Raw genomic sequence first — 61,740 nt, 5'->3', positions numbered from 1 at the left:
GATTAAATGAACAACTAGGCACCTGACAGTTAACGTTTTTACTTCGATTTAACTTTATATGACAAAAGTCATTCGAAATAAAAGAAAAGAATTACAAAAGACGAGGTGACATCTTGTGTAGGGATGCCGAGATCTTAGTCATAAGGGTAAACCGGTGTTTCTACTGTCGCTTCTGGTTTGGCAAGAACTGCCGGCTCAACTGCTGGACCTTCGACGGCCACCTCGGAATCGATATGGCTGGTCGCCTCGACCAGAAGGTGTATATCACCCTGACTTAGATTGGCCATATAGGATACAACAACCTTACCTTTATTCAGAGGCAAGGGAACTACACTTGGTTGTCCACTCGGCCAAGGGCGTCTTACCAGAAGACTCGGCTCATTGTTACTGTCTTGATAACAAAGTTAGAAAATTCAGTAAAGTCAACTGAAATATATGTGATGGGTGCTAGGGCATTCTCATACCTCTTTATCCAAAATGAACGGCGGTGTAATGGTCTTTGGATTAGACAAGGGAGCTACCACAGTCGAGTCAGCAACTGCCTCGACCAGAATGGCACCAAGCTCTAAGCCAATAACGGCTGCGTCAAGTTGAGGATCTACCGAAGGTTAAATTACAGGTTCCTCGACCGTTGGGTTTTGTACCGATTGATCAACCACGTCGACAGGTTGTGTCATTGGTTGTATAGTGGCCATTTGATCAGCAGTTGGGGGCGGGAAATCTGGTAGTGTCCCCACAGATACCTCGGCAATAGAAGGATAAGAGACATCATGAATGGTTGCTCTTGTGTCTTGGCTTGAAACTACAAGAATCTCACGATCCCCTTTCTTAGTCATTTTCTTCACTTGTTTTAAGGGTTGTGCGACAGCGCCAGTTGCCTTGGTCGAGGGACAAGGCCGTTTGATTGTCGTTGTTAGTGCAGCAGCAGTGCCCACTTGCCTTGGTAGTCGCCTTTATGACAGTAGCATTTGTTGGGGTTGGAGTGGTCTAAGTTATCTAGGGAGAGATGGTCGCAGTAGCAACGACTTTCTTTGGGGGAGAGGCGAGTTTTTTCTTAGCACAACCATCGCAACCACTTTAGCCCATTTTATTAAGCGACCAGCTGAAAAAATTGATCGAGTTCATTCATTGTATTCTTCTAGAGTTGAAGATTGTATTTATAAAAAATCATCAAAATCAGAGGTAGAACGACCGTTAAATCATGTTTTTTCGCTTTTAACCGTTGAATGATTTTGTCCAATTACCTAATCTTCGAACTTTTGTTTTTAGTGATTTTTGGCATATGTGATCACGGAGTATGTACAAACATGTTTGATGGTTGGATTGTGAAAACTAGTTTCTTAGAATCCGTGTCTCAAACAATGGATTCCAAAACACTTAGAGTTTATGTTATACTTCCATTACATAGAATTGAGGATTAATTTGTAAAAATATCATCATTATCAGAGCAAAAAAGACTGTTAAATCGTGATTTTTCATTTCTAACCATCGAATGAATCCGTCTAGCCTGTTACCTAATCTCTGAACAATTTTTTTTTTTTTTGTGGTTTATCACGTATGAGATCTTGGAGTATATACAAACATGTTTGACGGTTGTATCGTGGAAACTAGTTTCGTAGAATGCGTGACTCGTCAAAACAAAGATTTCAAAATATTTAGAGTTTATTCTCTACTTCCATTAAGTAGAATGTAAGGTTTTGTTGTATCCATTAGAGTAAATATTTTGAATTGATGATCATTTGTTCATTGTATTCTTCTAGGGTTGAGGATTGTTTTGTAAAAAATCAAAATCCAAGCTAAAACGACTATTAAATTGTGATTTTTTGTTTCTAACCCTCAAATGATTTCGTTCTGTTATCTATCTTTGAACGTTTGGTTTTGGTGATTTGGCGTTTGAGATTTCAAAGTATATACAAATATGTGTGATAGTTGGATTGTTGAAATTAATTTTGCAGACTGCGAAAATCTTCTCCCTCTCTCAAAAGTTTCTAAAGTCCATCCTTCTCCATCTTCCATGGCAGTGGCTGAAATTGCAGAAGGGAGTATTGGTGAAAAAATCAAAGAATAAATATGAGAAGAGGAACCTTATAGTTAAACTGTCGAGTTAAAAAGTGTCCGCATTTTCTTTGACACCTCATTGTTACACTTTGCCAGTGGATTTTTTTAAACACCATTGTGGGTCTTTGCCCAATGAAATAAAAACTCGACGGTCGACCGATGAACTGGGCTATTGGACGACGTTAATCTAGCCAACAAACCTCAGTTACGTCAGGCAATCAGACATTACACGGCATTGTTTCCTCCTTGGCACCAAAACATTGCCCGATGGATTCCACCTTGCCGTACGACTTTCTTCCGTTACGTAAAGATTTTGGGAAACCCTAAATGTTGACCAGTTTTGACTACCAACTAAATTTCGTCGAGTAAAGTTTTTTTATCTGCCGAAATTTCGTTTGCTGGGTAAAATATTGTAAGGCAACCCCTAATTTTTAGCAGTGACGCTAATGGAGTGTTTTAGAGCTTGGGGTCCCCTAGTCAGTATAAAATCTTATGACTGTCATTAATTTCAAAGAATCGCCCCTACCTCAATTGGGCATATCCATACATGAGAGTGCTCGTGATATGCTTCCAAAACAAAAAGAAACCTCAGCTAGCTAGTTGTTAATCACTCGTGATTAACTTATAGATACCATAATGCCCACCTAATTATCAAAAAGACCAATAGAACTCGTAATTTTTAGATTAAAACCCACCTACCTTTAAACATCCAATATAAACCCAAAATTCCAATATGTTGCCACATTAGAAAATAAATGACCTATTACTTCATATAATTTACAACATATGCCACAACCCTTCTATCGTTTTCTCACACACAACCCTCCAATTTTGGATTCAATCATGCCCACATAATATGGGCATTAAATTCTAATTACTCCTCTTGACGCTTTTTTAGCCACTTATAATCATACGTATTTGAAATAAAGTAATATTTTTATATTTTGTAGGTAAACCATTACATATATATATATATATATATATATATATATATATATATATTCATCACATTTTTATTAGGGTGTGTAACATAATTTACCTATATTTATATGTAATATATAGGTAAATTAATGTTGTAGGTAAATTAATTTGCATGTATTAGTACATATGTTAGGCACGTTTTATTGTTACCATATGTATGTCTATGTAAAGTAATTTACCTATATATATATGTAAAATATAGGTAATTAACTTTGAATAAAATAACATTTCTATATGTTGCAGATAAATTATTTTACATGTATTAATATATAAGGCACATTTTATTATTATTATATATGTGCGTGTAAAATAATTTGCCTATATTTATATGTAAAATATTATTATTATATATGTGTGTAAAATAATTTACCTATATTTATATGTAAAATAACTTTGAGGCAAATAACATTTCTTTATGCTGTAGGTAAATTATTCTCCATATATTAGCACAACTATTAGGCACATTTATTGATTCCCCACATATTTGTTAAATTACATCATATATATTGTGATCGAATCACAATATGAATATTAATTCTTATTTCTCTTTTCAAGAATCATTAATTCACGTTTTAATCCGTATACAAATAATTGTATAGGTCAAAAATGTAATTAAGGGTATATTAGGCATTCAAAAAATGTACAATGGTGAAGTCAAACATAGTTAATGAATTTGCTTGTGTGGAGCCTAGTCAATGGGCTTTAATCAAGTAAAAAAATTATGTCGGGTTTTATGTAACGAAAATTGAATTTCAAGGGCTAAAGTCATATTTTTCAGTTATCAAAATAACCTAATTATGCACTAAATTCTATGCAAATAAATCCCACATATTATCATAAAATAAACAATTGCACACACATGAAACACCAAATGCATTTTTACAAAATTTGACAGGAACATGAGAGACAGAGAGCTACTACACTTTTGCAACGTCTTTTTTACTCAACGTTAAGAAAGATGATCGGTCCCAAAGCAAAGCAAAGACAAGACAAACAAACATATCTATATATATCAGTGATGATTACATATCACCCATTGAAATACCCACAGATTACTTCGACTTATTGCAGACACAAGAACGACTTCAATTGAAACCAAAAGTAAACCAAATAAGGGACACTTTTAAAAGCTATAGCTAGCTATAGGATCATGCTTAACAAAGGAAAATAAAAGCTATAGCCACCACAACATTTTTTTTTTCCACCTATTTGTACTCATGCAACGTTCAGCTTAACAACGTTGCTCTGGGGTCCACTGCGGTGCATTTGGGCTAAAGTGCACCGAAACAACCCTAGAGTCAAGAAGTTCCATGATGGGGGAGAAATTCACACACCTTGGTGCCTTGTACTGATTGATAGACGCACCTCTAGAGATTGCATAGTCCATAAGCTCCTCAAATGTGCCATTTTTCACCACCCTTATCTCGAGTGGTCCAATTGAGTTGTCAGCCACCCTGCCTTGTCTGTACACCGAGTTCAACGACTCTTCCATGGCTAAACAACACTTGTCCAGAACCTCGTGATTCGGGGAATTATTCGCCGGGTCCTTCACCAACAATTCCCAGTAAATCACATAATGCCCCGGAATTGTCTTTGTGTCCGCATAGCTTGTGTACTCAACTACGGTGGTGTTGAACTCTCGCAACAACACCGAGGCATTGTCAATGGCCTTCTGCAGCTCAGCCTCATCCGTCTTGTCAGAGTCGATGCTCAACAAAACGTTCTTTCTCCTCACAAACCTAAACTGCGGCGCGGCGTTGTGGTAACCGGTGACCTCGAGAACATCTCCCACCCGGTAACGACACAGTCCGGCGTAGGTTGTTATGACGAGCTCGTACTCCTTCCCAACTTCGAGATCAGCAAGGTCGACAAGGCGGGGAGGGGAGTGTCTGGACAGCGGAGGAGCGGAAGGGTCGTGCGGGATGAACTCGAAGTACGCCATGTTCGGCATAATTGTGTAAGATACCTCGGACGGCTTGCACATTGGCTTGAGGTTGAGTCCGAAGTAACATTCGGACGATGCGTACATGGTACACGCCATCGGCAAGCCATTACTGTAGTATTCAAGCAGAGGAATGTACTGTGCCATTGCACCGGTGACAATCACGTCGAGGTACTTTGTGTTAGGCCAAACCCTTGTGATTATGCCTTCCCAGTTCTCCCCACAACACTCCTTTGTGATGAAATCTGCTAGCTCGAGGTCCGGTTTCAATATACCGGACATTGTTTCGCGGAGAGAAGGGTCTGTGATTTTAGGGTTTAGGGTTCCGTTGCAAATGTCAATTGCTAGTTGTTGCCAGTTGAGCTGGAGGAACCGAATCGCTCTTAGTAGGCCGGAGGCAAACACGGCGCCTACTCGGAGGACTTGTTGGCGCATGACGAGGCCGCAGACCATTTGGGTGTACATACTTTGGAATGAGTCGGGGCAGAGAATGGCCTCGTTCGGGCTGGTTAAGACATTGTAAGGGTCAATTGGCCTGGTCTTGAAGTGCTCACTCTTGTAGTAGCTTGTCAGCACCGGACGTGCTACGAGTCCTCCAGGCGTCTTGGTCTCAGCCTTGATGAACAAGAAGTAAAGCCCCTTTCCCTTGTCAAGGTCCGGCACGTAACTGTCACATAAAATTCGATTTCATCATAAATTAGTACATCACTCTAATTTAATGAACAAAAAATAAATACAATTTGCTTTAGTGAAAAATAAAAGCAGTCCCATTTATGATTCTTAATTAGAGTGACACAAAGCAGAGATCTAAGGTTAGATTTTCTTTTATAATCAACATAAATAAATAAAAATAGTGAAGGGAGAAGGGAAAATTACAGGTTCATCACTGGCTGAAGCAAGCTGTATAGTAGTGTACGACGGTCCAACTCTTCATGGATTGTAGGCATCAATTTTCGTTCACCAGCTGAAGTCCCAGAACTGCATGCAAATTTACAAATATTAATTAATTTTTCGTACTTTAAATATCCCAATAAATTTTAAGCAAATTTTTTAATACATACCTAGTGAGAAACTCAGAGATGGGGTGAGAGCTCAAGATGGGAGAGCGGTCACCATTAGCAATACGTTGGATCTCCGGCTGAAGATCCTCGTACGTAACAACCGGGACTTTGGACTTGAACGAGTTCCGGTCGGTCGCACCATCGAGGCCGAATCGTTTGAGGTACTCGGTCTCAGCGTTACGACTCAGAATCTCGCTCAGAACCCTCTCCTGCACCAAGTCCGTGTTCTTGGTCGTCTCCTCTATGAACTGAAGCGCCTTGGCGTCCTTCTCGGTGGCCGGTGGGCCCAGGGGGGAGGATATCACTGAATCGACGGCCATGATTGACTTGATCTGGGACTGTTACTGAAAAGCTTGATTAATGAAATGAGAGAGGTTGCTGTGGTGTTGGGAGCTGATGGAGGAGGTGGGTTTATATAGGGAGCTCGTGTTTGGTTCATTTCTTTGTGCCACGTAAGATTCCACGTCATCGTATCCACGTGGACAACCAGACCAATTGTTTGTTGGACGGACGCTGACGGATCCTAGTTGGTCAGACCGGACATAGGAAATACTTTCGTCTCAGAGGGTGTTGAGTCTAGAGGGGACATGTGGGCCCAGTACACGTCGAATAGCTACATGGATCCCGACAGGTAGGGCCCATGAACTTACCAGATCAGCAAAGAGTTTTGTCCGAGCCTACCAGTCAGCCGAATCACGCGGCCTTTTTTTTCGAGTGAGGTTGTTTGCTTCTATGAAGACTATAGCTGCCGGCAACGATGGACTCTGTGAGAGAGGAAGCAGACGGCCCGAGCTATGCAAATTGTTGTTGGAGAATAGGGGGAGAGAGAGAAACCTAAAGCTAAAGGCTTTGAGTAATCAGACAAATAGATTTATCATTGATTTTTTTAATTATATTATAATAAAGAATTGTTGTTGGCATCTTGAGATCATCATACATATTAAATTTGTAAAAACACAAGAGTGAGTTTATATAAGATATGTAAGATGATTTTTTAGTGTAAATATAATTTGTTTGAAAGTATTTTTAAAATAATTAAAAGTGAATTCAGATCACCAAATAGGAAATAGAAAGTTAAAAGATTTTCTTGGGAAAAAAAGTACTTGAATACTTTCTAAAAGAAATAGATGCTATATGTCGTTTTTAAGAAAAAATTTAAGTGCTTTTTGAAATTGTTTTTTTTAAATGTCATGTGTTTCTAATAAAAACGACTTTGAGCTGAGTTAACTTTTGAAGAAGCATTTTCAAACCACTCTTAATATTTTAAATGTTTGGTTAAGATAATGATGGGTGGGGAAGAAAAATGTACTCTAGGGGGCAGCAAGCAATCACGTGAACAAGACCTTAATGATTTTTAATTTTTTTATTTGGTTAGGAGTGTTTTGATTTCTACTTGTTGTATAACTTGTATGAATGTCTAGCTAGCTAATCAAGCGTTGTGGTAAGATTTTAATATGGTTAATTAGGGATAGGTGACAACTCTTGTTCATTTTTGTACGTCATGAAAGTTGCAATACAAAAACATTGTTTTCTTCGCTATTTTTTCGGAATGATTAGGTTAAATCTTTTCAATAATTAATCACATATTAGCATATGTTGACATTTAGATTAGATTAATCATTATTTTTTAATTGTAAATAAAAATGACATCTATGGAATCCTATGGAATATCTTTTATTTTTAAGGGTTAAAATGGTTGCCACCATGACATGAAGTACATGCATGCTTGTATGCTAAATCATCTCTAATTCAACTCTCCTTTTAATAGGGTTAATGCTTGAGATGCTTTAAAATTTACGTTCGAATGTTAATCGGTCTACTTTTTTCTCACTACTTTTAATAGTTGAAACCAGATTGTCAATATGAGCTATTGCCAAAGTGGATTATATTTGAATATTTTTTATTTCAAATTTCACAATATATATAACACGCTAGATTGTCGAACTTACGTAAGAGAACTTGGCTGGATTAATATAATGTATTGTAACTCGATTTATATATTAGCTATGTAATAAGTCATCAATTTATATATTCATAATTCAATCATCAACTTTCATGTTATTTAGTTTGCAATATTTTGTCTACAAATTTAGTCTCCCTAGCATTACCCATTTATATAGGGTAGTTGAAGAAAGTTGATGTTCCACTATAAAACCAATTGGTAATATGGAGATTAGCCCAACTACTTATAAGCACATGTAAGATCTCTCCTCTCATCAATGTATTCAATCATCAACTTTCATGTTATTTAGTTTGCAATATTTTGTCTACAAATTTAGTCTCCCTAGCATTACCCATTTATATAGGGTAGTTGAAGAAAGTTGATGTTCCACTATAAAACCAATTGGTAATATGGAGATTAGCCCAACTACTTATAAGCACATGTAAGATCTCTCCTCTCATCAATGTATTCATTCTCAACAACCCCTCTTATGTGTGGCAAATTTTCAAGTCTAACACGTGAACAACACAATTCAGGTGACATGGAGCACGTGTGGCTGTGGGGCTTCACACACTACTCCAAAAAACACTTTGCGCGACGAAATAAGTTTGTTGCGCAAAGTACCATTTGGTCGCACAAAACCTTGGCGATGAAATTTTGGTCGCGCATGGTTTATCACGCAAAGCTTGTGAAGATAGGGTTTGTGTGACGAAAATTATTCTTCGTTGCGCAAAGCTACTTTGCGCGACGAAATATTTCGTCACGCAAAGTTTTTATTTTTTAATTTTTTTAATTAATTTAATAGCTTTGCAAGACGAAATATTTCGTCGTGCAAAGATTTTTATTTTTTAATTTTTTAAATAAATTAAACTAATTTAATATTTTGTGTGATGAAATATTTTGTCGCGCAAAGTTTTTGACTTTTTGTTTTATTATTTCTGTTATATTAATTGTTTGTGTGACGAACTATTTGGTAGCTCAAGATTTTTCAAATTTTTACCTTTTTAATATAATTTACTTGTATGATTTTACTTTTTAATTACTTTAATTTAAATTGACATATGAAAAATAAAATTACATATGAAAAATAGTGATCAAATTATCCAATATGCATAATATATTCAAATTGTACACATAAATTAACAAAGCACAATAATAAAATCCTAATACAAGTCTATTGTGGTGGTAGTGGCGGGGGATATGGTTCGATAGCGTCCTAATCCTCAACTTTAGCCGTCAAAGTCTCGACGATTCCCTACAAAAAAAAAAACAAACATGGTCAAATAACATAAAATAATACCAAAAAATTGGCATAATCTCCCCTAAAATTGGTATACCCCAAATCCGACCCCAAACTCCACCCCTCACCCTATGCTCGACCCCAAACTCCCCACCAAACTCAAAATTAACTCCAAAAACACATTAATGAAAGAAAAAAATTAAAATTTGGGGAGAATATACCTTTTGGCAAGATTGAGAGTGAGTGAGAATGAGAGGGATGAGTGAGTGTGAGAGAATTAGAAGAGATAGTGAGAGAGAGATGAGAGAGTGAGTGAGAGTGAGAGATAGTGAAGAAAGAGAGAAGAGAGATTAAGTGAGAGGAGTGAGTGTGAGAGAGAGGGTCGGATTTGGGGAGAGGGAAAGAAAGATGAGAGGTAAGAGAATAGAGAAAGACATTGAGAAAATTGTGGATGAGTTATTTTGGTTTTAAAAACCGTATCACTTTGCGCAACGAAATATTGGTTGCGCAAAATCTTAAAAAAAATTCCCGCGTCCCATTTTTGGTGCCCGCCCAAATTCTTAGAGTTTTGCACGATGAAGTGTTGGTCGTGCAAAGTTTTAAGCAACGAACAATTGGTCGTGCAAAGTTTTGCGAGACGAATGATTGGTCGCGCAAAGTCATAAAAAAAAATTAATTTCCCGCATCCCATTTTTGGCTCCCGCCCAAATTTAAGGATTTTGTGCGACGAAGGTTTGTCAAGCAAAATATATAAAAATAATTTCATTTTACAATTTAAAATATAAATAAATTAAAATAAATAAGGTTTATGTGACCAAATGTGTATTTGTCGCGCAAAGAAAATAATAAAGAAATAATTTAGTTTAACAATATACAATATAAAAAAATAGGTAAATAAGGTTTAGGCGACGAAATATTGATATTTGTCACACAAAGTTTTAAAAAAATAATTAAAAACTTATGAGAATAATTATACTTTAAATTTTATAATATAAAATTAAATAAAAAACAAAAATAAATTGGTACAGGCGACGAAATATTTGGATTACATCGCGCAAAGATTTAAAAAATTATTTTTTTTATTTTTTTTATTTTTGTGAAGACTTTGCGAGACAATAAAGTTTCGTCGCGCAGAGTGACTTTGCGTGACGTGTGTTTCGTCGCGTAAAATTTCATCGCACAAGACTTTGCACGACGAAGTTTAAAATTTCGTCACGCAAAGCAAAGTGATTTTGCGCTACGATGTGTGTTTCGTCGTGCAAAACAAGGGGTTTTTTTTTTTTACTAGTGACACATGAGACAAATTGGCTCTTATACCATTAAGAAAGTTGAGGTTCCACCATAAAACCACTTAGCAATATAGGGAGTAGTCAAACTTTTTATAAGCACATGTAAGGTCATTCCTTTCATCAATATGAGATTCATTCTCAATAATGATGTTATCCACACACCTCTTTTTACCTTCTATGCATCCTACCAATTTTTGGCTCTCATATCGAATAAATTGAAAAAAATCAAATGGCAGAAGTTAACAAAAAATCTGTAGAAGGTAAAAATATGTTTGTGAATAGCACCACCCTTCAAATATAAAAGAGGAAACCACATCCGCTAACGAAGAGGCCTTTTGGTAACAAAATGATTCCCAATTGACGACGGCTGACTAAACTAGTTTAATCTATTGGCATGCATCATGCAGGAGTGTTGTACGTGTAGGCATGTGTGAGATACATCGTCGGACATTTCAGCAGGCTACACACTTTAAAGAGTTACGTGTAGGCTATCCCACAGCAACGTTGCAATGAGAGAATTAAGCAAATATTTGTTAAATAAATACTGGAAAAATCTTTTGTACATGATAGTCTATATGGAATTGGCTTGGAAGGTCATGTCGCTGTCCGTGGAAACCATATATATATGCTTACACTGAAACAGCCAATAAGAACAGAAGAAGATAAAAGTGACACACAATTATGTCGAAGATGGTCCTATCTGAGGCAAGAGGAAAAGACAACTTCAATTTGTTTATTTGTAGGTTAAAAGAAATATTTATGCTCTGAGACGTATATTAGGTATTCAGTGATTGCGAAGGTATTAATATCCATGTCAACAACAAGAAAAAAGGTACTGATATTCATTGTAGAGTGGTTTGATAGTCCGATTGAAAGACGTAAGTTTGGCAGTAAAATTCAAGCAAATTTGAATAAGGCCTCAATGTTAGATTTGGGTCATGATCAACCATTTGAAGAGAATGCTATCGACATACAGACATTTTTTGCCAAATCCTAATGTTTCTATGTTTAGAGGATATTTTTAATACTTTTGTTGTTATCGTATTTAGTATTATGAAACTAATTATTTGTTTTTTTAACAAACGATATTATTTATGCCAAGGGAGAGGGGGAGGGGTGGGCTTAGCCACACAATGGGTTAGCAAATAATGTGGTTCAAATTCGCCTTTAGTAAAAATCGAACCTAAGATTTTTCACTTTTACTACTAGACCGTACATACTAAGTGGCAGTATTATGAAACTAATTAAACCCTAGCAAGCTTAGGGCTCTGGTAGCCTATATCACACACTCGTTTTGTTCTCCTACAACATACATGAGTAAATAAATAGGGATGTGTAAGAGGAGAAAAATTATGTGCGGTTATCATTTTCCTATGAATACATCCTTTCATGGTGTCGTATATAAGTGACTTTGAAGTTTTCTCTCTAGTTGATTTCAAATTTTTATGCTTTTAAGGTCACTCTTTGATTTTCTTCTCCTTACCACGTTGTGGTGGCTGGTAAATAATAGTTCTGCATGCAATGCAATAATCCACATAGAGGAACATGGAAATTGAGCATTGGATATATATCAAAAGATTTTGAATGCTCCGGATGTTTTAATCATTAGATCTTAATTTTTGTATGTTTAAACAAAAATCTAGCAGTTAAAATATCTGAAATGCTAAATAACTTTGGAACACTCAAAATTAAAAAATTAAAAATTAAAAAAAAACGAGAAAGGGAAAATTAAAAAAAGAGCCCAGATTCCAAATCACCCTAAATATATAGATTGCGTGTAGAGCACCATCCTCCAGCTCAACACCATTGAGATTATGACTATAGCTCTTGTGAACTTTAGAGCATCATCATGGTCTACTGAAAAAGATAATATAGCATATGATGATGCACATTAACTCCTTTAAATGGTAACTCACGATGACTAATTACTAGTGGCCCTGAACAGCCATAACAAATATATTCAACTGCTGTACGTAAACCAATATATATTTGTTAATTTAATTATTTTTTATCTCAATTTTTATTTATGGTGTTTCTTCTCGACTGAGTTAAGGTATTAATATATGATAACTCTTACCGTTAAAAGGATTAAAAACTCAGTCCATTTTAAACCAAGTTATGAAAGTTCAGGGAAAAATATATAAACTGGCTTTTCAAGTAGTAAAGTGTGACTTCTTAAGCCATGGAAAAGTAGTTGACATGGTCGTAGGGATTAGGGAAGCTAATCTCCCTTATCAATTTGTAAACAAATTAAATTTGCATATTTTATATAAATACAGATTAACGGTTTTATTGTTTATTTTTTCAATTAACAAGATCTGAGAAAGAGAAAATAGAAAGAAAGAAAAATTACATGTGAGAATGAGTTTAAAATTGTTAATATGGTGGGTGACCGCCTTTCTAATCTGGCATTTGAACTGGGGTTTATATATTGTCCTCGTAAGTATTTCCAACCCCGTGCCATTTTGTAGTTTCATTTTTAGCATTAGCCCCGTACTTAATAAATCACGTTTTACATCTTATTGTTTGATTGTCCTTCCACTTAATGCAGATAATATCATGTATTCAGAAAGAAAGAAAAAAAAAAAAAAACTGTCCTTCCATTCAATTTTTTTTTTCTCTCCCCACATCATCTGTCATATCTTTCTCCCTCTTCTTCCCCACCATAAATTAAAGCAGGTGAAACATTACCATATAGAGAAAATCAACAAATGGAGAGATGCTAGTCAGGGGCGGAGCCATCAAGGGACTAGGGTAGTCCCTGGCCCATCCTAACTTCATCTGAGGTGTGAACCTCATGGAAGAAGATGAAGCAAACGACGTCGTTAAGCTGTTTTGATTTTAAATCTTTTCGGCTGTCTAATGAAACGATAAGTTTGGCAGGGGAGTTTTAAAAGAGATGTGCAATTTTAAAGGGAAAAAGCAACTTCATTTCTGGTTCGATTCTCTCACCTAACAGTAATATACACCCTATAATTTTCTAAAACAACTCACCTTCTTTATTTACAGACTTCTCCCCCTTTTCCTTCTTTTCTACTTCTTTGTATTTTCTTTAGCCTTCCACAACCTACCTCTTACTTGGTTGTTTGGGTTTTTACATTTTTTTTCTTCTTAGTATTGAATTTAAGAGAATTTTTTTTCAGTTTTGTGAGGATTACACAAATTGCATATGTCAACATGTTATGAATTCAACTTTTTACACACACTCATATATATATATACATATATATATACACATATATATATATATACACATATATATATATATATATACATATTTGTGAAAGGCCCCTCCTCATTCAGAATTCTGGCTCCGCCACTGATGCTAGTTGTGTTCTTAGAAAAATTAAGAACATTCTAATAGAACAATTTGTTGAGCACAAAAGTATTGGAAGAACCTGCAAATGATGTCTCGTCAATAATTGTACTTGTAGCTAATTAATCCTCGTTTGCTCCACATACCTTCCCCACAAAAAGATAAAACTTTAATTAAAGATGTTGAGTTTATTGTGGTAATGTAGTGCTTTACTCATTGGATATCCTTTAGAAAATTTTCTTTTGGTAACTTTCTATGTCTCACATGTTGAAATTTGATGTAGCATATTATCTACATGTTTGTTCATTTTTGGAGTAGATATGTAGCTGTGGTTTCTGCAAGTTGCATAAATCCAGCTCAGAAAGGAGATGAAGTACACACTTGTTGCAAGTGACATTGCTCCAATTACTCATTGTAAAAGTATACGCTGAAATCATCTTTCAACAAAACGTTGACCGCTGTGATCGACTTCTCTTTTTGGTTGTTGCACAATATGCCGCGATTCAAATATTTTGCACAAATTTTAGATTAGAACGAGTTCTTAGCGAGGGATAAATATTTTTGTACAAGTTGATTTTGTGTGTTTAAATAGCATTATATTTTTAATATAAAACGATTTTATAAGTCATTAATTTGTATTGTTATATGCCAGGCTAGAATATTACATTATTTCTTGCCTCTTGGACGCTATTCCTTGCAGGCCGGTTTATGTTGATAAAAAAAGTCACATTTTTGTTATGTTTGTCTCAGTAGCAAAATCAGTAGTTAAAAATATATATATAACTCAAAAAGTATATCAATATGTATCTAGAGAGAGTGGATCCTATCTATATAACACATGATGTCTCCGTTTGTTGTTGTATTCTATGAAATTATTTTTTATGAGTAATTCTTCTGATATTATTTTATTCATTCTAATATTTTTTTATTTTTTTATTTTTGTGTTTGAAAATGAACGATTGCTTTATTCGATTGAAATCAATTACATAGTAGAATTTATTATTCATTACAATATTTGAGAAAACAATTTTTTAGATTATTAAAGAAAGCAAGATACTGTAACAGCTAACCAGGGCAAGGAGTCAAGGACTTGGAGTCTTGGACATGCAAAGAGGCAAGCATGTTTGACTAAGGACTCGGTCACATTCTCATCCCAAACCAATCTTTTGCTCTCATAAGAAAACTACATACGTTGTAAATATTCAATGAATTAGATCTTCTATATGCATAAAAATCGATTAAAGTCCATTTGGCCTAACTCTTTTCCCGAAATTTTACAACATAAAAACTGATCAACCCTTAATTTCCAAATGATTGACTTTTACCATTTCATTACCTGCAAGTAACATTAAAACATGGTCAAGATGGTTGGCTGAAATAAGGATCAGTGTTTTATATTCATGCATTATGTTATATGTATTATATACAATGATTTATTTATTACTTATTTTTTGTGGCTGGGACGGGATTGCATAGGAGAATATGAAATGATAAGGGGAAAGCATAAATTTGGTGAAGACAAATACAGTGCACTATACATGGATTGATTAATATAGCTAATAGCCAAGCGAAAGCGCAGAAGAAAATCGTGCGAAATGCACGTTTGGCTTGGTGCTCTGCATTTTCTTTTTTGGGTCAATATTTAGGGATAGTCATGCTTACCTTTTGATGCTGTCCATGCAATACTCGTCAAACAATGGCATTTTTCAGTGAAAACTCAACAAAAAAGAAAGCATGCTAATTACCTTGTGGGCTACCAAATGGCATAACTCCATTTTGAGGTGGAGGTCTTGATCATTTTGAACCTTACAAAAGGAAGGAATCTATTTTGTTTTAAAACATATTAGGCTAGACATTGTAAGACTTGACTCACTCTCCTACCCCTTAGTATAGATATATGGTTTATTCAAAAAAGAAAAAAAAAACATACATTTTAGTTTTTTTTTTTTTTTTAAGGTGAAACGGCATTGAATTTTTTTGTATAGGCAAATTGGCTAAAATGATCATTTTTTAGTATGTGATCGATATAATTGCTATGTCATCAATATTTAATCATTATCTTGACAATATTAATCGATATGTCGTTACTATTTGATTTGATTTTTTGAACAAACAATAATATCTACACTAAAGGAGGAGTAGGGCTAAGTTTTACAATAGGCTTGCCATAATAATATGTTTCAACTTCACCTTTGGCGAGAATCAAACCTAAGATCTCACCTACAAGTAAAGAGGAATACCACTAAACCGTAGTATTAAGTGGCCGTTAATATTTGATTTTGATTAGCAATTGTCACGTTATTTAGCCAATTTTGCTACGGAGATGAGATAACAAAAGAGAACCTAACAACTAGGGGGAAAAAAAATGCCCGAATTTCATTTTCTTCTATGAGAATTTCGGGAAATTTACATTTCAGTAACCTTTCTTTCTTTTAGAATTGTAGATGATAATTTTCAGTATGGATATTTACTTTCTCAATCCTCACTCACCCCTTTAAGTTATCACTTTCAATTCGTAGCTTTTCCTGCAAATATTGACTACATTGTAGAGAGCTTGTTCTTCTGCACAAAGAATACAAACAGCAAACATCTCAGCTCTTGCTTTCAAGAGACATCATTCCCATGCATTGTTTATGTCTGACATGTGCACGATAATATTCCCACTCCCATTTTATCAGTTTGGTACTTACTCTTTCCCATGACCTATTTTATATCTCTTCTCTATCATATCATAGTAGAAATTCATAATCTTATCTGCCAAATTTCGTCAGACTAGAATGGGCTCGTAACATTATCTCTCACAACACATCATTTTCGTATGTTTCCTTGTTCAGTAAAAAATAAACTTATCATATATGTGTTATCTGTGTTTGTATTAGTTTTTATATTATTTGAACTTTATAAAATTATAAGTCTCTGTATTGTTACAGTGTGATATGATGTGTGTTTTTTTGTCTTTCCAGTGATATGATATGTTTCTTGATTTTATTCACTACTCTTTACCACATATACTTTTTGAAAAGTGAAAGGCAGGTTCCATTGACATATCTATGGTCACAGTACTGCATTGGTCATTCAATCTAATTTCATCTTTCACAAACTTCCATTAATTTCCTGGTAGAAAAGTCACGCCAACTATATATCATCGACATCCTGAAGTCCTCAAACCTCTGTGCGTTGCACATATCAAGATTCAGAATGAACTTGTATTGCAGTAATGGTGTTTGAGTAAAAAGCAGGAAGAAAGAACACAGATAGAAAGAGAGATCGATTCAAGATTGTAGAGAGGGAAAGTTTTCTTATTGATCAAAACAAATCTTACAAACATATGATGTAGTCTATATTCTCAAAGGATAAGATACTTATCTCTAAGATTCTAAGATGATTCTATCCTTAACAAACTTTCTTATCTATTGACAAGTGTCATTTGTTGGACCTTCAATTTCATCACTCTTACATCCCCTCTCAAGCTCATGTTTGGTGGAACTAAGCATGAGATTATCACAATGTTGGTGAAAAAGAGGTTCAAGAAGTTCTTTACTCAAAATGTCAGCTTGATCCACAGAAAATACATGTTGAACATGAAGATCGCCTCTTATAACTCTCTCACGAACAAAGGGGCAATCTATTTCAATGTGCTTAGACTGGAAATGGAACATAGGATTGGTAGACAAGGCTATAGCTGAGATATTGTCACAATATATAATAGGAGTTAATGAAATTAGAACATGTAAATCACAAAATAATCATCTGGTCCAAGCAAGTTCTACTGCTGTGATTTCAAGAGCTCTATACTCAACTTTTGTCGAAGACCTGGAAACAATATTTTACTTTTTCTAAGCCCAAGAAATTGAACTAGAGCCAAGAAAAACAACAAAACATGAAGTGGATCTTCTCTCATTAGGATCCCCTATATTTTATAGTTTTAAATTTCATAATGTCTATTATGAAGTGTTTTTACATCATGCCATGCTTTTACTTACAAAAATAATTAGTGATGATGTTTAGATTCATGAAATTACGATAGAATGATCATGCATATTTTATCTGCTCATCATGCATGCTTACACTGGTGTCTACAGTATTCTTCTAGGTCAGGATTAGCTTCACATGTATGTTCACATCGTACTGTTATACGCTTGCTTTGCATCCATTATAGACGTGAGCCTATACTAGCTATTTTTGCATCTAGAACTCATATGTGACATGCCTAGAGCTAGCTTCACGCTTATGCAGTACTCAACCGTAGATTATTACACAGTCTGTTCACATAGCTACTTTCTGCATAGAAACGTGTGTCTCCATAATTTTGATGAGCATATTATGCTATTGAGATACTTGTGTTTTACCCATATCCTTAGCACATATGCTTTTATACCATTCGCGTTGACTTTTCATACTTTTATGTAGTATGATTGTGAAAACTATATAAGTTTTACAGAGAGAGGTTACTATGTTACAAAAAGCAAATGTTTTGATAATTTTTTATTTTTGCTCACTCACACTTACTGTTATGCGCCCCTCTAGGACTTAGTAACTAGATTTTGTGGCGAGCGAGGGATCACTGTTGGTTCTGATATCCGCTTTAGTTAATGTAGGAAATTTATTTCCTATTAGTTGTGTAATATCCAACCTACCAAGGATGAGAATGCTCTATGTTATGCTTCACTATATTTATGCTCTGGCATTGCATGCATTGTAATAAACGTTTATATCATATTGCACGCTTCTACTCTTATCTTAATTTAGTTCCAGACTTGGTTTTAATTTCTTCGTACTATATATATTATTTGTGTGTTATGGTTTCGTCACCCTCTAAACGTTGGCCAACTTCATTATGAGGAGTCTTGTCTAACTTCTCATGGCTGCTGAGCAGGGCCAGCCCTAAGGGTAGCCCAAGTAGGCGCCCGCCTAGGGCCCCCACTTCGGAAGGGCCCCCAAAAAAATTTATATCTTCTAATTAACATATAAATACAAAAAAAAAGTAAGAAATATCATAATTCATTTGTTAGTGCAGTTGAAATGTTGGCTTCATTTTTCTTTGGGGTGTTGAGTTTGAAACACAAAGCTGCATTTCAATCACTAGATTTTTCTTAATTTTTCTTGTTTTTCAAATTTACTGCCAATCCATCTATCCAACTCCCAATCCATCTGTCCAAATGCATATAAAGTTATAAAACTCAAGTCTCTTAGCAATCTTTTTTCTTTCAACTTCTCATTCTCTCAATTTCTATCGAATGTTTAAACCAACTTCCTATTCTCTCCATTTCTATTAAATGTTTAAACCAACTATCATATGGTCTTAAAGATTGTACTTTAAGGTAATCAAAACTTTGAATTTTATATATTTCTTTTCAATAACTTTTTATTCAATGGATTATTTTAATATTCAATTCGTTAGTGTGATGTTGATTTTAGAAGAAAAAAAACACAAGAAAAACAATTGGCGTTCAATTTATTATACTCGTCAATCAAGTTTTATTGTTAATTACTCTCGTGATCATCAAGTTTTATTGTTCTTCACTCTCAATCTTAAACTCTTAACTGCAAACATTTAGTACATCTGTGTCTAAAAACGTGAATCGTGTAATGTTTAAATAATGTTTGTATATTTATCTTCTTTTGATATTAATTTTTAATGATATTTGATGTGAAAATAGAACTTTTTATGTATTTAGCAAATTCTTTTTTATACAAATCAATATACAAAGGACCGTAGATCAAGGAATTTTAGGGCTCCACTTCGAAGGCTCGCCTAGGGCCCCCAAATTCTCAGGGCCGGCCCTGCTGCTATGGGTAGAGTGTTGGAAGATCATTGATTGGCCGATACATTCCAATTAGCTTGTGCTTTTGTGAATGCCATCTAATTATTTTCTACCCCTTAATCAGTGATAAGAACATGTATCCTACTTAACCCTATTTGCTGGAAATCCTTGACATATTCTTTAATGGAATTTCACTTGAAGGAATAAAGTTAGTCAAGTAGTAATATAGTTTCTAGCTTCTGATTTACAGTCTTATTTAGTTTCTTAAACCATCTTTCATGAGGAGTTGCTAAATACTAAAATTTGGCACATGAAAGACAAATTTTAGGTTTTCAAATTGTTTTTATCTCCGAACCCTCCAATGCTAAAATTTAGCAACGCATCAGTATTTAAATGTTGGACGAGTATTTTAGCCTTAATTTTTTTCTTCTAATTAACAGTTTTTCAAATATTTTTTGTTAGGTATCTTAATTTATTTTTATGAATATTTTAATAAAAAAATGGTTCTTTAGATATAGGTCCTTGAAACTCCTATTTTTCAAATAAAAACCCATCTAAATTTAAACATTCAAATAAAACCCAAATTTCAAATAGACTATCATGTAGACAAATATATGACCAACTATTACAATACATTTACAACTTATGCCACAAAATCCTAATTTGGTCAATAAATGTTTTTACTCATCCTAATTATGATGAGCAATTAAATCCATATGGATATTTTACGTTTCTTGTATCATATATATTAGCAACATATATAAATTAATTTACCAAATTAAAAAAAATTAAAAAAAGACGTATCTTGTACGGAAAAAATAATACTGTTTGAATCATGTAATTACCTACATACAAATTAATTTACCTACTTATAAAATATTCTACTAATATACCTGCATTTTGAATCATGTAACTACTTACATACAAATATTATACTAATTTACCTACATTTAATTTAATTTACCTACTTATAAAATATTATATTAATTTACCTACATTTAAATTAATTTACCTACTTATTAATATTATACTAATTTACCTACATTTAAATTAATTTACCTATTCCAAAAAAACAAATTAGTGATATTAGATAATGTTCGAATGTTGTGTGACACACCCCGATCCTAGAATCAAGGCGTGCTGGCCGTCACGTGAGCGTGACGTAGCCAAAAGTGCGACACGGAAGCAAGATATAACAGAAATATGAAGGAATTTAAACCAACCACTAGCAGAATAACCTACTAGCATACAAGAGAGAGTTATAAAGTAAAACACACGAATTCAGAGCGTAGGTATAAGTGCAGTCAAGTAGGACCATAATTAAAGTACAACACGGGCAGGTGAGTCCTACATGCAGAACGTCTGTCAGAATGCCGAAAAAGACCTCGTGAGCCACCAACTGCTAACTAGAACCTGGAGGGGCGCAAAACAAAGATGAGTGGGTCAGTAAAACCAAAGATTTTCCAAAAACATTTCATTTAAAACGTTTCTAACCCCTCACCGTAAAACCTGTATACTTTCCCAGAAAAATAGTATATAAACGTATATATACATATATCATCAAAACTCCGCTCACCAACTATCAACATAACATCTCAGAAAGAATATGCCATGCCATGCGAAAATATAATATGAATGCATCAATATAAATCAGGTGAAATAATAAATCAACCGGAGACCCTACAATGGTCCTGTACGGTTGATTATATAGCTCACTATCCCATCCAGCCGGAGTCACCAACTGTGACCTGTACAGCCCTGCCGGAGTCACCAATTGTGACCTATACGGCACTACACTGCACATAAGTTGGAACTACCTATAGTAGTCTGTACGACTAAGATGGTGAAATAATACGCTCTAGTGCTTCTCTCATCAATCATCTGTGCACATAATCTAAGGTCACCCACCAGTCGGAACCTCTCTAATGGTCTGTACGACTGGCATGTCGGAACCACCTCTAGAGGGATGTACGACATCCACCTACTTGGATCCAAGGCGAGCGTGCGGTGTGGTGAATAATATAAGCACTAACACCAGAGGTGCAGGTTATGAGCTCTCAACATAATTCACATAAAATAAATCGTATGAATAATGTAAAAACTCACATGTGCGTCAACAGCGTCAATTCACATATATATGCATCAATTATCTATTCAAATATCTCATCAATTGCATGCATGGCATTTTAAAACATATTTTCATATAAATGCATTTTCTGGGAAAAACAGTAGTATATAGGTAATACGAAAACAAAACTGCCCACTCACTGATAAGTCGATGGGTCGTAACCCCTGTGACGTCCTTGGATGCGCTCGTCCTCGGGATAGGTGTCACCTATATGTGAAACAACTATAAAAACGTTAATTTAAACACATAACCAACAATTCAAAATAACTTCTCACACGATGCTCAATTTGGGTATATGAATATACCACATTGACCTACTCGACGTCATGGACGTCGAGGAATTTTTAGAAAAATTTTTAGGCTTGCCACGCACCCCAACGCGACGTGGGTGGCACGGACCTACGCGCCCCCACGCGCATTATCTTCCTCAGCCAGTCGCCGGACTGGTTTTTCCGATGGCCGGATTCCGGCGAATTTTGTAATTGCTTGTTCTCCTTCGTTTCTCAACCGTTTTCTTCGAATTTTATATCAATTTGAAGCCCTCAACATGTAGTTTCACGCTATACTACTTTAAGGCTCTAAAAATCACGAAATCTCACCGGAGAAATCCCACGAAAACCGGCCAACTTTGAACGTGGTGATCCCGACGTCCAAAACTTCCAAACGAATGTCCCCGAGCTTCCTTAGAACCTCCCTAAGCTCACTATAAGCTTGGATTGTCCTAAAAATCAACCAACACCAAGTTCATGAACAGTGCCAAAATTGGTGCTTATGGTTTCAACGTGAAATCGAAAGATTTCTTACCTGAAATGGGTGTGGTTGAGTTCGTAGAGTCCTCACGAGCACAATGGTGTCTTCAAAATCCTCGATCTATGAAGTTTCAGGGGGTTTTGGCATTGGTCCGTACAGTTCGAGAATGAGAGAGAGATTGAATGGAGAAGAGAGAGAGAGACACGGGGAAGGAAATGGAAAAATGTCCCGAGGGTGTGTGTGGTCACCAAACAAATCCCACGTCAAACCCTAACCATACAAATTTACAAAACCATTTTTTTTTATCCAAACTTAAATTATTTTCCAAGAACTTAGGGGTGTATATATTTAACCAATAATGTGACACACGTACCTTAGTCCCCGCTAAGGGGTAATTCCGTCATTTCACGCTCCCGATATAGAATTTTCGGGACGGGCTGTGACATTGTGGGTTTGTGCTTGTAGGCAATTAAATAAACTTTTAATATAATGCACATAAATAATGTAGGTAAATTAGACCATTTTGAAAGTAAATTAGACCCTTTAAATTTTGGTTTGATGGAATAGGAAAATTACTATTTTGTAGGTAAAAATTGCACGAACATATAGCTTTTGTTTTGTGTATTAGGGATTGGAGTATTCGTAGAAGCTGTTTTAGGTTTATTGTTGTGTTGGTAGGTAAATTGACTTATATATTTAATGCACAAAATTTTGAAATTAGTATTATTATTTTTCAATCGGCACGTTATAACAATTTGAAAGTTCATACATTGAATATACAATGAATGGCATGAATTATTTTGTAAAATATATAAAATTGTTTATGTGACGACCCGTCCCTAATTTTTCTATGTAATTTCTTCCCGAGTATGTGTATTGACGATTATGCCCTTATTGGCAAGTGACGTGGACTTATTCTTATCGCTTTCCTTTTTATTTCTCGCTATCGCATTTAAATTGTACACGCTAGTACGAGTAGACGTAAATTTTAAAGTGTAAAAACATCTACTTCAGATAGATTTCGATTTCCTTTTACTGTAGGAAATCTAAAAACCTATCCTTGGATTCCTTTTAAAACCCATCCCATGCACTTCTCTGCATTATTCCACTTTCAGCTATCCCATCCCTTCTTTATTTTCTGTTCCCTCAATCAAAAAAGCATCTCTCTCTCTCTCTCTTCTCCCTCTCCCACGCCACATTTCTTCTTCTTCTTCTTCTTCATCTCTGCAACCTTCACAAAACATACCAAAACTCACAAACATGAAAAACAAATTACACCATTGTGATCGTTTCAGTCCCACGATCACAACCATGTCCTTGAAATCTGGTGTGGACGAGTTTTGACTCACCAACTCGGAAGGTCGACTCGGTGAGTTCGACATATCGATTTTCAGGCCATGCATGGCTTAGGTAAGCCTTGAGAAACCTTTAGAACCTTCATTTCACTTCTATGGGTTGTTATTGATCCTTTGTTTGTGTTTTGAACGTGTGGTTTTACCCAAAAACTCGAGAAGAAGGAGAACCTACCATTTTTCACTCAAGAACCGTGACCATTTAGTCACTTTCAAACCATTTGTCTGGTCAACCTCGACCACAACTGGACTTCTTCTAAGTACAAACTTGTTCTCTACATTCCTAACTTCAAAATGGCTTTTGAATAACTGAGTTTGGTTAAGTAACGAGTTAGAAATCAACTCTGGAAGTTAGGAAGAAAATTTCAGTTTCTGGAAAATTTGTAACCGTGGTCGTTTGGCTACTTTCAGGCCAAATTTCTAATTAACTCAAACCATATTCGAACTTTCTGTAAATTGGGATCGGTAGATGACATTCCTAGCTTTAATTTGGCTTTTGTAGAAGTGAATTTGGTTGAGAATCGAGCTCATTATGGGCTCTGGAAGTTGGGCAAAAAATCCGCAAAATTGCAGATTTTCGCGAAGAAGGCGAGTACAGTGTACTCGCGGGGGCGTGTGGGCGCGCGTGGACAGCCACTTTGGGCGGCGCGTGGTTGACACGTGTGTGTTCGTGTCGTCGAGTAGATCGATTTCATATATTTACACCCTAGGTTTGAGCAAACTATGGGGGTTTTATTTAGGTTTTCGTTATGTGCTTTAATTAATGTTATTTAGTTATTTCACATATAGGGGAAACTTATTCCGAGGATTTTCGAGGCCAAGCTAGGCTCGGGGGCTACGACCCAATGACATACTTGTGAGTGGGCAGTTGTTTTATACCTATATATATTTATAGTTTCCATAAATGCGTATTTACTTCACTTTTACGCCTATATTGCCTAACATCATTATTGTGATATAAATTATGATAAATGCTACTATATGGTTCTGATATTACTGTCATGGCATTCATACATACTTGTATACATGCTCATCTTGCTACACCTGGTGTTAGTACTCGCCCCAGGGTCAGGGCCAGTCCTTCACGTGTATGTTCACATCCACACCGTTTGCTCACCTTGGATCCAAGTTTAGGTGCCAGTCTTGTCCGGTAGATTGCATTAGGCGATCCGACTTGTATGTGATGTGCTTTTGCACCAGTCTTCACATGATCGTAGTACTAGAGCATATTGATTACACTCAGTCTTGTTCGTGTCAGAAACCATTTGTTCGAACTTGTGTGTTAACTTAGATGGATGAGCACTTAGTTATATTGATTATCACATGATTATTATTGTGGCATATGATACATCATTTACTTGGCATATTTCTGGTTATATGGTTGATATATTGGATTTCATACTTACGTAGTATGTTTTGAGAAAACTATACTTGTTTTACGGCGAGGGGTTAGTATATTCAAAGATAAAGGTTTTCTTATAAGCATTGTTCTGCTGACCCACTCAACTTTTTTTTTCGCCCTTCCAGGACCTAGATAGCTGTACTCTCTGTGGCACTCGAGGAATCACGGCAGTTCTAACATTTCCTTCTGTTTAGACGTACAAACTTATCACTATTATGTAATAAGTGTACTTTGGCTGCTTTGACTACTCTTTCGTAGTCTCACTGTCTATTACGCTCTGAATAATTGTAGTGGGTTCAACCCACGAATTGCGCACTCTTTCACTGTTTAGTTCTAATTAGTTTTAATTTTATTCACTTTTTGCATCACTTACCCTTATGGTTACGTCACCTCACGGTGACGGCCAGCATGCTTCGACCTTTCCAGGTCGGGGTGTGTCAGTTTAAATGGATATAACAAGTAACTGATCAAAAAACTCTATCCAAGTATTAATAGGGGTAGTTTAGGCATTTTGAAAATATACAATTTGAACAGTCAAACTTAATTAAAGAATTTGTTTATTTGGAGGCTAGTCAATGGACTTTATTCAAGAAAACAAAAGGTGATGGGTTTTAGTAAAGGAGAATATAGTTTCAAGGGGTAATATCAAATTTTCAGATAAAAAAAATCTAAATTCTTTGAGGTAAGATTGAGCTAAATATTTAAATATTATTTTAACCATTTCATTTAAATTTGGGCTGTTGATCATATCTTTCACCATTAAATATGATATCATCTATTGTTGTTCTATGAGATTTATGAATAGAAAATATTATAAAAACTGACGACAGAATAACTAAACGAAGTGAATATCAGCCTTTGGATAAAAAAACTCACTCACTCTTGGAGTCAGGTTGACAATACCTCTAACTAGTATCCCATGTCATCTTAAATGAGATTTACCTTTTTGATGACATTGTTTTCGGGCTAAATAAAACTATTTAGACCATGGCTAGATATTAGCTAAAGTTGCCATGAGTTTGGACCTCAGCTCCTCCCTCTTCTATCTCTACGTTAAGCATAGTTCTTATGTAGTCCTTTTAGGTTTGTGTTTGTTACATACGATCAATATTTATAAAATAACTGTCTAACAAAGAAAGAAATGGATGACAACTTTTATTTTGTCTAAATTGTGCAGTTCTTCCAATCCTACCATGAATATCCATCATGAAATTCCCTCATGACTACTCGATCTTTCTTCAAATATCTCAATCGTGTGGAACAAAGGCAGGGAGCCTTATTGAATGGGTCTGCCTTAGAAATCCAAAGGGCCCATTAAAAAATAATATATGGGCCGTGCTTGACAACCCAATGAGGATCCAATTTAGATGCTCAAACCAGCCTTCGAAGGATGAGCATTTCATTAAGCCATTGATCCGACCATGATTTGAGAAGTAATCAGATCGAAGCCAATTATCAATTCTGGTCCAGAGAGATTCTATTGGCCGAAAAAGACAATTCAAATTTTTGTTGCCACTTGCCACTCCAAATAGAATTTGGTTGCACTAAAACCTCAAGCACAAACTGTTATTCTTTCTCTTTCACAAAAAGCAGAAGGAAACTGAATTATTTTCTAAGAGGAGTAGTTGAAAGTTCGGCGTTATAGCACTATACAATCAACAAACCGGTAATTTTATGGAGACTTTAATTTAAACCATATGACATCTTCATAGATGACTGAATTATTACATAAGTATTGATTAACGTGTTTATTTTCTATTAATGATACATCATATTAATATCGTATAAAAAGTTGATATGCCTAGTATTATTCTAAACAACGAACAGGGAACAATAGCAAAGGTTCCATCAACTACAGTACACGCACCAAAGCATTATTTATCAAATTATACATCCTGTCCAGATAAAAAATGCACACAAATGCATTTATATGATCCTAAAACATGTATTATTTATTTAGACGAATTTAGATTGAAATACAAGCAATACTAGGATCAGAATTTAGGATCACAGCCGAAGATTTAAGTCCAGCTGCTTATTATGTACATCTGATTCTTGTCTGGGTAATTGATGATCCATCCGGAAACTTCCTGGCCATTTATGATCCATGGTTTCTTCAAGCATGAAGGGTGTCCATGCCATCCCAAAACCTGCGGCGGCTTCCCTAAATCTCGCCACCATCGACCCATCTGACCTGCTGCTAGGTTTCTGCACGAGTGAGTGAGGCTGGACTCCGAGTGACCTAGCTGCTGCAGCGACAGGGGTAAACGGAAACCCCAACGCTGACATCATCATTCTGTGAGACTGATACCTTTTGGCAGCTCCCCTCTCTCTCTTGTGTGCGTTTTGATGGCCTCCCAAGGCTTGTGAGCTGTAAAACTTCCTCAGGCAAAAGTTGCATGAGAAAACTTTGTTGCTATTGGATGGTTTTGGTGACGGAAAATCGGCATCGACTTCCGCCTCGGATGGCTCGTTGGAGTTGAGGCTTAAACTCAACCAGTCTCCGAAATTATCACCTCCACGATCATCACCTAATCTTTCATCATTACTTTCTATAATCTCATCATTTGCTTCTTGTGCTTCTGCTTCTGCTTCTTGTTCTTGCTCCCTTTTGGAAATCATTGCAAATCCTAGACAAACTCAATTTAAAAGGTATAAGAAATTGAGATTTTGAGATAGAGGGTTGAAGAAGTGGGGGAGCTTGGACTTAAATAAGGGGTGCGATGGAAAAGAAGGGAGTTAAGTTAGTGTTCAAAATGCAAACGTGGACATAACTACATTTGTTGGGTTTGAGTTATTTTCCTCGCTGTTTATACTTGTTTAAAGTATAATATCGCTTGTATTAAAAAATATATAAGAAATTAATGTTCTAAACAGTCCAAGAAGGAAAGGGAATATGATAATGGTGGGGAGGCAGTGTCATTGGATATCACCAAAATATTTTATCTCTAAATCTATATGGTGCTCCCACTTTTTGATGCTTGAGACTTCTAAGGGGACCAGTTGCTTGTGTCATGCATAATAGTATTGGCCATTCAAGGCTTAGGATTCCTTAGTTCCTTGCTCATCTTTTCTTTCACTCCTCTTAGTAGCATCAATATAATTTGATTCCATATGGATGAACTAATCACAAACACTTTGAATTAACTACTGAAAATGTGCAGATGCTGAAAATTCCATAAAAACTTTCCAATTTCCAAAGTGCTTCTAGTGATGGAAAATTGAAATAAAAAAGCACTTCTAGGTAAATGTTGCTTAGAGAACATAGGCAAGTTGGGGTTGCTTAGAAGAGCCCAAAAGGTGCTTGTAGTAAATGAAGCTACGTACGTAGCTAGATTGATACAGATATGGTCCCAACTCCTAACCCTAACCAGAACCCTACATAATTTGGACCCGTTAGTGAAGATTTAAAGCCTCCAGCATATGTTTATGTTTATGGAGTTTTGTGTTCAGGTGATCAAGGATTCATCGGCAGTCACAGTTGAATTTAATATCAAATATTAAGTTTAAAAAATTAAAAACACATATATTTGTTCTCCACCATTGATTTTAAATAAAATGATAAGTAATCATCAAGTCTTTGATTATCGGATAATCGAGAGAACATTTTTGAATATTTATGTGATGGACTCTCTGCAGATTATTGACACTTATTCGATTTGTCATGCAAAATTAAGTTGGTCTTGCCAGAGGTTAGATGTGAAGTAAGGTGGTCTTGCCAGAGGTTAGATATGTACATTATTAAAACTTACAGAGAGAAGGAGATTGATCTGTCTGCTGCAAGAAATTAAAAATCTTACAGGCCCAATATTCATTAGGAGGCAGATTCTCTGCCCTCTCACTTCTCGTGCCCTCCTGTTTTATGTAATAACGGTTAAGTTACGTTAACATTTTATGTTATTTTTTTTATAGAGATAATAAGACAAAAAAAGAATAGTAATATAAAATGTTGACGTTGCTTAACCGTGACCACATAAACAAGAGAGCACGGGAAGTGGGAGGGCAGAGAATCTGCCTCCTATTCATTAACATGTGGTTTTTGTCCAGATAGGAGGGGGAGAAAAAGATCACAGTGTTGGCTACTAATTATACTAAGGGGAAGGAAGAGTTCGGCTAAGCCACACAATGAGCAACCTAATTTGGTATCGAATTCGTCATCCACAATATTCAAACCTAAAACCTCTCACTTACAGATGAAAATGAATACCACCATACCTTTATTCTGAGTAGCCGAACCTTCAACCCTAAACCAATTAACAATTCAATGGGTGCTACCACTATTCACAAAGACAGACACCCCACAATCAATGAGTTGATACATGATGTCCACCAATGAGGAGAGTGGAGTTGTTAAAAGATGCTACCAATAATTGCTTATACATATGGGGCCGAAATGCAATGCAATGGTAGCTTTATCAAGAGTTTGGGAGGACCCAGCAAACTGACATTTAAATAAGAGTAATGTTAGGTATATCAAATTTTTAGATTAAATTTGTAAATTATAATGTGTCACTAATAAAAAAAATAAACACGTTAATTAATACTTGAATAATAATTCAAACATTAAAATCATGTCATATGGTTTACAAAATGGTGAATAATAAATGGTGGATAATGCTATTCATACACCCTTTATACCTCTCACACACCCTTGTTAATTTTTGTCCATAGATCTTCTTCAATTCATTCAATTTAACAATCAGAAATTAAAAATATATGTGACAAATAAAAATAAATGTGTGAATAACTCTACTTTACAAAATTTGGTCAACAAACTTGATAACGTATGTGAGGACATATACAGATATACAGGTGGGATGTCTGTTTTTCCCAATTGGGGTTTCCGTGGATAATTGTTTGATCGTGTAGCAGTAGTGGGCTACGTGTGCATATATACATATGTACAATAGGAGCTGAGAAACCACCACCACACAATTCTTATAAAACAAATCAGAATCTTGGTGCTCATCTGATTAAATAGTAATAATAAAATAATAATTAATAATCATTAATTGAATATAGAAGCCCTAGTTTTCTCTATATCTTGATTGGGATTAAATTAAAAAATGTTTGTGTAGTGGAGTTGGATTGATGAGTCAGATTATATGTGTGCTTGGAGATTGGATTTGTTTTGTCCACACTGCTTCTTCGGCTTGTGCCGTTTAATCATCAAGCAAAACAAGTGTTTTCTAATTCAATTTAACGCATAAAAGGGAAAACCAAATGTTTAATACTAAATTATCAAATAAGAATCGGTCATCGTTCATGAGATATATGAACTCAAGACTTACATTGTCACTATGACGAAACAAGTGAAGACTAGGTGCTATGTACTACCGACACTATTGCCTTCCCTCCTTCCACCTCTCAACCAAGAATCAGAGAAGTAATATGCAGAGCATACAGAAATAGTTTGAAGTGGTAGAGATTTGGTTCTCTAAGAAGGGCAAATAATCGTATCGTTTCGAGGGATTATACGCAAATTATGTAGAGAGTCGTAATCTTATCCCGGCATCAAGTAAGGCAGTTGTCGATAAAGATCGAAACAAGGATATAAGTTTGGATGCCGAGCAAGTGGTGATTCGAGAGGAACATCAAAATATATGCCCTCAGCTTGTTTCTGTACTGCAGGGATGCAAACATACCAGATTCTGAAGCTAACTCAAACCCTTGCAGAAAGACAGGCTCTAAAGTAATAATTCTCGACGTATGACTTGTGAAATTAGACCCAACACTCTCCACTAAAATGGTATCTAATAATCTCGATATTTAAGTGCATTTCAATCTCAAATTCGAAATTTTCAGACATCAATTTCGATTCATTAAAATTCGGAATTTTTTTTATCAGAATTGGAAAATTTCGAATCAAGAAATTAATTGGATCGGAATCGGAATTTCCTACCGAGCTTGGATGGAATTCAAGCTGGCCCTCAAATTCGTGCAAATTGCAAACTCATGTTGGATGCAACATGTGAAATGCGAGACAAATCACGTATCGATTTCAGTGGTGCGGGTCAGGGTGTGCCTGGTGCGGTTCAAACACCAGCATGTGAAGAAACAAGAAGCACATATCACTCACTATCTTGTTCATTAGAGTATAACTTATACACCGATAAACCCATACGGTCCCTAAACAAGAAACATTGATCGCATGTTTACTTACTATGTATGAGTATGAGAAGAGAATCATTCACGTTTCTTACTTCCTAACGTGTGACGAATAAAAAATGTGACTCCCAACTTAAAATTAGTAATCCAATACCCTCAGAACCGAGAATTGGTTCAACTGGTGAAGCGGAGGTAGTAAGTAAACATGCGATGAGAGACAAGAATAGGGAAGAGAGCAATTTCTCAACAAAGTTCACATGCAGTGTATGGACCCGACGAACAAGGTTGACATGCAAGTGTATGGACCCGATCAACATGAATTTGACCTGATTCATAAATAAGGTTTGACATTTGGCTACGAACACAACTTGAACAATCATGACACCCTTTTACCATCCAGTGTAAAATCTATAAGATTAAGGCAAAACAAATGCAGCTTACGGGAACAACGATTGAACCCCTTTATGTCACGTATTAAATTTCAATTTGGATCCATAGATTCAAATAGCAATAAACAGTAGTAAAATAACATGATCAGACAGATTAAGTAGTTGTATGGTCTTGTAATTCTGAACAAAAAAGCCTACACAAGTCAAATGGCTTATAAGAAAATGAACACATAGTTGTGAAACTAGAAATTATCCACTAAAATGTGAAATTACTTACTATACCCACCTCATCAAAGATAAGGAGTACAGAATGCTTTCACTATCAGAGCACCACGAAATGTAGCAACAACTGCTGCTGTGTTGATCCAACAGAAGCTTGTTCAAGTACCTATACAATACCCAGAAGACCGATAAGCTGAAAAGCAGATCAAAACAGACACTACTTCCACACAGATAGACAATAACGTAGCCTTGTCAAGTTGGAATCGGATAACCCAACAAGCATTCACTTGGGATGGCACAATATAATAGATGGATAGTTGAATGTCTAGCAGCCACAATTCCGTTCAGTTAATTGGAATTTGAAGGAAAAATAACACCTATACAAAAGCTTTCATTATCTACCACCAAAATTTTGGCAATAAAACAAACCGATGCAGTGCCAAATGCAACAGAAAATCAAAAGTATCACATACACATTCCGCACTCAAGCAATTTCTATTTGGTTCAGAAACAACTATAAGCTTTATTTTCAATTGAACAAACACTGCATTGCATATACAATAAATTCAAAGTTCCCATCTTTGCTCTATTTTCGATTGAAATTCTGATCATTCACTACCATTTCTCAAAATCGAACATGCAGATGACAAAACAAATAAAAATCAATAAGACCGATAAAAATCCGTAAAAAGCAATAAGCTAGTGCAAAGCATCATGAATCACACGCTTCAGAAAACCCCATTAAGCGCAGACAAATAGTGCATTGCGCACAGAAAATATTCAAAGTTCCCATCTGTTTTTTTCTTTCTACTGAAAATCCTCATCATTAAACTCCCATTTCATCAATCTACCACACAGCTAACAGTAAAATCAATGAAATTTAAAGGGGAAATAAACTGTCCATACAAGACGCACCGCAGAAAGAGAAAAACTACGAGGGATCAATGGAGGTACCCTGAGACAGCTCGCAGCAATGGCGCGCTTCGACGGAGATGTGGCTTGTGAGACGAGCCGAAGCCAGGGCGCTGTGCAATGGCATCAGCGACTGCGCGCAGGCCAATTGGCCCGCATTGACCGGGAGGGAGAAGAGGGTGCGGCGGGAGTTGCTGCCTAGGAGATTACGAAGCGGCGTGCGAGGGAGGGATGAGATCGACGGAGATGACCGGAATGTTGACGCTCTTGCGGTTGAGATCAGAGACCTTGACAAGGACGACCCAGATCGCCACGCCATATCTTTGCTGGCTGGAAATTTGGGAATTGCGAATGGGGAATCGGAGGCAAGGGTTTTAGGGCATTTGGATTTAAACCCTAGAAGGCTAGAACTCAAGGAGCTATCAGTTTTCTTCACTGTTGCAAAAATATCATTGGGCCTGTTTTAGATTTGTTTTGTTTTTCAAGCTCGGTCCAGTCATCATTGCACCTGTTTTAGATTTGTAAAATTACTATAAAGGACTCTTACATTGTTTTTATTTATTTCGGTCCACTAAAAGTGTCATCAACACACAAAATAAAGAGTTGTGAGTTTATTTTTAAGAAGTTTTAACGAAAAATCACATTTTTACACTAAAGGTCAAACCTTGTACTATTCACTTTACTATTTATTTTGTCTTTATCATTAAAACTCAAAGTTTTCAAACCCTTTTCATTAGTCTATACTCAGGTGCCTTTAAGGACTTTGTGAACCTCCCCAGTCATCGATCAAACATTTCCAGTTTGCATATTACATCTATTACATCTAGTGGGAACTCTAGAGACAACACTGCTTAGGCTTTGTTGTCTCTAGCACACAAAAATTTGAGTAACCAAATAAATACAGAGAGAATTTCGGATTAAATTAATTCTAGGGTAAATTACATAATACCCCCTCAAGTTTGAGATCTATTACAATCTCATACAATATCTTTAAAATATTTCACTTTCATACCTCACCTCACCTACTATTTTATTTCAAATATAATACATCCGTTACATTTTTCATCCATTGGTCCATTAAGAGCTGACGTAGCTATCACATTTGTGCTGATGTGACTACCACGTGGCAATTTTTTTATATACATTAAAAATATTATAATATTAACCTTATTTAAAAATAAATAAAAATAAAAATAAAATAAAAACTAGAAATACCCAAACCTAGAAATCCTTCCCCGCAAACCCACATCCCACCCCTACCCCCACCCCTCTCTTCCTTCCTGTTCGTCCATCCCCACCCCCCCCCCCCACCCATCCCCCACTTTCCTCCACCACCCTCTCTCTCTCTGGGCAACCTGCAATCTGCATCCCCAAAATCCCAAAACCCAGAATCCCATTACAATTCTCAAAACCCAAATACCATCAAACCTCGACGCCTCATTCGTCACTCATGATGGGTTGTGTGCCACGAACAATTGCCTCTTGCCCGAAATTCACAATGAAATTCAAGGAGTCAGTGAGGGTAGGGTTCGGGATTCGAGCTCTAGGGACGATGTGGAGTTGGCCTTGGCGAATAAATACGCGATTAAGGCTGTTTTGGGGGTTGAGCCACCAAAGGAGGTGGTAGCCAACTTCGATGAGGAGGAACTTGCCGTCGGAATCCCAGACTCTAATGGAGAGGTCGCCGAAGTTGGAGGAGATATGGAAAAGAAGAAAGACGGTGAACCACTCATCTTTGAAGTTGTCGACGACGCGAAGCTTGCCGTGGAGGTGGGGGAGGTGGCGATCGGCGGAGCGGAGACATGAGGGTTGGGAGTGTGGATAAGGAGCGTGGAATTGATGTATTATATTGAAATAAAATAGTAGGTGAGGTATGAAAATGAAATGTTTTAAAGATGTTGTATGAGGTTGTAATAGACCTCAAACTTGAGGAGGTATTATGTAATTTACCCTCAATTCTATTGAAATAGTTTCTTTTTTAATATTTGATTCAAAATACATGAACAAAGAAAGTCGTTACATAAAATTTAGTTAAATAATAGTATAACACATGGAATTTTTCATTGGACTAGACTAGTTATCAAGTAGATTAAATTTTAGAGATATTCAACATTTGTCCAATCCAAATTACCCAATTTACCAACATTTGCTCAGCATCTCCAGGATCTATCAATCTTCCGTAAGTTTTCATTTTGGGTGCATATGACCCATCATTCCCATCAAATTTTAAATGCACAAATAAAATTGTGATTTTTACGCACACTTTTACAGCTTTTGCATACCGCCTCTTAATTTTGACTTTTTTTTTCTTTTTAAATTTGTTCAATTTAACGACTTAAAAAAGATTACAAAGAAATTAAAAAGGGTTTCCTAGAACCATTTTGTACAAATAATATTTGACTAAATGATCCGTAAATTTTTTTTTTAATCGTGTTTTGTTTATAATTTAGATATTAGGCTGAAATGCTTCTGTCACTCTTCCCGATCTTCGGAATGAGTGAATAACTATAACTTGCCATCAGTTATCTCTCTTTTAAAAAAAGAAAAACTAATGAAAAGAGCTTGAAAACTTTGAATTTTAACGATAAGGACAAAATAAAAGATAAAGTGAATAGTACCATAATTGACTTTTGAGTGTAAAAATGTAATTTTTTTTTTGTTGAGGTGAACAGTACCGAAATTTTTCATTAAAGTTCCCTTTAAAAAAAAATGCACTTAAGGGTAACCCATCTTTAATTTTTCACTTTTTAGCTTGACTGGCTAAACTTATTGAAAAATAGAAGAAATTGAGAAAGAAGCGAGAAATAAACACCGAGTAAATCACAAATAATAAATATACACTAAATAATTGAGGGCGCCAAATATTTGAGATAGCGTTGGCAAAACAATGTCCTCAACCGCCACTTTGGCCACCACGGCACCCACTCACCACCACCGCCACCGCAACCACCCACCTTCAATTGACAGACTCACATTCCTAATCGACAAGTCAAAATCCATCAACCACCTTCTCCAAATTCACGCCCTTCTCCTCCGTCACGGTCTCCACCACCACCCAATCCTGAACTTCAAGCTCCAACGCTCTTACGCCTCGTTCGGCCGCCTCGACCACTCCGTCGCCCTTTTCCACCGCACCGACAACCCCACTGTCTACTTCTGGACCTCCATTATCCACAGCCATGCCCAGTTGGGTCTTCAGAACCTTGCCCTCATGTACTTCACCGAGATGCTCACCAATGGCGTTGAACCCAATTGCTTCACCTTCTCCGCTGTTATGAAAACTTGCCCGCTTGAGCCCGGAAAAGCACTCCATTCCCAGACGATTAAGCTCGGGCTCGATTCGGATTTGTATGTCAGGACTGGTCTTGTGGATGTTTACGCAAGAGCCGGCGATGTTGTGTCTGCAAGGCAGCTGTTTGATACAATGCCTGAGAAGAGTTTGGTTTCGCTGACTGCGATGATCACTAGCTATGCGAAAAGAGGGGCAATTGAGGCGGCCCGCAAACTGTTTGACGGAATGCAGGAGAGAGATGTGGTTTGTTGGAATGTGATGATTGATGGGTATGCTCAGCATGGGATGCCAAATGAGGCTTTGTTTTTGTTTAGGAAAATGCTGGCGGCAAAGTTTAAGCCGAACGAATTGACCGTGCTGTCTTTGCTCTCTGCTTGTGGGCAGCTTGGAGCTCTTGAGTCTGGTCGATGGCTTCATTCTTACATGGAAAATAATCAAATTCGAGTCAATGCTCATGTGGGCACTGCATTGATTGACATGTACAGTAAATGTGGTAGCTTGGAGGATGCTCGTCTGGTTTTTGATAGGATTCAGGAGAAGGACGTTGTTGTTTGGAATTCGATGGTTGTAGGATATGCAATGCACGGATTTAGCCAAGATGCATTGCAGTTGTTCATTGAAATGTGTAGAATTGGTTACCGTCCTACTGATATAACCTTCATCGGAGTTTTGACTGCTTGTGCTTATGCTGGTTTGGTCAACAAGGGACGGGCTTTTTTCAGTTCAATGAAGGATGAATACGGAATAGAACCGAAGATTGAGCATTACGGGTGCATGGTAAATCTCCTTAGCCGTGCTGGGCAGCTGGAAGAAGCATACGAGTTTGTGAAGAAAATGAAGATTGATCCTGATCCTGTCCTATGGGGAACTTTACTTGGGGCTTGTAGACTCCATGGTAACATTGCTTTGGGAGAGGAGATAGCAGAGTTTCTCCTTGGCCAAAATCTTGCAAATTCAGGAACATATATTCTACTTTCCAACATCTACGCCGCAGCGGGGAACTGGGATGGGGTGGCAAGGGTGAGGGCCTTGATGAAAAGCAGTGGGATTCAGAAGGAGCCTGGTTGCAGCTCCATTGAAGTGGATAATAAGGTACACGAGTTCCTTGCAGGGGATAGGAGAAACCCGAGGAGCAAAGAAATATACACGATGATCGAGGAGATGAACCGTTGGCTCAAGGCTCATGGTTACACCCCACAGGTAGATACTGTGTTACATGATCTGGGGGACAAAGAAAAGGAGCAATCCCTTGAAGTTCACAGTGAGAAGCTTGCTCTTGCTTTCGGGCTAATCAGCACACAAGCTGGAACAACAATCAAAATAGTGAAAAACCTACGCGTGTGTTCGGATTGTCACGCTGTGACCAAGTTACTTTCGAAAATCACGGGCCGAAAGATTGTAATGCGGGACAGAAATAGGTTTCACCACTTTGTACATGGTTCGTGCTCTTGTGGCGATTACTGGTGAATACTAAATTATCAACATAACATAGTTTCTCTGAGATGCTCTCTCTCTCTCTTATATCTTGTAGTACGATCCTTCCACAAGTAACTAAATTTGTTTGTCTAATCCGAGCGATAACACACCCCTTTAACCGTGGTTTTGATCTATCAAGAGAAAGCAATCGACAAATTCAACCGGTTCTGGTTCTGGTTCTTCAGTATCCGAATTGTACGGGGGCTTTCGCTTTCAAAGTAGTCAACACAAGGCAAAACCAGAAAAATAGTTGGAATAACAGCCTTCCTGAGAATCTTCAGTAGCATGCCGTACATACCTTGAGAGAGAAGCAAACTACACTAACAAGCCTAACTAAAAATGTTGAAAACAATCCTGTACACCTCTCCTAGAAAAGCGGCTCGATTAACACTTGAATCAGGAAACGAGCTTACGAACAAAATGAACATTAGCGAGCCGAGCCTTGATCTACGGTTAAAATGCAATGCCTACGCACCTAAAACACACTCGCCATCCATCCTAATCAAATACGAAGAACTAATCTACGACTGGGAATTGACCACCAACGTCCAATACAAGACAGGTTTGGCATTTCCAGTTCTACATTCTAAAATCCAAGACGCACACTGTGTTGTTGGCAAAACATGCAGCAAGTTTGTCGCCTTCCTTGTTCCAGCAGACTTCAAATATACCGCCACTTCCAGTGTACGTTTTCACAATCTTGCGTTCCTTCAGTGACCAGATATGCATGGATTTATCAAGAGATCCACTGGCCAAATACTCACCATTTGGGCTAAAAGCAACAGAATAAACAGGTTCCCTGTTGATTCAAATTGAAGTATCAATACACCATGAAGTAAAGAAATTTTATCAAGCTTCCAACACCATACGTTCGTTTTGTCCAGTACCTGTGTCCATCCAAGCTGCAGAGTAGCTTTCCTTGTTCCACATCCCATAGCTTCACAAAGGAGTCAAATGATGCACTGTCAAGAAGCACAATCACAAAACTTAGAACCATGACACAAACCTTCAGTGTATTTCCCCCGCAGAAAGTAGTCGGTGTAATTTCTCCGCAGAGTATGCATGCAGAATGAAAGTGCAAGTTTGAATACTATCAAGAAATAATATTTCTACATAAAGACAAGTACGCTTGGGCGTGAAAACAGAAATCCGCAAATGCAAGAACATGAATACAAAAGACCAGTGGCTTAACATACAGTTCTCACAGCACCATAGGGTTAATGGCAATAAGAAGTTAGACAAGAACTTCTTTCATAGCACAGAATGAATCAGGAGAATTACCACCCAACCAGGTTTTACACAGGTAATAAATCATTTGCTCTCTTTATATAAAATTTCAATTGACAGCATTAAGCTTTTCTCGAAAAATATGAAAACCATGTAAAAGCTACTTATTGAAACAATTTGCAACTTCTAACTGAAATAATAAAGGAACACATGGCAAACACAATGCAAACAATACAGAAGCCAATGGCGTCTCATTTCATCTGAGAAGCACTATATTTACCTAGCTAGGACTAACTGTTGGTTAGGGTTGTTTGTTCCTGGTCCAGTGGGACTCCACCTGATAGTGTATATCTCCTACAATACAAATTTCCAACGCTTCTAAGATTCCAGAAAAGTAAAATCAAACGGCCATGATAGGCAAATTAAACTTGAATGACAATCTGAGGAGTACCTTAGAATGCTCTCTTAAATCATGAACATATTTTTCCTGCTTCATGCTCCATATCTACACCATAATTTTACATGAGTTGCAAATTCAATATTCTTCTCAAATGGAAAATAATGAACCAACCGAAACTGATCCATTTAATTGAAAATGGCTATATTACATTGAATAGGGGTGAGATGAAGAAAAGTAGAATTATATATTATATATGAATTATCGGACTCAAAACTTTTAATCAAGCAGTAAACGAGATTGGTTTAATCAATCCTATCCTTCCCATGTTCCAGAGTAAACAAAACATATGACATTAACCCCATACCAGGTCTGTGTTCAACTTCAGTATCCATCTTTAATTATATATAAGTATAGATTAAAAATATTATATGCAAACAACTATCTTATCGGACATAAAATGGAACTACTTGACTACAAATTGAGCAGGAAGCACATATAACCTTTGCAGTGCTATCGTCAGAACATGAAGCCAACAATGAACCAGTTGGATCCCATTTAACACAATTAACTTCTCCCTGAAACAGTGAAAATCCATTGATCAGCCACAAAAACTGATACTATCAAGTACCCTTGAAAATTATAAAGTTTAAAGTTTGCAAATAACACGTAAGTTTTTGCAGAAGTTCAAAAACAAGTGAAACCATTTTTGCTACCTGAGCAAATACCAGTAACTACAACCAGGCATGTTAAAAAAAAACTGGTAAGCTCAAGGCTTTCCAGTTGACCAAATCAAAGGCAGGTGTGTAAAGGAAATAAAACAGCAACATTCTAGAATGGAGGGCTGGCAATACCAAGACCCTCTCAAATCCATATTCAACCAGACAAGGACCAGTTAACAGTTATTTAAATGAAATTGAACATTAACATGATAGCATCGAGAGAATATATCTCAGCCTAGAATTGGGCGTCCCTATATCTTCAACAATCTAAACAGCACAAAACTATCTGCAACCTCTTCAGAAAAAGAGCATAGTATACATAAACAAATAATAAGAACAAAGTGCTTAAACTATAATTAACCTCAGGTCTAATCTAGAGCAACTAAATGCTTGAAAATACCTGATGTCCCGCAAAAGTTTTAACAGGGTGGTTTTCCCCAATCTTGCAGACATATATCATATTGTCTGTTGAGCTCATTGCAAAGGAGACATTGTTGCGCCAGTCAACATCAAGAGTTGGACCTAAATGACAGAAAAATAGTCATCAAAATCCCAACACAGCGACTATTACACTGTCTGTTCCATGAAAATAATACACACCTGAATGAAATTCAAATTGTTGTTTCGGTTCCTCTGCCTTTATGTCCCACACAATTGCAGTTTTATCGCAGCTTCCTGTAAGAAGATAATCTCCCTTTTTGTTCCACTTTAGAGAGAATATAGGTCCCTTATGTTTGCTCAAAGTAGTAATTAATTCACCTGGGCAAAGATACCACACAATATATGTTCTAAAAACTTCCAAAATGATGCTGAAAAGTAAACAAGAATCATAAATCAGATGAAACAGAAAACCAGAAAAACAATCATCTGCTTACCCTTTGTACTCCAAATTCTTGCTTGCCCATCATACGACCCGGTTGCAAGCATTGTTCCCTCTCCCTGAATTAGTGAAAGGTTTATTTGCATATACACAAACGAAAAAAAAATTCTGGAAGAGAAAAAAAAAACAAATAAAGAAGCTCCTGCAGTTTTAGATGGCTTTGGAATAAAGAAAACATTTTCTTGATGAGTCTCAAGAGCCCATAACAAAGAGCATCCGCATGGCATGTAATCTATTATATCAAATTTGATAGGTCAATTATCACAAAATATATCCATAACAACAGAGCTCACATTCCAGTCAAGCGTCGTCACGTCTTTACTCTTTTCATTTGTTCTACCCTTAACATGCTTCAGCACCAACACATTTGAGGAACCATTTTGTGAACTAAATCTGGAGCTTCCATCAGCAATGGTCCAAATACGAGCTGTCGAATCTCCAGACCTGGAAAGTGATTAATTAAAAGTGGCAAGAGTAAGGGATTGAAACAAAAGGTATGGTAATCCTAACACGGCGTGGTAACACCATGGACTCAGAAACAGCCCATATTCTGGTCAACATTACAGGCCCACGATTAACATGATATATGATAAATTACTATCACCATTCCAGCTACCCTTAAGGGATGTTGATTTTACTGAAATTTAATGCTCGAGCGAGGCTTAAATAACAACAAAAGATAGTATAAAATCAAATGTTGCAGACTCTAGATAATCAGTAAAGGAAACATGAGCAGACAAAGGCAAAAACATGTCTCATCCAACGTTAGTATTCAATAACTATTAGTAAAGAGATATTAAATAAATTAACAAAGATTTTTCAATGGATCATTATGTCTTTTCTCTAAAAAAATAACAAAAAATAGATAACAGAAACATCCACTACATATGAACAATTTCACAAATACATACCCTGATGCAAGAAGGGAACCTGCTGGACTCCATGCACAAGCACATACCTAATGCAAAAATGGAAAGGAGATCCAATGGCACACAGAGAAACATGTATGAGGAACTATATGGCACAAAAAGGGGGTAAAAGCCAGATAAGGTGGGGAATGCAAGAAAATAGGAGCATGCACAAACCTCATTAGTATGCCCCTCCAAAATTGTCACATCAGAACTAGGGATTTCAACATCTGTAAGAGGAATATCCATTGGTTCTGCTCCAACAAAAAGAAATGATGATTATCATAATGTACATTTAGGAAATTGACAGGAAAAAGAGACAGAACTTGGACAGAACAAAAGTTTTTCAACTTTATTAAGTGGGAGTTTAACATAACATGCTCTGTCTTTTTACACTTATGCTAAAAAGTCTAATTCATTGTACCTAAATGATTACGGAATGAAGCTAGTTAAAATTCCTTGCACATATTCTCAAATGCCAAGAACTGTGCAAGCACCAGATTCCATAACCAATCTCTGTTAGGAATTGGCTCGACAATGTTAGTGTCGTATTTTGTTTTGGATTGTATTAGAAAAGCTAAATGTGCACATATTCTTGTCCTACAAGGATTAGAAAAGAATTAAGCTTTCTTGTACAATTAGACTAGGAATCCTCAAACAATAAACGGAATAGGAATGTAAGTGTACTTTCCTATTCCAAATAGAATAGGAAATTTGATCAGAAAATAGGCATGTAAATCACACCCTATACTTATAAATCGGGTGAGGCAAGGGGCAGAAAAAAGAAAAAAAAGAAAAAAAAAAGAAGAAAACAGAGACAGCCGAGAAGTCAGAGGAGGGTTAACAAAAACTCTGTATATTCAGAAGGTTCTTGAGAAGTTCAACATGCTAGAAGCAAAGGCAGTTTCAACTCCTTTGGCAGGTCACTTCAGATTAAGTGGGCAATAGTGTCCTAAGTCCGAGAAAGAGAAACAAACAATGAAGAATGTTCCCTACGGTCATATTGTGGGCTGCCTAATGTATGCAATGGTGTGCAAACCCAACCTAGCTCAAGCAATCAGTGTCGTTTCCAAGTACATGGAAATCTAGGAAGCCAACATTGGGATGCAATCAAGTGGATTTTGTGTTACTTCGAAAGGTTCTTGGCGACAAGGGATCTTGTTTGCAAAGTTTAAAAAAGAAATGCAAGGGTGTTGGGGTACATTGATGCCGACTATGCAGGGCATTTGGACAAGAGAAGGTCTACCCCAGGTTATTTATTTATATGCCCAGGTGGACCAATCAATTGGAGGGGCACTATTGCAACCAATTTCAGCTTTGTTGACCACAGAAGCAAAGTATATTGCTCTGACCGAAGTTGGAAAGGAGGTAAGTTGGCTTAGTGGCTTTGTAAGCCAATTAGGAATCACTCAGGATTACAAGAAGCTGAAATGTGAATGTCAAAGTGCCATTTACTTGGCAAATAATCAGGTTTTCATGGAAGATCAAAGCATATTGAAGTGAGGTATCACAGAACCCAGGATTGGGTGGAGTCCAAGGAGATTTGGGCCGAAAAGGTTCCTTACCAAGATAGTGCCGGCCAAGAAATTCAAGCAATGCTTGAACTTGATCAATCTAGTTGATTGTGTAAGGTGGAGTACCTCCTCACTTGAGATGCAATGAAGCAAGAAGAAGTTTTCCATGGTGAAGGTTCTTGAAGATTTCCTTCAGATACTCTAGGGTGCAACAGTCAAGACATGGTTTGACTCACCAAGGTAGAGATTGTTAGGAATTGGCTCGTCAATGTTAGTGTCCTATTTGTTTTGGATTGTATTAGGAGTTCAAGGTGCACATATTATTGTCCTACAAGGATTACGAAAGAATTAAGTTTTCATGTACAATTAGATTAGGAATCCTAAAAGCAGAAACGGAATAGGAATGTAAGTGTACTTTCCTATTCCAAATAGAATAGGAAACTTAATCAGAAAATAGGCATGTAAACCACACCCTATACTTATGAATAGGGTGTGGCAGGGGGCAGAAAAAAAGAGATAAGAAAACAGAGAGCGGAGAGAGGTCAGAGGGATTAGTTCTAGGGTTTACAAAAGCACCGTATACTCTATTATTAATTCAAATAAGCCATGATTTCTCTATAACAGGATGTAGGCAAAAGATCTGCCAAACCAGTATGTATCGTGTGTTTCTAGTTATTCTCTATTTGCTAAGTTTAGTCTATTGTCGGATACATCAAAGAACAAGTTCCAAGGGAATCGAAAATCTTACATTCTCTCCTTGGCAGATCGTGATACATTACAAGAGCAAACAAGAAGTTAATGTAAAGCATTGTTCCTTACTTATTTTCTGTTCATTAAACATAAAAAATAATTCTAAAAGAGTAGTTCACCAGCTAAGCAGATGTTTGAATGGATAAACTTTTCCTGCATCCTAGTAGGCTCCAGAAACAAGTGTCTATATCTTCTAATATCTAACCAATCACAAAATAAAAGAACATAATCATTGAATGGATTTGTGGCTGCTTAAAAATTGTGGCCATTTTGTGGCCTTAGTAACTTTATTCAGGCTAATAAAAGAAAAAAAACCACAAAAGAGAAAATCATTTGCGGTAAAACTTGAATCTACCTCCAGAAGCTCCATTTTCTTCATGTCTGACATTAACTTTATCTTCCTGATCTCTAACTACATCTCTGTCATTGCGGTCCTCACGCTGCTTTTCTCGCTCCTTATTCTTTTCTATCCTCTCTCTATCCTTTTCGAAATCCTTCTCCCTTTCTTTTCTTTCTTTCTCTCTTACTCGTGCACGTTCTCCGTCATGTTCTTTTTCAAGCTCCTTATCTTTATCTTTCTTTTGATAAGACTCGTGCTCTTTATCTTTGTCTTTGTCCATCTGTGAATTCTTCCTTTTCTCTGTAATCATTTGCCTTAGTTGATTTACATCCTTCGTGATAAGATCTAAAGGTTGTAAAAATGAGAAATCTTCATCCAAATCTGCATCACTCTGGCAAGCTTAAAACAACAGCTGGTTAACATATATTCTAAGATGTGCAATCCTGTGCAAGTTCCAAAACAAAAATTACCAGTTATTCGATAATCCAAAAAACAAGAACAAGAATACTAACATTACTCAAGTTAGCTTCCATCTCCAAGTACTGAAGTCCTTTTTGTATAAATGTAATGAGGGCACCAGGTGGAACCAAATTTCCATCTATTGTGCATTTGTTGATACCGGCCTCATATCCTAAAGCAAAAGCTGAGTGTGTGAAGCCTGCAGAAGTAATATAACAAGAAACTTAGAGAAAAAGAAATGGGTTCACCAATTCAATCTTCGATTGAGTTGGAAGATCATTCACGTTTCTCACTTTGATAACAACCGTAGAGTGTATGCATGCAACTGGTTTGTGTACAGAACCCCATAAGATCACTCCACAACATCGATTCGACTGCTTTTATATGATGCTAAATAATCTACTACGTATACAAAAACTTCCAATCGCTTTGTGTATTGATTGTGCATCAAATCCGAACCAATATAAAATCTTATATCACCATATCATGCAGGTACAAATCGCATTCAGTTAAACATTAAAATTTAATTAAATTTATGGCTAACCAAACTAAAATAATTTGATTATAAGAAAAAAATTACTCAACTCGAGCATTCAAAAGGAGAATTACACAACAAAAAAGTATACCCACTACTGTTTTCTGATCCATAATCTCATGCCCTCTCGACGCCGGAAAATAGGAAGCCAATTTGCAAACTTATTCCCAAAATTATAGTTCTCAACCCTAATTAAGTTATAATAGAAAACATGTAACAGCAATTGATAAAGACACCCTTATAATCTGTACAGCACACCCAAATTCCCAGAAACCCTAGAATGACAATACAATTAAAAACGGGAACAGAAAATTAGGGAAATAAATTCGAAAGGTCGATTGAGGGTTTGCAAAGTGAAGCATACCTGATTCCTGAAGGTAACGAAAGACTAGGAAATTCAACTCGACGGAGGTGATGGAGGTCATCGTCGCAGAAGTCGCCGGCTTCAATGGCTGTGATGAGAGGTCCGCAAATCGTGCGGCCCAGTTTCAATGAGAGAGAGAGAGAGAGAGAGAGAGAGGGAGAGAGATTGCAATGGCAAATGGGTAGGGATTTATCGGTTTTGCAGAGTTTGGAGCGGCTCTGGAAACCCAAGTCAGAAAGAAGAAGAAAGGGCAGGGGAGCAACGATTTTCCATTTTTCCTTTTTTGTTTTTTTAATTTTGTTGTGAGATTTTCTCTCGGTTCGTTTGTATTTATTTATTTATTGTATTTTATTAATGCTTTGGATAACGTAAAACCTTTCAACATTATTTGTATTCTTGGGTCTGACGACCCAGCCACTGAGATTCTGCCACCTGGATTATTAGATCCACTTGAGCACCACTTCATAGGCCTCGAGCCCAGTCTATTCCTCGCCATTAATAAATGGGCCGACGAGGACTGCCCAACAGAAAAGCCTAAATCAGGTCTAGTCTCTTGACCTCGATTCGATTCGTGGCCCATCCTACAAATTGGCTCAATGATATGGGTACGGATTGCGGCTATAAACAAAAAAAAAAAAAAAAAAAAAACATATGGGAGGTCTCGGGTTCAGTGCTCTAAGATTGTGAATCTTCTTGAATGTGGTCATTGGCAGGGTGAAATTTCCCTTAGCCTCTTAGGGCCCGAAAAATGTGCATAACCATGGCTTGCCACTAATTGTCCCATTTTTAAAAGAAAAAATCAACTCATTAGGTAACCATTATTTATTGGATAGATCATAGTTAGAAAAATACAAAACAAGTATGGTACATGGAAAATATATATAACTAAATTAAAATAATACTCGAACTATATTTTTTGGTAAAAAAAAATAGTACGAGTATGAGACATGAAAAATACATATATGTATATTTTTTGGTAAGTAAATTTGAAAAAATAGTACTGAGTATGGTACATGAAAAATACATATTTGCTTTATACTTGAGATTCGAGTTCTTGTCTTCCGTCCGGCTATATGGTTGTTTTAGTTAGAAGATGAATACAATTGGTTTTTGGCGAGTTCCTTTGTCCTTTAAGTCAAGTAGAGCGAGTGGGGCCTTTCTTTGCTTTTGTTCCATATGTACATGGTGCATGTAGGCAGTGCGCTTACGCATTCCCTGACCTATGCACCACTACAAGTCGACGATGAAAGGGAAAGACGATCCACGACACGCAAACATTTTGAATTGGGAGAAACTTTTGGAACGAGTTGATTGTTATTGTGTCGTTTTATTTTAATAAATTAATAACTTGTGTAATTGTGTCGTTTTAGTTTAATAAATTAATAATTTGTGTAATTTCAACACATTAATGTATTATTAGATTGAGACGTTATATGCTCAAGAATTCGTCTGTGTCGTTTTAGTTTAATAAATTAATAATTTGTGTAATTTCAACACATTAATGTATTATTAGATTGAGACGTTATATGCTCAAGAATTCGTCTGTATAAGAGGCTTGTTGAACTAACTCTCAAGTTACAAACATACACAACGAAGAATGGATATGTCCTTGGTTTTATTTTTTATACAACAAAATTTTAACTAAAGAGTAAAATATTGAGCTAAGCCAAACAATAAATTTGCCATGAAGTGATATCAAATTTGTCATATATGATAGGCAAATTTAGGACCTCAGACTAACCAATTATTGATGTCTCATTATCTTGCTCATTGAATTTTTATCTTTCTATTTGAAGTTAAAATAAAGAGTCAATTATCTTGATTGTATAATCCAAACCAATAACATTTCGAAACGTGCTATCTGAACAAATACAAATGTTAGTTTGAATTAAATACGCAGTGTGACAATCACCTTGAAATGTCGTTCACTTACAATGTACACTCAAGTCCAAAATGTCAATGTCCAAGATACACAATGTAAAGTCAGTTGTGACAATAAATCTAGATAGAGACGAGTGGAAAATAGGCACAGAGAAGAAAACGGCTCCAGTAATTATGTTCTATAATACTATAAACACACGAAGAAATTTGAGATTACTAAGGAATTTTAAAATGACGGAATTTTATTTTCTATAATTTGTGGATTTTCTTGTTTGGTTAACCTAAAAGAAAAATGTAATTAAATACATAATTTGTTGTTTTTAAACTCTAAATCCTAGAAATTGGGAAATGACAAATACATGAAATTTAAACTTGGGAATTGGATGTTCCAAATTCCAAGTTTTTTTTCCACAAGAAAATTTTAAATTTCTATATTTATGAATCCAAATAAGGGAATTCATGCATGTCAATTTCTAAATTTTGACGTTTATCAAAATTCCAAATTTATTTCCCTTATCAAGATAAAAATGATCTCCAGAAAACATATGGTACCTGAACATTGAGCTCTAAACTGCTAAAAAAACTAAGCATGGATCACTACTGTCGCTGCATCGCACACCTCCTCCATCTATAAGTACCACATCTCCACCACTCACTGTAAACCACCCACTGATCACATCCATCTCAACTTCACAAGCAAACTATGGAACAACAGATCTTGTTATACACATTCCTCTCCATTATCTCCATCCTCTTCACCTTCAACTTCCTGCTCCAAACAAAACGACGCCGTTACAAAAACCTCCCACCAAGTCCACTTTCTCTTCCACTAATCGGCCATCTCCATCTCCTAAAAATCCCAATCCATCGAACCCTCCACCGCCTCTCACAAAAGCACGGCCCCATTTTCTCACTCTGGTTTGGCTCGCAGCGCGTGGTCATAGTCTCATCCTCGTCGGCCGCACAAGAATGTTTCACCACCAACGACATCGTTCTAGCAAACCGTCCTAGCTTTATCCTAGGCAAGCACTTAGCCTACAACAACACCACCATGGCAACGTCCCAATACGGCGATCACTGGCGCAACCTCCGCCGCATTGGCGCCATCGAGATATTCTCCACCGCTCGACTGAACACATTTTCGAACATCAGAAAGGACGAAATCAAACAGCTACTACATAAACTTTCACAAAACGCAAGTGAAGATTTCGCAACGGTGCCGTTGAATTCTATGTTCCATGAGTTGACCTTTAACACTATAATGAGGATGGTGGCGGGGAAGAGGTACTACGGCGAGGATGTGTCGGTGGAGAAAGAGCAGGCGAGGCAGTTCAGAGAGATTATGAAGGAGGCTTTTGCTCAAAGTGGAGCGGCCAACCCGGCAGATTTTTTGCCGATCTTGAATTGGGTTGGGAGCGACTCGTATGAGAGGAGGGCCATGAAGTTGGGCAAGAGGACCAATAAGTTTTTCCAAGGTCTCATCGATGAGCGCAGGAGCAAGAAGGGTGGAACTACTAGTACTATGATTGACCATTTGCTTACTCTGCAGGGATCACAACCTGAGTATTACACTGACCAAATTATCAAGGGGATTATACAGGTTAGTGTTTACTACTTTAATGGCCGTCTCATATATTATTTTTGGGAAATTTGGAAAACTAACCAAATTTTGGACCCTAAGTAGAATTCTAGCCACCTTTTTAAATTTATAATAATTATAACCAAAAGTTGATATAAAAGTACTAATACACCCTTCAAATAAAGTTTTCTCAAAAAAACCAAAAAACAAAAAAAGTCATCAATGGAAATTAAACAAAGCAAGATTCAATTAAGATCAGGAGATTCGAAGTAGAATTGAATAAGTTCAAAGCCACTCGTTCTCCTTGAAGTTCCTTAAACAACCCAAAACCCCAATTCAATCATAGAAGAAAACAAAATCCAAAGTTCAACCTTTGGAGAAAATGAGAGAAAAAGAGAAGGGACCATCACATTTTGGGCTTTTCACCAACGATTTGGTTCTGGAGTTGATCTTGGAAGTAGAGGTCCCAATTGAGGGGCTGAGATGTTGAGGAAGGGCAGCAGACACTGAAGTGAGCGAAGGCCTCATTGTAAGCTTGGTGGTGCAAGTGCTTGAACTCAAAGATTACATCGTTGTAGTTGAAAATCAGAAATTAGAGAGCAGAGGAGGAAGCTAACTGAGACTGAGAGTGAGAGTCGTCTTCATGTGGAGGAGGTTGAAAAAATTTTGGGGGTTCGAAACTAAACGAAGGTTGTGTGTGAGAGTATAAAAGAGAAAGAGGAGGAGGAAGAGAGAGGGATCGTGCTGCACGCCATGGTTGGCTGTGCTTGGGTTGGGTTTATGTGGCTTTGGATTATCGTCTAGAAAGGACAAAGATGGCGGTAAAAGACAGTTGAGCCTTTTGTTTTTTGGTTTTTTTTTTTTTAGAAAACTTTATTTTAAGTGTGTATTAGTATTTTCATATCAACTTTTGGTTATAATTATTAAAAATTTAAAATGGTGATTAGAATTCTATTTAGGATCCGAAATTTGGTTATTTTTCCAAAATTCCCATTACTTTTTAGAGTTTTTGAACTTTAATCCTTAAAGAAGATGAAAATTCAATAAAAACCTAGTGTTAGATTGAATATTGATTTTATTCATTTAATTCCTGATTTTTTTAAGTATGTATTGGATTACATATACTTTTCTTTTTCACAAACTCCTGCCAATGACCTTCAGAAATACAATTTCTGGATTTCTTTGAGCATCTCCAATGCAGAAATGTAAATTTAAGATCCATTTTCACTTTGATTGGCGAGACCCAACACCAAAAGATGCAAAAAAGATGTAAATTTAGGTTTATATTTACATTTTTGGGGCAAGATGAATATATTACATTTACATCTCTCTATTGAATTGTTTTCCGGCCAACCAAAAACATAAAATTACATTCCATTTCAAGATATCTTATAAATCCGATTAGAGTATCTGAAGTCACAATAATATAAGTGAATAAAAGATAAGTAGGTAGTTGGTTTTGACTGGTAATATATAATGGGTGACACATTTGATATAAAGCACTTGGTTGGTTTGAAAATAATAATTCGTTTGATGTACATGGATAACAACTAATCAATCATGAATTGCATATCCAAGCTGTGCGAATCCCCTCTCAAACAAGCAATCGCCTACATTTTTCCACCCATCATAGCTTACAACAGCTGGGTTTAGTGTTTTAGAAATTAAAGAAGACAAGTCTTATTTCTTTACAATTCATAATATTAACTCAAAAGTAATTTTTAGGTCATAATAATGGCGGGTACTGATACATCAGCAGTGACACTAGAATGGGCCATGTCCAATCTCCTCAACCATCCCCTCGTGTTAAAGAAAGCTAGAGCTGAACTTGATGCTCAACTTGGAACTGAACGCTTAGTGGACGAACCGGATATCTCTAAACTACCCTATCTGCAAAGTATCATCTCCGAGACCCTCCGATTATACCCTGCAGCTCCATTGCTACTACCACATTTTTCATCAGATGACTGCATGATTGAGAGATTCAACGTGCCACGTGACACAATGGTATTGATCAATGCATGGGCCATCCATAGAGACCCAATGTTGTGGGATGATCCTGAAAGCTTCAAACCCGAGAGATTTGAGAATGGTGAGGACTCGTCACACAACCTGATGCCGTTCGGACTGGGAAGAAGGGCTTGCCCTGGGGAGGGCCTAGCGAAACGTATGGTGGGGTTGACTTTGGGGTCGTTGATCCAATGCTTTGAGTGGAAGAGAGTTAATGAAAAGGAGATTGATATGGCTGAAGGTAAGGGATTCACAATGCCTAAAGCCGTGCCATTGGAGGCTAAGTGCAAAGCACGCTCTGTTATTGTGAACGAGATTATGATGGCTTGATCTATAAACAATATTCAGAACTTTGCTACATGGTTATTAATCTACTCATGTTCTCCTTTTTTATTTAATTTAAAAATAAATTAAAAAAAGAAAAAAAAGATTGAAGACTGCCATGAAACATTGGAGTGCATCCTCTGGTCTTCAGTTCTTCCAGCTATATTGTTGCTCTCGACGCAAGCTCATCCGACGGACCACTGGCAAATGCAACCGTTACCTGAATCAATGATTCAAGCTTTTTTTCCCAACATGAACTCATTTTTGTTAGCAAATGTTGATACTCTCTAGCTAGCGCGATACCTGGAATCTATGAAAGCACCACAAAAGTTGCAGAAGGTTAAGTAAAGTATGTGCGGCATGATAAACTTTGTAGTGTTGAGAATGAATTCTACATTAGTGAAATGAGAAAGTTTGCATGAGCTTATAAGACATTGGGCTACTTCTCATATTGCTAATTAGTTTTATGATGGAACCCCAACTTTCTTCATAGTGCTCAGAACGGGTTGTCCCGTGTGTGAAGCCAAAAGGCCAGACGCGTTCCACGTCACCTCGTTGTGTTGTCTATGTGTTACGCTTGAACATTCGCCACACATGAAGGGGCGTGTTGAGAATAATCTCACATTGGTGAAAGAAAAAACTTTGCATGGGCTTATAAGAGGTTGAGCTACTTTCTATATTGTAAATTAGTTTTAGGGGCACTTTGATTCAGGTCCAAAAAAATCAGCTGTTTTTGAATTGGATCCAATTTTATTTGATTTTTTATTACACCTGTTTTACCCTTTGAAAATAATTTTTTTTTTTAATTCTTTAAATTTGAATTTTTAAAATTTGAATCTTCAAATACCTTTATCTACCTGTTTTCTAATTAAAAACACATTATTACAAATCTTATAAGTTTATCAGAAACTAAAAGAAACATTGCTAGAGATAGATAAAAAATAAAATAAAATATTTGTGATGTAGGTAGAATCTATGATAGAGGTAGACTATGAACAAAAACCTATTGTATAGATAGATAAGACAAAATAATCTGTGATACAGATAGACTATGAACAAAAACATATTGTATAGGTAGATAACACAATTAATTTGTGATATATAGGTAGATAAACACAATTAATCTTAGATAAATTATCAACAAAATATGTAATATATATATAGGTAGATAAATACAATTATTCATGATACATGCACATTATAATATAAAAAGATTAAAAAAAAAAGGACAAGTGATATAGGTAGATAAAAACCACAAAAAATCGTGAAGAAAAATGATAGAGGGAGGAAACACTAGAGAAAATGCTAATTCAATAAAACTTCAAAGTTCAAAAAAAATATATATATATATAAAGGGGAATGAAGCCAAAAAAAAAAAAAAAGATGAGACGAAGAACCCAAAACACAAGATTGACTAATGCAATTTCCTAATCCTATAATGAACGGTTTGGGCAAAATAATGCAGGAAGAGAAAGATATTGTGAGGGAGAAACAAGAAAAGAGAAATGACGGGAAGGAGAAGAAAAAAATAAGGAGATTTTAATCCCTAATCCTATAATTAAGGATAAGATTAACATTAATCACAAACTTAAAAAAACATTAATTAATTAATTGGTCAATTTAAGGGTAAATTTGGTGAGAGAATACAAATAAGCTTATGTGGACAATGAATCACTGGACCCAACCCAAAAATTAAACAAAATTGGACTATAACTAATAATGGCTCATAAGATTGGACTCATTAAATTTCTCCTTAGTTTTATGGTGGAACATCTACTTTCTTTATTTAGGCCTAGCAGGTTCAACTAATATCACTGATACATGGCCGTCTTTGAGAATTTGGAGGCCCTGTGCAAAATTTGTAAAATGACCCCTCCTCAAGATAGTAACAAATTTTAGCACTCATTGATTGCAAGTTTACATATATTATTAATTGTAAGTAAAAAGGGTTCCAAACATAACCTTCACTAAATAATAAAAAACAGTTCATTCTTAAATATCCAAACATGAAAAAAGATCAAAATTCTAACTTTGAAGTTTCACTTGAACATATAACATTATTATATAATCAAATTGAAAAAAAAATTGTTTTTAGGTGACACACCCCGACCTGGAAAGGTCGAAGCATGCTGGTCGTCACCGTGAGGTGACGTAACCATAAGGGTAAGTCATGCAAAAAGTGAATAAAATTAAAACTAATTAGGACTAAACAGAAGGAAATGTCAGAACTGCCGTGATTCCTCGAGTGCCACAGAGAGTACAGCTATCTAGGTCTTGGAGGGGCGAAAAACAAAGTTGAGTGGGTCAGTAAAACAATGCTTATAAGAAAACCTTTATCATTGAATATATTAACCCCTCGCCGTAAAATAAGTATAGTTTCCTCAAAACATACTACGTAAGTATGAAAATCCAATATATATCAGCCATATAACCAGAAATATGCCAAGTAAATGATGTATCATATGCCACAATAATAATCATGTGATCATCAATATAACTAAGTGCTCATCCATCTAAGCTGACACACAAGTTCGAACAGATGGTTTCTGACACGAACAAGACTGGGTGTAATCAATATGCTCTAGTATTACGATCACGTGAAACTGGTGCAAAAGCACATCACATACAAGTCGGATCGCCTAATGCAATCTACCTGACAAGACTGGCACCTAAACTTGGATCCAAGGTGAGCGAACGGTGCGGATGTGAACATACACGTGAAGGACTGGCCCTGGCCTTGGGGCGAGTACTAACACCTGGTGAAGCAAGATGAGCATGTACACAAGCACGTATGCATGCCATGACAGTAATATCACAACCATATAGCAGCATTTATCACAATTTATATCACAATAATGATACTAGGCAATGTAGGCGTAAAAGTGACATAAATATGCATTTATGGAAACTATAAATATATATATAGGTATAAAGCAACTGCCCACTCACAAGTACGTCGCTGGGTCGTAGCCCCCAAGCCTAGCTTGGCCTCGAAAATCCTCGGAATAAGTTTCCCCTATATGTGAAATAACTAAATAACATTAATTAAAACACATAACGGAAACCTAAATAAAACGCCCATAGTTTGCTCAACCTAGGGTATAAATATATGAAATCGATCTACTCGACAACACGAACGCGTACGTACCAACTACGTGCCGCCCAAAGTGGCGGTCCACGCGCGCCCACGCGCCCCCGCGAGTACACTGTACTTGCCTTCTTTGCGAAAATCTGCAGTTTTGCAGATTTTTGGGTCAACTTCCAGAGCCCATAATGAGCTCGATTCTCAACCCAATGCACTTCTACAAAAGCCAAATTAAAGCTAGGAATGTGATCTACCGATCCCAATTTACAGAAAGTTCGAATATAGTCCGTGTTGTTCAGAAATTTGGTCTGAAAGTGGCCAAACGACTACGGCTGAAATTTTCCAGAAAACTAAAATTTTCTTCCCAACTTCCAGAGTTGATTTCTAACTCGTTACTTAACCAAATTCAGTGATTCAAAAGCCATTTTGAAGTTAGGAGTGTAGAGAACAAGTTTGTACCTAGAAGAAGTCCAATTATGGTCGAGGTTGACCAGAAAAATGGTTTCAAAATGACTAAATAGCCACGGTTCTTGTACGAAAAACTTCGGGTTCTCATTCTTCTTGAGTTTCTGGGTAAAACCACACGTTCAAAACACAAACAAATGATCAATAACAACCCATAGAAGTGAAATGAAGGTTCTAAAGGTTTCTTAAGGCTTACCTTAGCCATGCATGGCTTGAAAACCGTAGTATCGAACTCGCCGAGTCGGACCTTCCGAGTTGGACGTTCAAAACTCGGTCAACACGCGAACCAGATGTATGGTCGTGATCGTGGGACTAAAATGAGCATGATGATGTAGTTTGTTTGTTCGATCTATAAGCTTTGGAGCTTGCTCATGGAGTTGCAGAGGAAGAAGAAGAAGAATGTGGCGTGGGAGAGGGAGAAGAGAGAGAGAGTGAGGTTTTTGAAATTTGCTTTGCTTTTTCTGATAGAGGGGGACAGAATATAAGGAAAAGATGGGATATGATGGCTGAAAGTGGAGTGATGCAGAGAGTGCACATGATGAGTTTAAAAGGAATCCAAGGATAGCTTTTCAGATTTCCTACAGTAAAAGGAAATCGAAATCTATCCGAAGTAGATATTTTACACTTTAAAATTTACGCATACTCGTACTAGCGTGTACAATTTAAATGCGATAGCGAGAAATAAAATGGAAAGCGATAAGAATAAGTCCACGTCACTTGCCAGTAAGGCATAGTCGTCAAAACACATACTCGGGGAGAAATTACATAGGAAAATTAGGGATGGGTCGTCACAATCTACCCCCCTTATAAAAAATTTGTCCCTGAAATTTCAATACTAACTACTATCAAAGCCATAAAATAGACGTGGATACATATCTCGCATACGCTCTTCTATCTCCCAAGTGGCTTCCTCCACTGAGTGGTTCCTCCACAAAACCTTCACCATCCGCACAGTCTTGTTCCTAAGAACCTTATCCTTCCAATCAAGGATAGTCACTGGAACCTCGTCATAGGTCAAATCTGGATTGATTTCCAGAGGCTGAGGAGGGATTACGTGTGACGAATCAGAAATGTGCCTCCGTAGCATCGATACATGAAACACATTGTGCACTCTCGCCAACTCTGGTGGCAAGGCAAGTCGATAAGCAACTTCACCGACTCGTTCAACGATCTGGTACGGTCCGATGTACCTAGGGCTGAGTTTCCCTTTCTTTCCGAATCGCACAACACCTTTCCACGGTGATAACTTCAAGAATACCCAATCACCAACCTTATAAACTCTGTCGGTAGAATGTCTGTCGGCGATACTCTTCTGCCGATCCTGGGCCACTTTTAGGTTAGCCTTTATCACCTAAATGTTTTGTGTCGTCTCCTCCATGATCTCAGGGCCCACTAAAACTCGTTCGCCGACCTCGGACCAACAAAGTGGAGTACGGCATGGTTTCCCATACAACGCCTTAAATGGTGCCATACCAATACTAGAATGGAAGCTGTTGTTGTACGCGAACTCTATCAACGGTAAGCGTTTGTGCCAAGCGTCACCAAACTGTAGAACTGACGATCTCAACATATCTTCTAAAGTCTGGATAGTTCTCTCTGACTGCCCATCTGTTTGGGGATGATAGGCGGTGCTGTAGAGTAATCTCGATCCCAAAGCTTCCTGAAAAGCTACCCAGAACTTCGAAGTGAATCTGGGATCCCGGTCAGAAATGATACTAACTGGGATTCCGTGGTACCTAACCACTTCAGAGACGAACCGTTCGGCCAACTGATTCAACGAGTAATTCTCACGAACGGGTATGAAGTGCGCTGACTTGGTAAGTCGATCAACTACTACCCAGATGCCATCGTAACCATTTCGAGTACGAGGTAACTTGTACACGAAATCCATTGTAATATCTTCCCATTTCCACTGAGGTATCGGGAGTGGTTGCAGCAATCCAAACGGCTTTTTCCTTTCTGCCTTAACTTGCTGGCAAATTGCACAACGACTAACATACTCTACAATCTCTCTTTTCATACCTGGCCAATAATAGAAGTGTCGGATGGTATGATACATCTTGGTGCTCCCTGGATGCATCGCATAAGCAGAGATATGTGCTTCATCCAATATGTCTTTCTTTAGTTCCTCAACATTCGGTACAAACATCCGATCACCTTGCATAAGCATGCCGTCAGGATCTCTAACACAGAGGTCCTTCTTTCTCCCGTCTGACACTGCCTGTATCAATTCCTGAGATTCCGTATCATTCCTCTGGGCTTCGAGAACACGATCCAACAAAACCGGTCTGACCTGAAAACTGGCAATTAGGGCCCCCCGACGACCCTCTTTTAATGCTACTCCAGTGGATCTTAGGTCAATCAAAAGAGGAATGCGGCTAGCATAAAGAGCATTAAGTTGGCCATGAGACTTCCTACTAAGATCATCAGCTACTGAATTGGCACGACTTGGGTGATACTCAATGGTGCAGTCATAATCACTGAGTAACTCTACCCACCTTCGCTGCCGGAGATTGAGGTTCGGCTGATTGAAGATGTACTTAAGGCTCTTATGATTATTGAAGATCTTACACTTTTCCCTATAAAGATAGTGCCTTCAAATTTTCAAAGCAAAGATGATCGCTGCCAGCTCGAGGTCGTGAGTAGGATAGTTTTTCTCATGGGGCTTTAATTGTCGCAATGCATAAGCAATCACTTTATCATACTGCATTAACACACAACCAAGACCATTCAGAGACGCATCACTGTAGATCTCAAAGTTCCCACCATCATCGGGAAGTGCTAAGACAGGTGCATGAGTGAGAAGATACTTCAACTGCTGGAAACTCTGTTCACACTCACTACTCCATACAAAATGAACGTCTTTTCTGGTCAATCTTGTCAGAGGTAGTGCTATGGTCGAAAAGTCTTTCACGAAGTGTCGATAATAACCAGCAAGACCAAGAAAGCTTCGAACTTCCGTAACTGTCCGAGGTTGTTCCCAATTTTCCACAGCTGTTATTTTCTGAGGATCCACAAGCACACCCTGAGCTGATACCACGTGCCCTAAAAATGACACTTGATCTAGCCAAAACTGACATTTACTGAACTTAGCATACAACCGATTTGCCCTTAGCGTCTTTAGAACCAAACGCAGATGCCTGGCATGATCAGTTTCATTCTTAGAATACACCAAAATGTCATCTATGAAAACAATGACGAACCTGTCGAGATATGGATGGAATACTCGATTCATCAGGTTCATGAAAGTTGCTGGTGCATTAGTCAAACCAAATGGCATCACTAGGAACTCGTAATGACCGTATCGAGTTCTGAAAGCTGTCTTCGGAACGTCGTCGCTTCTGATCTTCAATTGATAGTAACCAGACCTCAGATCAATCTTCGAGAATACACAAGCACCTTTGAGCTGATCAAAGAGGTCATCAATACGAGGTAACGGATAACGGTTTTTAATCGTCACTCGATTCAACTGCCTGTAATCGATGCATAACCTCAAGGTTCCATCTTTCTTTCGTACAAATAGAACTGGAGCTCCTCACGGGGAAGTGCTTGGCTGAATGAAACCTTTATCAACTAACTCTTGCAACTGGGTTTTAAGTTCTCTCAACTTTGCAGGAGCCATACGATAAGGTGTAAGAGAAATAGGATTAGTACCTGGAAGTAGGTCGATGGTGAACTCCACTTCACGATATGGGTGTAAGCCAGGTAATTCTTTGGGAAAAACATCGGGAAAATGTCTAACTACTCCGACGTCTTCCACAGATGCATCAGTCTCTTTCGCTAGCACAACATGAGCTAAGTAACCTTGACAACCTTTACTCAACAGTTGTCTCACCCTCATGGCAGTGATAACTCCATGCTTTAAACCACCACGCTCACCGATAAACGTGACAGTAGGCATGCTCGGTCGGTGAAAAGTAACAACTTTCTCATAACAGTCCAACTTGGCATGATTGCAGTGTAACCAATCCATGCCTAAGATAACGTCAAAATCAACGATATCCAAAGGAACAAGATTAGCCGGCATGACTACATCTTCGACAAGGATGGGACATCCTTGATACTCCCAACGAACATATCAGATTTCACCCCTAGGCATCGAGAATTCCAACTTGTAGTCGAGTGAAGTAGGATGTGGTTGAGTCGTTTGAGCAAACTTATGGGAAATAACTGAATGTGTAGCACCAGAATCAATTAAAACTTTAGCAAAATGGCCTAGAACATTCAACGTACCCATGATCAAGTCCGGATTAGCCTGAGCATCCTGAAGGGTGATGTTGTTAACTCTTCCCTGAACTTGTTGTCTGCCTCCACGACCCCTGTTTGCTTGAACTTGATTACCTCGACCTTGATTACCTCGGCCCTGCTGCGGTGGAATTGCCTGTCTGCTTGAACCTCCACTGCTAGACGCTACGTCTAGGTTCTGATACTGCCCTCCATTATACATCTGTGCTCCGCCGCCTTGATACGGTGTATAATCTCCCTGGAACTGTGGATAACCTCCCTAAGTCTACTGATAGCCTCCTTGGTAGTAGGGGACCTCAGGTGTATACTGGTATGGTCCTCCTTGATTCGGAACTACGCCCCCTGGTAGTGGAAGGCTCCACCGTGGCCTAACTGCTGACGGTTACCAGGTGCTGGAAGCTGCTGTAGGGGGACTGCCGGTGGTAGAACAGGCTGATTCTTCTGATTCTGAGGACAATTATAAGCCATATGCCCTGTTTGTCCGCAAGTGAAACATCCTCTGCTTCCCCTCTTACACTCGCCATAGTGACGGGTGTTACACCTGCGACAAAACTGAACACCTGAACTGCTGGAGTTTCTTTAATTCTGAAAACGAGAACTACCAGTGGATCTGCCTCCTCTTTGAGATGTACGGAGTTAGAACCCCCGCTAGAAGATCCAGAGCTATTTCCACTCTTTTTAAAATTCTGAGCCCTTCTCGGGCCAAGAAATGATCGTCCCCTGTTATTGTACCTCTGGACATCCCCACCAACGCCCTCATTCTCATCATCAGGAGCATTATCCGAATCTTCAATCCGAAGCAAGACCTCGAAGAACTCCTGGTAAGTAGCACAAGGAATAGTAGTTGCTATATTGCGCCATTTCATGCAAGTTCCCCTCTTAAACAAACGAAGCAGCTCCCGGGGATTAGCAGCAGTCTCGGGGCAATAACGGGATAAGTCAGTAAACCTTCGATGATACTTAGTGGCTGACATATCGCCCTGCCTCAGGTCTATGAACTCATTCTTCTTACTATCCACATACTCAGGAGGAATAAATCTGGCCTTAAATAGCTGTTTGAAAACATCCCAATCTACGACATCCGCATCAGATAAGGATTTCTTTTTAAGTTCCCACCAAGATTCTGCTCCCAATCGAAAGAACCAGGTAGCGGTCTCAACCCACCTCTCTAGGGAAAGATTACCCTGCCTGTGCATAACTCGAAAAGTCTTCTCCACATGATCGAACCATATCTCTGACTTCTCCGGTCCCTCATTACCAAAGAAATCGTTAATCTTCAGGCGGGATACAATATCTAGAGTATTCCTCGGGGTAGGACGGAGTGAAGACTGAATAGCAGCGGCGATAGCCTCACCAAATTGCCCAAAGTCTGGAAAGTTATTCTCCGCTGGAGAACGTGGCTCTCTACGAGGTGGCATGGTTTTGACATAAGAAAACAAGTGTTAAAACACACTAGGAAGTGAAGGACTGTCTAAACCTATGCTCTGATACCAAGCTGACACACCCCGACCTGGAAAGGTCGAAGCATGCTGGCCGTCACCGTGAGGTGACGTAACTATAAGCGTAAGTGATGCAAAAAGTGAATAAAATTAAAACTAATTAGGACTAAATAGAAGGAAATGTCAGAACTGCCGTGATTCCTCGAGTGCCACAGAGAGTACAGCTATCTAGGTCTTGGAGGGGCGAAAAACAAAGTTGAGTGGGTCAGTAAAACAATGCTTATAAGAAAACCTTTATCTTTGAATATACTAACCCCTCGCCGTAAAACAAGTATAGTTTCCTCAAAACATATTACGTAAGTATGAAAATCCAATATATATCAGCCATATAACTAGAAATATGCCAAGTAAATGATGTATCATATGCCACAATAATAATCATGTGATAATCAATATAACTAAGTGCTCATCCATCTAAGCTGACACACAAGTTCGAACAGATGGTTTCTGACACGAACAGGACTGGGTGTAATCAATATGCTCTAGTACTACGATCACGTGAAATTGGTGCAAAAGCACATCACATACAAGTCGGATCGCCTAATGCAATCTACCCGACAAGACTGGCACCTAAACTTGGATCCAAGGTGAGCGAACGGTGCGGATGTGAACATACACGTGAAGGACTAGCCTTGGCCCTGGGGCGAGTACTAACACCTGGTGCAGCAAGATGAGCATGTACACAAGCACGTATACATGCCATGACAGTAATATCACAACCATATAGCAGCATTTATCACAATTTATATCACAATAATGATACTAGGCAATGTAGGCGTAAAAGTGACATAAATATGCATTTATGGAAACTATAAATATATATATATATAGGTATAAAGCAACTGCCCACTCACAAGTACGTCGCTGGGTCGTAGCCCCCGAGCCTAGCTTGGCCTCGAAAATCCTCGGAATAAGTTTCCCCTATATGTGA

General features: G+C 37.3%; 5 protein-coding genes and 2 long non-coding RNA genes across 9 annotated transcripts; 3 read left to right on the top strand and 4 right to left on the bottom strand.

Annotated features, from left to right (window-relative positions):
• Positions 1-4,022: 4,022 nt before the first annotated feature.
• Positions 4,023-6,440, bottom strand: LOC103401469 (probable indole-3-acetic acid-amido synthetase GH3.1). Its single transcript, XM_008340174.4, has 3 exons — positions 6,043-6,440; positions 5,858-5,959; positions 4,023-5,648 (listed from the first exon to the last, which is right to left on the bottom strand). The coding sequence occupies exons 1-3, from the start codon at positions 6,360-6,362 to the stop codon at positions 4,271-4,273; spliced, it is 1,800 nt and encodes a 599-aa protein (XP_008338396.3). The 5' UTR covers positions 6,363-6,440; the 3' UTR covers positions 4,023-4,270.
• A 17,134-nt stretch (positions 6,441-23,574) lies between these two features.
• Positions 23,575-25,582, top strand: LOC114821739 (uncharacterized). Its single transcript, XR_011576588.1, has 3 exons — positions 23,575-23,882; positions 24,614-24,680; positions 25,352-25,582. It is a non-coding gene; the product is annotated as an uncharacterized lncRNA (long non-coding RNA).
• Positions 25,583-27,233: 1,651 nt separating this feature from the next.
• On the bottom strand, positions 27,234-27,848 carry LOC114821589 (zinc finger protein 7-like). The gene has a single exon (XM_029094397.2). The coding sequence runs from the start codon at positions 27,846-27,848 to the stop codon at positions 27,234-27,236; it is 615 nt and encodes a 204-aa protein (XP_028950230.2).
• A 4,070-nt stretch (positions 27,849-31,918) lies between these two features.
• Positions 31,919-33,255, bottom strand: LOC139192021 (uncharacterized). Its single transcript, XR_011575782.1, has 2 exons — positions 32,900-33,255; positions 31,919-32,111 (listed from the first exon to the last, which is right to left on the bottom strand). It is a non-coding gene; the product is annotated as an uncharacterized lncRNA (long non-coding RNA).
• Positions 33,256-35,511: 2,256 nt separating this feature from the next.
• On the top strand, positions 35,512-37,650 carry LOC114821473 (pentatricopeptide repeat-containing protein ELI1, chloroplastic). The gene has a single exon (XM_029093677.2). It carries the CDS (start codon positions 35,745-35,747, stop codon positions 37,614-37,616), a length of 1,872 nt encoding a protein of 623 aa, XP_028949510.2. The 5' UTR covers positions 35,512-35,744; the 3' UTR covers positions 37,617-37,650.
• A 210-nt stretch (positions 37,651-37,860) lies between these two features.
• LOC114821474 (WD40 repeat-containing protein HOS15-like) lies at positions 37,861-46,082 on the bottom strand. Of its 3 annotated transcripts, none has more exons than XM_070813090.1 (15): positions 45,722-46,047; positions 44,876-45,021; positions 44,379-44,762; positions 44,143-44,223; positions 41,937-42,013; positions 41,763-41,809; positions 41,145-41,295; positions 40,847-40,910; positions 40,572-40,730; positions 40,372-40,493; positions 39,753-39,827; positions 39,304-39,357; positions 39,133-39,206; positions 38,513-38,587; positions 37,861-38,424 (listed from the first exon to the last, which is right to left on the bottom strand). In XM_070813090.1, the coding sequence occupies exons 3-15, from the start codon at positions 44,671-44,673 to the stop codon at positions 38,205-38,207; spliced, it is 1,494 nt and encodes a 497-aa protein (XP_070669191.1). In that variant the 5' UTR covers positions 44,674-44,762; positions 44,876-45,021; positions 45,722-46,047; the 3' UTR covers positions 37,861-38,204. The 3 variants fall into 3 exon arrangements, with proteins under 3 accessions (XP_070669191.1, XP_028949511.2, XP_028949512.2); XM_029093678.2 differs by having other exon boundaries at positions 44,379-44,754; positions 45,722-46,043; XM_029093679.2 differs by lacking the exon at positions 44,143-44,223 and having other exon boundaries at positions 44,379-44,754; positions 45,722-46,082.
• Positions 46,083-47,807: 1,725 nt separating this feature from the next.
• LOC114821502 (cytochrome P450 81Q32-like) lies at positions 47,808-51,551 on the top strand. The gene is made up of 2 exons (XM_070813089.1): positions 47,808-49,202; positions 50,907-51,551. Exons 1-2 carry the CDS (start codon positions 48,306-48,308, stop codon positions 51,519-51,521), a joined length of 1,512 nt encoding a protein of 503 aa, XP_070669190.1. The 5' UTR covers positions 47,808-48,305; the 3' UTR covers positions 51,522-51,551.
• The last annotated feature ends 10,189 nt before the right edge of the window (positions 51,552-61,740 follow it).

This window comes from Malus domestica, chromosome 15, assembly GCF_042453785.1.
Source record: "Malus domestica chromosome 15, GDT2T_hap1".
Lineage (NCBI taxonomy): Eukaryota > Viridiplantae > Streptophyta > Magnoliopsida > Rosales > Rosaceae > Malus > Malus domestica.
Note: the sequence above shows the minus strand (reverse complement) of the source record. Positions and strands in the feature narration are given on the sequence as shown.

Excerpts from the sequence above, each read along its gene's own strand:
- LOC114821589 (XM_029094397.2), bottom strand. The coding sequence starts at position 27,848 with ATGATTTCCAAAAGGGAGCAAGAACAAGAAGCAGAAGCAGAAGCACAA.
- LOC114821474 (XM_029093678.2), bottom strand. The coding sequence starts at position 45,782 with ATGACCTCCATCACCTCCGTCGAGTTGAATTTCCTAGTCTTTCGTTAC. Across the intron at positions 45,022-45,721 it reads TCGTTACCTTCAGGAATCAG|GCTTCACACACTCAGCTTTT; the intron begins GTATGCTTCACT and ends TTACTTCTGCAG. Across the intron at positions 40,911-41,144 it reads TGACGACGCTTGACTGGAAT|GGAGAGGGAACAATGCTTGC; the intron begins GTGAGCTCTGTT and ends TCACTAATTCAG.
- LOC114821502 (XM_070813089.1), top strand. The coding sequence starts at position 48,306 with ATGGAACAACAGATCTTGTTATACACATTCCTCTCCATTATCTCCATC. Across the intron at positions 49,203-50,906 it reads TTATCAAGGGGATTATACAG|GTCATAATAATGGCGGGTAC; the intron begins GTTAGTGTTTAC and ends AGTAATTTTTAG.
- LOC114821473 (XM_029093677.2), top strand. The coding sequence starts at position 35,745 with ATGTCCTCAACCGCCACTTTGGCCACCACGGCACCCACTCACCACCAC.
- LOC103401469 (XM_008340174.4), bottom strand. The coding sequence starts at position 6,362 with ATGGCCGTCGATTCAGTGATATCCTCCCCCCTGGGCCCACCGGCCACC. Across the intron at positions 5,960-6,042 it reads ATCTCTGAGTTTCTCACTAG|TTCTGGGACTTCAGCTGGTG; the intron begins GTATGTATTAAA and ends ATTTGCATGCAG. Across the intron at positions 5,649-5,857 it reads CTTCAGCCAGTGATGAACCT|TTACGTGCCGGACCTTGACA; the intron begins GTAATTTTCCCT and ends TTTATGTGACAG.